General features: G+C 35.9%; 1 long non-coding RNA gene across 1 annotated transcript; it reads right to left on the bottom strand.

Moving 5' to 3' along the window:
- Window positions 1-27,500: 27,500 nt before the first annotated feature.
- Window positions 27,501-42,146, bottom strand: LOC140616444 (uncharacterized). The gene is made up of 3 exons (XR_012016927.1): window positions 41,940-42,146; window positions 29,696-29,791; window positions 27,501-27,679 (listed from the first exon to the last, which is right to left on the bottom strand). It is a non-coding gene; the product is annotated as an uncharacterized lncRNA (long non-coding RNA).
- Between the last annotated feature and the right edge of the window lie 29,943 nt (window positions 42,147-72,089).

Raw genomic sequence — 72,089 nt, forward strand, 5'->3', positions numbered from 1 at the left:
TGTTAAAAGTCCATATTACCCAAAACAATCTATAGAAATTTGCATATTTGAATATAATTTTAAATCACAGGAAGTCCAATGATGATACTTCATACCTTTAAAGATCTACAGGAAAGGTCCCAAATTATTTTATCTCATTCAACAAATTAAATAAAGCTCACAATTCCTTTGTTACCTAGATTATTATAAGTCCAGAGCTGATGTGCCTGTGGTGAGGGTAATTTACTCAAAGTTAGCTAGTATTTCCATGAAGAAAAATAGCACATCCCACAGATTTGATAAAAATGCAAGTTTTAACTTGTGTAATTTCCAGAAATAATCTACCAGTAAAATGTAGTATAAATACAGAGAATGAAGAGAAGCCACCTAAGAAAATGGCAAATATTTTAACTATGGGCATCAGCAAGAAAAAGAAAGAAAGGTCATGTACATTGAGTAGAATCTTTGACACATAACTTTTAATTAACACTAGTGAGAATTTATAGTTAACCCAGAGCAGTATGTGGACATTATTTAGTATGCAACTCTATGCATTGGGGATTATTTTATTTCTCCATGCCATAGGCTATGAAGCCATATATAATTACTCCATAGAGGAAAGGTGTTTTGACTTTAAATAATTCATTCTTTAGTTTTTAAAAGTGACTAAAATAGACTACATCTCTAAATGAAGCTTATTTCTTAACAATATAGAATAGCAATGACATGAAAAGAAGTCAAGTCAGTGCTTTGAACTGCAGTAAAGCAAGCAATGATGAGAATTTTTATAGCATAGGCATCACACCAAGGAAAAAGAAAAGTGCCTACGATTCTAACAAAAGTAGATCTTTAAGACAAGAATGTAGTCAGACAGTTGTTAACAAAAACATTGTAGCAAACAGAAAAGGCAGATTATGTTAGTGGGAATGTCTTACATGTATGTAGCCATTTTCAATTTCCTTATTCAGTCAAAATGATTAAGTAGCACCTACTCACCTGGTTGACAAATATGTAGAATGAGAGATAATCTCACTTATTTATAGTTAATGATATAAGAATGGGAAGAACATCGGTACTCATAATAGAGAGTTCAAGATAATCTGGTGGCAGTGGGCTATGTAAAAAAAAATACTAAACTGAATATTTATTTTAGAAAAAATGAAAGTTGAGGTGCCTGAGTGGCTCAGTCAGTTAAGCATCTGACCCTTGATATCAGCTCAGGTCATGATCTCAAGTGAGCGGTCTCAACATGGAGCCTATGTATTAAGATTCTCTCCCTCTCCCTTTGCCCCTACCCCCTTTCCCTTTTTTTTTTTCCCTTTCCCTTTTGAAGGGGGGGGGGAGAGAATAAGAAAGAAAGAAAGAAAGAAAGAAAGAAAGAAAGAAAGAAAGAAAGAAAGAAAGAAAGAAAGAAAAGAAAGATAGGTGACAGGAATCCTAAAGACCTAAAACTAAAGCATGACAAACTGAAAAATCCTACCAACAAGAAAAGGTCTATAAAATAAGGTAGTTGAAATATTTACTCTAATAAAAGCATGATGTATATGTAAGACTAATAAGACTAATTCATTATGGATTTGAACAAACTGTCACCAATCTGAAAGTGACTGCAGTTTAAAACTGGCTTTATTCTGCTTTGAAACAGAACTGACAGTCAAGAAGCTTTCGCCCCTTTAAATTTCTATTTGGATTAAAATAGCTTTATATGCAGGGTTCATTATACAGAACTAGATATAATCATTTTATAGATTGTATTTGTGGGCAAACATGGGTTTTATAGTCTTCTTCAAGTGATATTCAATATGCACTGCAATTTCAGACAGTAAATTTCACATGGGCATTCATTTTTAAGCCCCTTCATTTCTTTTTTTTCCTTCATTTCTTATATAGAACATACTAATCATATGCAAGATATAAAAGACATAATGGGCATATTTCCTGCCTTTCAAGACCATGCTATTTAGTTGGTAATGCCATGTCTTTGTAGATGACTCTGCTCTGACAGTTTCTCAGGTTTACCTTGTTTGTGATGACTTTTCCTAGAGTACTGATCAAGTATTTTGTAGGATGCCTTTCTATGGGAGTTTGGGTTTCTTTGTTATTGTTTTGTTTGTTTTCCTCTCATGATAAGATAGAATTAATGGCTTTAGAAGTGCTATTTTCATCATGTAATGACAAATATATAACTATTAACACAACTTGGGAGAGTTCACGATGAACTTGTTCACCTGCCTGGTGTAATGCTTGTGATGATTCTCCACTATAAGGCTCCTTTTCTATCCCTTTCTGTAAACATTCTTTGGAGGAAATCACTAGGTGTAGACCACATCTATGGGATCTATACTCCCCTCCTTCAGGGCAAGGATCTACATAAATTATCTAGAATTTTTACACATGGGAAATTTGTCTCTTCTGCTTCATTTACTTATTTATTCAGTAAATATTTATATCAGTTTGGACTCAGAATGGATTATTTTATAATTTGAGTCATATTACGATGCAATTTTATTTTATTGCTCAAATTGTCCCAACTTTGGCCAAGAAGAGCTCTTTCAGTTGGCTTTTGTGTCCCTTTGACATACCCCATCAATATAGGCTTTTCTTTTTACACACTACCTTATTTTCTAGGACTATAAGTTGCTTTAGGCTCATCTTATATGTTTCCTGACCAAGTCCTACAATCAGTCATCAGCTGTTTCTCCAAGAATCCCTGGTTCCTTTTATTGGAAAATGCTTTCAGATGTCAAGCTCTGGGAACTAGTTTGATCCTTACCACTGAAGTTGTAAGTGTTTCTAAACTATAATAACTTGAAAAGTCATGCCATTTTTCAGTTATAAAAAAATGATCAGTATTATCTCTTCAACTAGTGTCTTTCCCTAAGTCTCTACCTCTGTAGCTCCAATTAGCAAGTGTTGAATTTACTCATCTGATCCTTGGGGCCTCTTAATCACGATTTCATCCCCCGCCCCCCTTATTGTGCTGCATTCTGGTGAGTAAACTCATATTTTTTAGGATTGATTGATTGATTTAGAGAATATGTAAGTAGAGGAGGGGCAGAGAGAGAGAGAGAGATTCTTGAAGCAGACTTCCCACGGAGCACAGAGCTGGGGCTGATCTCATGACACATGACCTGAGAAGAAACCAAGAATCAGAGGCTTAACCTACAGAGCCACCCAGGTGCCCAAACTCATATTAATTTGATTTTTTACTCTTCAGTTGTGTCTCTAAACTTTTTGTTTCACTCTTCCATTGATGCTTATGTTCAGTTATAATTTTATTCATATCTAGAAGTTTAATTTTATTATTTTTATTTAACATCCTGCCTATTCTTTTTTCCATGCTTTCCTTTTTTCTGTATCATAATCCCACTAGCAGATGGCCCCAACAGGATAAATTTACACTGGATTCTGTACTGCCCTTGAAGTCTCCATGGTCCTAAAATTTTTAATATTAATTTGTTGTGTTGGAGTTCTCATTCTTACATCAGCTACTATCCTATATGTGGTGTGGTACAATTTTACAGTTTTGGTTTTATGTTGGTAACTCCTATTTCATTTGCTTTTTCCAAGTCCCTAGACAAACAATAAATATTTGAGGCTTCCCTAAAAAGGACCAGGCTTTATGCAAAGGGTTCATATTTAGCTCTCCTGTTCTCCAACAGAATTAAAAAATCCAGTCCCCAGGTACCATATTCCACGTACAGGTCCCCATATCCTTCAGGCCACTAGGAAATTTGCTTTTCTACCTATGATCTCGGTTTTGAATCCCTTCTGATCATCCTGGGACTGGTATATTTTTCTTTTTTTAAAAATTTTAGAGTATTAGTTTGGGGTTTTAAAAAATATTTTTATGTTTTAGTGAGTAGGAAACATATCCCATGATATAATTTTGTCGATTCTTCTTTAGTCTAAATTTCAATATGAATTTAATGTTTAAAAACTGTTAATGTCTTAGGTCACATATTCTAAAAATAGCCTCAAGAAAGCCCCATAAAACATTTTATCCAAAGGATGTTCTTTATTTAATATAAACATTATGCTACTCGCATTTTGTCCAATGGTAGATCTGCACTTTTAAAAATCCCTGAAATTGACATATACAACTCTTTGTATCTTGTGGTCACATAAAGGTAAACATATATCAGCATCTGAGGCATTTACTAAAAGAGAAACAGGAAGATGCATTTGTCATGGCTGCAAGAAGGAAGTTTTCCATAAACACGATTTCTTTTTACTTGTTGATATGTGATTTGCTTGTCATTTGTCTGTTTTAACTTGTTGATAAATTATCATTTGGATAGTATTTATGGAAGGTATGTTTCAAAAGTTTTATCATTCTAAGTAAAAGTTTACGTCTAGTACTTTAGAATTAGCACTAAACAGTAAATGTTGATTGCTAATGGGCAGTCCAAATATGAGGATCAAGATAATGATTTGAACGCCCATTCTTATAAACGCTCTGTGACCTTAGGTAAACCATTTAATATTAATCTCTAAAATACTGAAAATCACTCTCTCATACAACGTACTAAATGTTTACATCGAGTTATATCATCAACTTAGAAACTTTTATTCATTCCAGGAAGATGTATTGAGCAACTATCAGACAGCATGATAGATACTACAATAGTTCTTACCTTTAAAGAATTTATAACCTAGTGATAAAAATTTATTAGTAAAACAGTATGTGTAGCACTATAATTGAAGATATTTATGTGTTGCTGTCAGAGAGCAATAAAAATTAGCCCTAGCTTCCAGTGTTGCATTAATAAATATTATTTAATAGTTATTTAGTTGATGGCCTTTCAAAGTGTCTATCATCTCAGCTACATTTAACCAAATAGAAAGACACACCAGACCACTTGATTGAGACAAAGCAATTCCTTTATGGATTTCCTTTATAAAACTCCATTCTTCTCCAGTTCCTTAACAAGGAAGTTTGGCAACATATTGAAAATATGGAAGGTTCAGATCTATTTGAAGGAAGAGCAACATCTTGTGTAGAAAAGAAAAAGGGCAAAACGCATTTTGGAAAAAAAAATCATGCACCCCAAATCTTCCTTCACAGATGAACTGCTTATTTCACTTGAGTGCTCTTTTGCTCTAGAAATGCTCTCAGGGGCAAGTTTGCAAATGAAAGGAAATCTCAACTCTGCTGACAGCTTAATATCGCATGACCAGTATTTTCAAACATCCGGAAATTAACAATGCATCTCATAGTTTCTATTCAGCAGGACCATTTAAATCTATCTTATGTTAGAAAAATATGGTAGGTTTTAAGAAGGTCAATGCACATATCAAACAATTCTTAGCAAGACATCTGAAAATGCAACCCCACTGATCTCTGTCATAACAAAGTTCAGCTTGTGTTGAAATTATCAGAAGTGTTATTAGAGTTACTGGACCATGCCTTGGTGTACAGTAAGAGTTTAGGAACATACAAAAAATGAGATTCAACCCATGATGCACAGGGTCAAAGTGCCTGTTAAATGGAAAATCTCCTAATGACTGATTTTTTTTTCATTTTTTTACACAAAAATGTGACTTTATGAACTGTTTCTGTTTGTCTGAAAGAAAATGATATATCTCAACCTCTCTTTTCAGACATGAGACTCAAATTTTCACTTTTATTTTTATTTTAGATCTAGAGATATGTTAAATATCCAGTTTTCTTTAAATTCTTCATATTGTTTAAGAACAATAGATTGCTGAGCCCTAGGCAATATCTCAAAATTAGTGACTTAAAGGTTTAGACAGAAAAACATTATTAGATGGCCTGAGAAGGAAGAAAAAATAATAAAGAAATAAAACACCACCAAGAACAAAACTCAGAATGTGATACTTTTATGCATGAATGCTTTTAGCGGTTTATGGATTCAGAAGTCCTCACCCATTCCCACCTCTTTTCTATTCTTCATATGCCAGAACAGAACCTTTGTTCATCAATCTGATGAGTTCTGACTACCATTTTGTTTTTCTGACTACCATTTTAAAAGAAGTATCAACCCTTTCTATTTGGGACTGCAGTGTTACCTCTGATATGGCCAAAAGGCCATCTATTCTGAAATCCTTTGTTTCTTGAGCTCTTTGGCTAAAGGAATAACATTCCTAGTACTTTGCCCTTTCTTCACCTTCTTTCTGATCTTGGCTTCTCTTTTAGGCCAACTCTTTTATTTTTTTTTAAATTTTTATTTATTTACTTATTTTTGAGAGAGAGAGAGTGAACATGTGTGCATGGGCGGGGGGTAGAAGGAGAAGGAAAGATAATCTTAAGGAAGCCACAACCACTGCAAGGAGCCTAATGCAGGGCTCTATCTCAGGACCCAGAAATTATGACTTGAGTTGAAATCAGGAGTTCAATGCCTAGCTGATTGACCTATCCAAGTGCCCCTGACCAAGCCTTAAATGCTAGCAGAACAAATTGTGATCCTGCTTTATTTCTCTTTGCTCTTCCTTGGGCATCATGGTTTTATCTGCCCCCTGGGGGCTGATGAACTGATATCCACATCCCAATCTATACCTTTTCCTAAATTTAGAAACTTACAATACATTTCCTATTGGATTTCTCTACAACATATCAGACACAATAAACCTAACAAAAAATGCATACATTTTCTTCTTTTGCTTACTACTTTATCTTTCCCAGCTTCTTGCTTCATAAATAAGCCTCATAATTCCTACCTATGTCTGGTCTATGGATGCACATCTTTTTCATCTATTTCTTGCCCTTATTCAGGTTTCTATACTTTTACCCCAGAATTGTTAGCAAAAAAATGACCTTGATTTTCTTTAGGTTAGTAAAATCGATTTCTGAGACAGGAACTAAAAAACAATGTAAGCAGTTAATTACAACTATTACTGATCTATCTTGATTCTATGGTAGATTCAGTGGGCTAAAGCAATGACTAATATATGTAATGAAAAGCAATCCCATGGAAAAAAATACATGGCTTTCCTAAAAATATAAGGTTCTAGAACCTCTCTGATTTTGGTACCATTCATGGGCTTTACTGAAGTATAAGAGATTCAGAAATGCTGAACAATCTAATTCAGACTTTTTAATTAGTCAATCTTGTATATATTTATGTAGTAAGGTTACTGCGGGACACTGTTATATAATTTTCAATCTATGTGCAAATTTCAGGGTTATACAATGATCAAGTTATGCTTTTGTGCATAAAATGAATACAAACAAGTCTAATCACAGTAAATATTATCTTTGACCCTTTCCATTGAACTCCCTCATATTTGTAAGATGTGTAAAATTTTATTCTGCACTGTATTGTCAATACACTATTTCAATCAGCTCTTCAGAATTTAATGGGAATACTGTAGATTGAAGATGATTATTAAAACTGAGACTCAAAAAAGATATTTAGAGGTACTTTATGATTGTAAACAAATAATTCCCCCCAAAAAGAAAATTTTAAATATTTTTTAACGAAACCTTAAAATCTCCCTGAATAAAATCTGTAACAACTGTGTGGTTTGGTTAAATTAGGTGATCTTTCTGGGGCTCAGATTCCTTTTCTAATAAATGGAGATCCTGAAGTTCCTATATGAACTTGTGTATGAACACTACATGAGATGTTTCAAGCAAAGTTTTCAGTATATGCTTGCCATTTTGGTAAAATCCTATTAATGTTAGTTTTTCCATTTTTTTCTTAATTCTTGACTACTTGCCCTCTCAAAACCTTACTTTCTTTATGTATGAAATAGGTTCTTAGTTAAATTTTAACTAAGATAGAATATATAAAGTGGATAAAACTGTTCTTGACTTATGGATGCTGGATGTCCTAATTCATTCATCCTAGGTCAGCCTTCTTTCTACAACTAATCACTGCTTTGTGAAAACATTAATAATATTTTACATTATCATTCACTTTCTAAACAGAGTTAAAAATGAAACCAATACTAATAGATGATATTAATTGTTGATTTACAATGGGGTAAGTACTGTTTTAATCACTTTGCAAAGATTAAATCAATACATTTTCACAATAATTCAAATGTATAGAAGAGGCACAGAGTGGTTAGCTAACTTGTCCCAGGTCACATAGCTGAGAAATAGTAGAGTTAAAATTCAAACTCAGGTAATGATCTGAAAGCCTATTATGTTTTTATAATATTTAAGATAATTGCTTTCCAATCAAAAGAATAAAAAATTTTTTGAGAGAGAATTGAGAGAATATAATTAAAGTGCATTTTCTACACTTTAAAGGAAATTCAAAAAATGGTAAAATAGTTAATGTTTTCTTGGAATGTAACATAATACTTCCAGACTAGAAAAATCCTAGAAGCTCCCTGGATTCACTATCAAATTCAATATTTAAATTTCTTAAAATGTTTTGTGAGTTGTTTTAAAGAGAAGCTCATTAAATAGTACAGTAAAGAATAAAGCAGATGAACAAATGTACATCTGGGAAACAGATGTACATTTTGAATGGCTACACTTTCAAAAAATGATACTAAAATTTTTCATAACATATGTTATAAAACTTTCAAAACACCTTTATGTTAATAGTATATTTTACATTTTAAAATATTATGGACAGAAAATAATTTTTGATTAGCATTTTTGGCAGTATGAGGTTTTAGTCATGTAATTATTAAGACCATCTGAGAAGAAATATCTACATTGTGTAATAAAATATTGAAATATGTATTTAAATGCAAGAGTCTTCAAAGCCAGAAATGGAATGGATTCAGCCAACTGGAAATTTTTTTCTTCTTTTTTTTTTAAGACTTTATTTATTTATTCATGAAAGACACAGAGAGGGAGGCAGAGACACGGGCAGAGGGAGAAGCAGGCTCCCTGTGGGGAGCCCAATGTAGGACTTGGTCCCAGAACCCCAGGATCATGACCTGAGCCAGATGCAGACCCTCAACCACTAAGCAACACAGGTGTCCCTGTCAAATGGAAATTTCTGTTGAAATCTGGACACAACTTCATTGGCTTAGAGCCAATTCAGAGCAGGGGAAGTAATGGAGGTTCCTGCACAAAACTGAGACCAGCAAGCTTATACCTGCTGCATTACAGTAAATGAGATACCTACCTCAGTGGTAGATGGGTATATATTTGTATATATGGATGCAAATATGGATATTTGTGTGTGTATTCATATTCACATGAATCTAAATTTTATATAAAATAACAAAAGGCTAACAAAGAGCCAAGACACTCTTGTGAAAGATCAAAATCAAGAGACTATATACTTCAGACAACAAAACTAATGCATTTTAATAAGCAACATGGTGTGGAATAACAAAGGGAGAGACTAATAGACCTCTGAAACATAAAAGACCTAGTCTGAGCCTCATGTGTTTAGAAATTTGATTTTTGACAGACCTGACATGCAGACTGGAAGGAAAAGAGTGGACTAAACATACATTATCAATCTTCAGGCTGAGCTACGGGGATGTCAGAGTACATAAAGATTTTACAATGGGGACAAAAGAATATAGTTTTAAGGAAATCGATTTTTAGATCTCCATTTCCAAGGATGAAGCTTTTCAATGCGGATCTTCTCAAGAATGCACCAGTGATCATTCTGATTCTCCTCTGTGCATTTGGTTTTGCAACCATACTCCACATTTTATAGAAGACAGACCTTTGCATCTTTCCTCTATTTGACATTCAGAAATATATATGACCAGGTTGTGACAGCGGAAATGTGATACTTTTAGTGCATTTAAAGTCTGATACTTTTATTTTTTTCCACTAAATTTATTTTTTATTGGTGTTCAATTTGCCAACATACAGAATAACACCCAGTGCTCATCCCGTCAAGTGTCCCCCTCAGTGCCCGTCACCCAGTCACCCCCACCCCCCGCCCTCCTCCCCTTCCACCACCCCTAGTTCGTTTCCCGGAGTTAGGAGTCTTTATGTTCTGTCTCCCTTTCTGATATTTCCTACCCATTTCTTCTCCCTTCCCTTCTATTCCCTTTCACTATTATTTATATTCCCCAAATGAATGAGACCATATAATGTTTGTCCTCCGTTGACTCATTTCACTCAGCATAATACCCTCCAGTTCCATCCACGTTGAAGCAAATGGTGGGTATTTGTCATTTCTAATAGCTGAGTAATATTCCATGTATACATAAACCACATCTTCTTTATCCATTCATCTTTCGATGGACACCGAGGCTCCTTCCACAGTTTGGCTATTATGGACATTGTTGCTAGAAACATCGGGGTACAGGTGTCCCGGCGTTTCATTGCATTTGTATCTTTGGGGTAAATCCCCAGCAGTGCAATTGCTGGGTCGTAGGGCAGGTCTATTTTTAACTCTTTGAGGAACCTCCACACAGTTTTCCAGAGTGGCTGCACCAGTTCACATTCCCACCAACAGTGTAAGAGGGTTCCCTTTTCTCCACATCCTCTCCAACAATTGTGGTTTCCTGCCTTGTTATAAAGTATCATACTTTTAATTCCATGATTTAAAAAAATGATTCATCTAGATGAGACTAAAATAAAATTAGCATGAAACCATTTCATACAATATTATTTACTACCAATGTATACATAACTAAAAATAAAGCTATATTTTTTAAATTAGGAAAACTGAAATACAAATGTAAATATATTTGATATTTACAAGCTCTCATCAAAGTTGCCTTTGGAAGTCGGATACAAATTAACACTGCTCAGAGTGAAAGCTAGGGAAGTATATATATCTATAGAAATATAGAAGTCTTCAGTGTACTGTTGGTAGCTACAAGTTAGATGTTCAGCCCTTCACCTCACAAAACCGATTCTTGGTAATAACATTACTGCCCCTGATGAATAAATATGACTGCAGAAGGCACTTCAACAGTTTGTATCACAAATTATGGTGGATTAAAAAGAAATTTATGCCTTAGAGCAAAGAAAACTATGGTACTACAAGAAGAAGAGACAAATGGCTAACATGCACATGAAAAGTTACTCATCATCATAAATGTAAATTAGGGAGATGCAAATCAAAACCAAAATGAGATACTATCTCATATTCATTAGGATGACTAATATTAAAAAATAAGATAAAATACTCAAAAAATAATAAGTTTTGGTGAGAATATGGAGAAACTGGAACACTTATGTACTGTTGGTGAGAGTGTAAAATGGCAGAGTGACCATGAGTAACAGAATGGTGATCCTCAAAAAAACAAAATATAATTGCCATATGATCCAGCAAGCCCACTTTTGGACATATACCTACAAAAACTGAAACCAAGGACTCAAACAGGTATATACACCATATTCTTATTATTCACTGTAGCCAAAAGGTGGAAGTAACCCAAGTGTAAACTGACAGAGAACTCATAAGCAAAATGTGGTATACACATATAACAATATAATTCAGCCTTAAAAAGGAAGGAAATTCTGATGTGTGCTACAAGATGGATGAACTTTCTATGCTAAGTGATGTAAGCAAATCATAAGTCTGGTTCCACTTTTATGAGGCACTTAGTGTAGTCAAATTCATAGAACAGGAAGAATGGTGGTTGGTTGCCAGGGGCTAGGGATGAGGGAAAGAGGAAACTACTGTTTACCTGGTATAGAGTTCCTGTTTTACAAGATGAGGAGTACTTGGATGGATGCCAATGATGGCAGCACAACAATGTAAATATCTTAATGTCCTTAAACTGTACATTTAAACATGACTAATATGGTAAATTTTATGTCCTTTATGTTTATGAACATAAAAGGGTAGGCACTGTGCTAGGAGCTGATGTTATGGCAAAGCCTAACTTTATCTTCAACTTAAATTTGGAAACATTTTTATTACTCAACAAGTGTTGGATGCCAAACTGTCTTGCTTTGATTTACATGGACTGTAGGATATTAGCATTAAAAAGGCAAACAGTATTGTCTAGGATATTAAACGTGCATATATTTTAAAGAAATATGTGAGGAATGTGGAAGAAATTCGTATTCTGCAAGTATTGCATTTACAAGTGGGATAGGGATGTGTTTTTATACATTTATATGAATTTTAAAAAAGACAGGCTTATTATAACAAAAAGTAAGTCTGATTTAACCTGTTTGACAATGAGAACCGTCTTTGCCAAACAGTACACATGGCAGACATTTTCAAATCAGTAAATGAGCTAAATCTACATCTCCAGAGTTTGATATAAATATGTCTGAATCATGTCTGAATAAGTTAAAATCACATTAACTTATTTTATCAAAAAATAATTGACAAAGCTACATTAAAATCATTCATGTTTCAAATTTTCCACATCTTGGGATGCCTGGGTGGCTCAGTGGTTGAGCATCTGCCTTTGGCTCAGGTTGTGATCCTGGAATCCTGCATCGAGTCCCACATCGGGCTCCCTGGAGGGAGCCTGCTTCTCTCTCTGCTTGTGTCTCTGTCTCTCTCTGTGTGTCTCTCATGAATAAATAAAATCTTTAAAAAATTTTCCACATCTTTATGAGTGTATTAAATTAAACAAGGAGCTTCTAAATGGAAGCACAAAAGGTTTTTTTAGTAGTGATTCTGTAAGTCTTAGTGGGTAAATCATTTTTGGATATTGTTCCCAGAAAGTGAGAGAATGAATGACTCTACCACCTGTATTATAAGTACTTTTATAAGTCAGGTGGTTTCTAATTTGTTGCTTTCAAAAATCTGAGGAGTCACTTAATATTCTGAATCTGGGCCAAAAAATAAGTTTTAATTAGACAGCAGTTTTTAATGCACACGTATTTTGACATGTAATCCAGTTCAAACACTTGAGAGACAATGCTATGACAAAACTTCAGTCTTAACAAATATCACAATCTTATATGGATGAGGTTGCTTAGCACTTAAGTCTCTAAAGCAAAAATTAGAAATAGAATCAAATTTCTTTTGAGCCAAGGAGTAATCATCCGCAACAACATAAAACAACTGATGAAATTAATGAGTCACAGTTCCGTGCATAGTGAAGAATCTCAAAAATATATAGCTAAAAGAAGAGCAAGTCACCAAAAATGCGCATGATTTTACAGTGTAACTATATAAAGTGCAAAAAACTGACCAAGTTAAATTACATTATTCAGTATAATCAACTGTGCTACAACTAAAAATGAATTCCAGAGGATGATAATCATAAAAGGCAGGGTAGTGATTTCCTCCTGCCAAAAAGCACACATAAGAAATTTCCAAAGTATAGTTAATGTACTTAATTTGTGTATAATAACTTGGGGGATCATTTTATTCTGACATTAAGCTGAACATATAATTTAAGATACTGTTTTATATGTATAACAAGAGCTCATGGTACTAGCTACACGTTAGAGTTACCTAAAGCTTGAAAAATTATGGATGCCTGAACCCCACACCCAGAGATAACAGTTGAAATGGTCTGGAAGAAGACCTGGGTAGAAGCAATATTTTAAGCTTCCCAGGGGATTTTAGTGTCCAGCCAGGGCTGACTGCCACATTCACTGATGCATTTCGCTAAAAATAAGTAAAATTGTTTTAGCAAAAAAAGAAAGAAAGAAAGAAAGAAAGAAAGAAAGAAAGAAAGCAAGCAGAGGAAGGAGAGACAGAAAAAGAGACAAAAAAATAAGGAAAACAAATGCTTGCCTTCTCAGAATAACACATTTGTCATCATAGACTATACTAACATTAGTATCAGTAAGGAGAAAGGTTGAAATGAGGGAGGGAGTTGGCTAATTTCTGGAAATGGGCTTTCTGGGATCCTGGAAAACTGGAGATTCTGAATTTTTCAGATCAACTAATCGCTGAGGTTATTGACCCTTTGGAGAAAGACCCCACATGCTTCACTATGCATATGTTCTCGTGGTTTCTTGAAGATATCCCATAGCTTCTTGGAAAAGTGCATCCAATGCCCCCTTAACTTCATTTCAATGTGCTTACAATTTTTAACATATCCTGAGATAACATTCAATCAGACTCAACTCATAAAAATATATCTAGGCATAAAGTAGTTCTTGCTAAAGATGATCTCAAAATATATTAACAATAATAAATCAATTAGTGAATAATAAAATGATGAACTTCTAAATATTCTCATTTCTTTTTGGTTTTCCTTCTTTTTTTAATAGTTCAACACATTTGGGGATCCCTGGGTGGCGCAGCGGTTTGGCGCCTGCCTTTGGCCCAGGGCGCGATCATGGAGACCCGGGATCGAATCCCACATCGGGCTCCCGGCGCATGGAGCCTGCTTCTCCCTCTGCCTGTGTCTCTGCCTCTCTCTCTCTCTCTCTGTAACTATCATAAATAAATAAAAATTAAAAAAAAAATAGTTCAACACATTTAGCTTTAGTATAGATTAAAAGAACCTTTAATATGTTGGACTAGGGTTAATCTAAAGCAATGAAGAAAATGAAAGCATTACCCTGCCAAATGAATTCCTATGAGTCCTTGATAGTCACCTAATTCCACATTTTAGTTCCCACCAGAGTAAGACAATTAAGAGAATTTTAATTAACTACTAAGAATAAACAACTAAAATGAAACCAGGGTGTTCCCTCAGTGCAAAGCACAACAAACTAAAAAATAAAATAGTAGATCACAATACTCAGAAAGTAAAATGGACCAGCATGCTATAAGGAAAACGACAACAATGTTACAGTGAATTGTTTTTGGTAGGGTACTTGGGAAAAAAGAACAAAAAATATAGAGTGTAATTAAAGTTAGACAAAATCTCTATGGTGATGGAGAAGTGTGGTGCAAGGACCTTTAAACGTAAGCACTAAAATTAAAGATGAAAAACAGAAAAACATGAACATTTTTAATCTGAGTGTTTCTTAAACTTAATGACAAAAGCAAACCTATATAGTAAACCTTCATTAAATAAAATTGAACAGAATTAGGTGAATGAAATGTTCTCAGTGAGAGTACTACAAATATGAAAAGACAATGAAAAGCAAGAAAAATATATTCAGAATATGTCTTTAAAAATATGGTTTCTATAGTTAGTGAAGAAAGACCATGTCCAAATCAACACAAGAAAGCAACAACTCAGTAGAAATCTTTGGCAAGGAAATGAATGGGCAATTCTCAAAAGAAATGTGATTGACCTATAACGCACACAACAGTTAATAAAAGATTTAACTTCAGTATTAATCATATATATAAAAACACTATCAATTCACCTACTAAATTATAAAAATGTATTTCTCAAAAAAATATGAAAAGGGAAGTGATCTTGATGAAAGAGATGGAGGTTAAAGAAGGGATTAAGAAGATATTATGGAGACGGGGGAGCGGGGGAGAGAGGAAGGAAAACATGCCCAAGGATTGAGAGCTAAACAGTTGGCACTCTTAGCAGAGAGCATATGGAGAAATAGAAGAAAGAAAGATTTGACAATATATTTTTATTTATTTTTTTATTTTAGATTTATTTATTTGAGAGAGAGAGTTGGAGTGAGCATGAGCACATGGAGAGGCAGAAGGAGAGAGAGAGAAATCCTCAAGCAGACTCCCTGTGAGCATGGAGCCCATCATGGGGCTCAATCCCAGGACCCTGAGATCATGACCTGTGGTGAAATCAAGAGTCACATGCTTAACTAATGGAGCCACCCAGGACAATATACCTTTAAAGTCATAATTCTGTATGCTCTTAGGCTTAAAAATTGCCTAGCAGGAAAGTGTGGTAGGCTACTAGGTCTCTAAACAAATATCCACCCCCTTCCTCTTCCTTAGTGTTGAATAAACCCATATCTTAGATTTCTTTATGGTTTGAACATGAACAAAATGTTGGCTAATTAGTTATAAGTGAAATTGATGTGCAATGGTTTTAAGGAAATCTTTTAAAGGACAGTTAGTACATACTCTTTGCCTCTTTCTCCATCTTTTTTTCCTGCCAGCTCGAAGGTAGACATACTGACTAGAGCTAAAGCAGCCATCCTGAACTATCAGCTCTCCCACAATTTTTCACACACCCTTCACCTCTTCCTCCATTCCTACTGCATATTCTAGGGTAGTTCTCTGATTTTTACCCACACCATTAGACTAGTCATCTACTGAAACAGTCAATTACTTTGTGTACTTATACTTCAACACTTGATTATAGGAAGTAGTGCATTAATATTTGTTGAATGAATAACATCCTAAGAATACATTGTCAGTGGACCCACAATGCAGTTGTTTACCTTATTCTCTTCATCTGATGATTCCCTCTCATCCATATGGTCACAAAGCTTGGGTCCCAGTAGGCTTATGTGTTTAAGGACAATGTCCCTGCCATTGAACTACAGTTCTGATGAGCATCATTTGACCCAAGATCAGTTGATCAGAATCCCCTACTAGGGAATTTAAAAATATAACTAATGAGTTACTGCAGCAATATATTAGGGCTCTTAAACCATGAGGTGTAGTCATGTTTTCTATCTATGCATAGTGAAGCAGAGAAAGCTGGTTCTACAGGGTGAGGGAATAAAACACGTGCAGAGATGCAGTTAAGAGACAAAAGGAACAGAAAAAAGAATGGCTCAAGTTTCCTCTTCAATCTTGGTTTTAGAATCTTCCTGAAGCTGGACTGTGTTGCTGATCTTGGCTTTCCTGAGATTCCTCCTATCCTTACATAAACTTTGTGTTTAATGCTATTGGCAATTAAACTAGACCTAATTAACCTAGAGAATTCCCAGAAATTATCATGAGAATGCATAAAGACCAAAAGACCAAAAAGTAAACTAGTGGGAAGAAATCCAAACCACACTTGGGTTTTTTTGCTGAGCTCCTTCCTGACCTTTGAGTCAACAATTTAAAACTCTGTATTTCCCAAATCTGCTGAGGCAACTTTCCAGACAATTTGTGTGACTTATTTTGGTCAAATCCTTCAAGAAGCCATTCTGTATTAAATATCTTTCTTCCCTCCTTGAAACAAATTATGCATGTGCTGCGTCTAGTTTGACCTTGGCTCCCACAAATGTCCAGTATATACCAGTTTCCTTCTACTGTCATGATTCACAGGCAATGAATGTTTCTGGAGAACAATGATGACTGCAACTATTAGGCCTAATACAACACAGAGGTAGTGCTGATTCCCATATGATTTTCTTCACCTCAATAAGGTCTTGTGCCACCAAGGAAGACAACAAACACAGCTGAGCCAGAGAGCCAAGAAAGAATGCAGGGCTGTTTGGGATGTGCTTTACCTGTTTCTCCACATGCTTTTTTGCAAGTGCTTATTTATTGTATAGCTTTTTCAGTCTTTGGGCACTTTCCCCTTGTCTCCATACTTAAGTTACTTAAGTTACTTAAATTACTTAAGTACTTAAGTAAGGCTGTTACCTAAACAGCCTTAAACATTTTTTAAAAAGATTATTTATTTATTCAGGAGAGACGCAGAGAGAGGCAGAAATACAGGCAGGGGAGAGGCAGGCTCCCTGTGGGGAGCCTGATGCAAGACTCCATTCCAGGACCCCAGGAACATGCCCTGAGCCAAAGGCAAACAACTGCTGATCCACCCAGGCATCCCTAGCCTTAAACATTTTTTAAACCAAACTTCCACCAAGGTTTCTTGCTTCCCAACTCACCTTTTTTTTTTTTTTAAGGTAAAGTAATACATTTACTGAAAATTTCCTCTATTTGGACTTTAAAATATTTTTATTTTGTACTATGCTAGTATCTATTATGGTTGTTACTGTTTATATTAGTAGTATTTAACTTAGTTACTTATGCTTCCAGTAGCTTACCCTAATCCTATTTTCCCACAAGCCCTTTCTTTGTGTGTCTATTCAAAATATGAGATTTTTCAGAAATTCATATATGCCTCTGTGTATATGTGTGTTATATCAAATATAAAACAAGAAAATTTGTTCCTTATTCTTAGCTTAATATTTGTACATGTATATATACATGCAAATTTTATTAAAACCAAATTCTTTATGTTTGCTTCAACTGATATAAATTTCTTGAGCTCCACATCTATTTACTTAAAATACACCTATAGCTTGTATATATTACACATATTTGTATTAATGTTTCAGGACTAAAGAATATATCTTTCAACTGTATAATGGAAATTTTAAAAATTCATTAATGTAAAATGGAAATCCTGTTGATATGAATATTAACCTTGAACAGAAAATAATTTTTAAAACATAATTCAATAAAAACTGAGTACCATATTGTCACAAATACTCTATGCAATGATCTTACTTAAGGTATTAAGTGTGGAAATGTTAACTGTAATTTAAAAAAAAATTCTAATTAGAAACTATATGAAACAAGGATAATGTTAGTTTTCAGATCTACAGTACCCTTCATTTGAACTTAGGGGTATTTCAAGGGCTATTTAAACCTTACTGAAGTGTATGCTTAATTATTTTTCCTTAATATTATAAATGAATTATATCATTGTTCTTAGATTATAATCAAGTATAATGACATCAATTATAATGTTTACTTTGTCATTGTAATAAGATTATAATTACCGCTTCAAATGTGGACCTTTTTGACACTGGAACACTAATCTTATCAACTATTTTGACAGATAAAGTAGTATCTAATATTTTCTAGGTGTGTAACAAATGATTTCAATATAATGCTAAGTAATTAGATCTATCCATGGCTTTGATTTTTTAATTTAAAATAGCTGATTAAAGATATAATAAACTAAAAAAAAAAAAGATATAATAAACTTAAATGCATAGTCCTGATTTTTAAAATGTGGGCATCGTGCCAAGAACAAGAATCGATGCCCTGATTTTACAAGAAGCAAATAACTTGGCTCTAAGGCTTATTGAAGAATGATGTTGTTGGTTGACTGTGACAATGAGGCTTCTCTCCTGAGGCCTGTCTCAGATCAATTCAAGCAATAAAGCAAAGCGAAGACTATAGCCAGAGCTCTGATTTCACTTATTGCCAGGGTTGATGGCACAAGGACTCTCCACCTCTTGGTTCTGAATTTTGTGTAGTGTCAACTTTTTCCTCCTAACTTTCCCCACAAGGCTAGAGGCAAGTTTGCTGAAAGCTCTTTCTTAACATATTTAGAATATTGGAATCTGAAAGGTAGGTAGGTATCTTTCTCTTTTACATCTTCAGTTTGAAAAAACCTGCAAAGGATTGATAGCTTGGTTGTAATTTCTTTTTTGTTCATTAACTAAGCAACCACAATCCTCATGCAGTAACCTCAAAGAAAGCAAATTAATCTGATGTGAGGGTCACAATGCTGGATAACCCAATGTCAAATACAACCCTACTGATGTATAGTACAATTCTTTAATAGCTCTGTAAAAATACTTCCTGTACTGTAGGAAATTGCATGGAGTGTTAGATATGACCAAGTAGATTATATGACACATAATAAATAAACCAAAATCTCAAAAACACCATTTTTCAAGGGTCACTTACTATACATATTTAAACAAATTGGTAGAGGGACTTTACCAATTCAGAAGACCAGGAAAATGTAGACATGACATCTGGAAAATAAGGCCTCTTCTATGACAGTATCAGAAGGGAGACATGGAGGGTCTCCAGCGTGTAAATGCCTCAACCTGGAAGTGACATGTTACTTGCTCAGAGCACACTGGTCACATTGATTCACCTACCCAAAAGGGTCTGGGACACATGGAAAGAAAATGGATACTTTGCAAATAGTTTAATAATCTCTACCACAAACAATTATAGGCTTAAAAAATGTGTAGTATTTGTTTATAAGTCAGTGGATTGATATCACTACTTCTGCATTGATGAAGAATAAAAATTTTTGAATCAATAAAAATTAGCTACTTTTCTTTCACTGAAAAGTCAAAATATTAATATTTGCATCATTATATGGTATATATTTAATAAAGCATGCATTTATATATGGACATGTTACTAATACAGATATTTAAGTTAGAAAGGAAATCTTATCAGGGTATAAATTAATCATAACAAAAATCTTAAAAGATGACCTTCACACTTTTTGTTTTTTAATAAAAGATATTTCCAGGTATGTAAAATAGTTACTTCAAATAAGGCTATTTTTTCACTTGAGAACCACTGAATATTTTACCTAGTCAATATATATATATATTTTTTTTACCTAGTCAATATATATTTATATATTAATCAGTCATCAAAAATAAATGCTACTATTTATAATGATGTGTATGGAGCTAGAGTATAGCATGCTAAGTGAAATAATTCAGTCAGAGAAAGACAAATACCATATGATTTCACTCGTGTGAAATATAACAAAACAGATGAATATAGGGGAAGAGGAAAAGAAAAAAGAAGGAAGGAAACTATATGAGACTCTATAGAGAATACGTTGAGGGTTGGTGGAGGGGAGGTGGGTGGCAATGGGCTAGATGGGTGATGGGCATTAAGGAAGGGCACGTGTTGTGAAGAAGGCACAAGTGAAGGCACAAGATGTGTAAGTGATAAATTAGTGAATTCTACTTGTGAAGGGCACTTGTGAAGGGCACAAGATGTGTAAGTGATAAATTAGTGAATTCTACTCCTGAGACCAATATTATAATATATGGTAACTAACTAGAATTTAAATAAAAACTTAAAAAAAGAACAGTTGAAATTACTGACATTCTATATATGGCAGGCGCTGTGTGTCCGCTTTTACTCCCAAGGTATTTATCAGAATTTTAGTACTATTCCATATTTTTATGACTAACTATGGCTAAGGTTCTTTGCTGTTAAGCATCAGTAAGGGAACTGACCTGGCTGGTATTAGTTGTTGCAATCTCTGGGTACCACAATTTTCTGGAGATTTACTGAGGATTAAATTAAATATGATGGTGATGATTGTGATGATAACTGTAAGTTTAGCATTTTTTGAATAGTTAACATAAAGCGTTTTTGTTCAAATCTCTTGGCATATGTTAATTTGTTAAATCCTTACAATTACCTAAGAAGTAGGTCTGATTTTTACTGCCATAAAGAAATGGAGGCAACAGAGTTGATAAGCATTTATTCAAGGTCACATGGCAAGTAAGTGGCAGCGACAGAATTTAATCCTATGCAGACTTGACCATCAGTCAGCTTGTTTAAACCCATGCTGTGATGAAATCTTTAGGACAGAGCAGGCATTTCTGATGACAAAGTTCTGAATAATGAAACCCATCACTATCCTCCTACCCTTCTTTCTTCAGCTTCAACATTCTTTCCTCCTGATAAATCTGCCTGGCTGGTCCCGAGGTCTGAGGAACTCTTCATTGATATATTTGCATGGTCATCTCTTATTTCATATAAGATTCTACTCAACTGAAATCTTCTAACAGTTCCTTACCACTCTAATCAAGGTAATAATTCTCCACTGCTTTCTCCCTCTATCATTCGCAGCATCCATTACCCATGACACAATATCACATGTTACTTTATCAAATGTAAATCAGGTGAAGGCAGAAACTTGCTCTGAATTTGCACACATATACCAAGATATCAGTAAATGGTTTCTATTAGTCTAACTGTCCATCCATCCATCCATCCATCCACCATCCATATATCCATTCATTCTTTATTTATACATCCTTATATTATACAGACTACAAATCATTTAGTCATTAGTTATTAAAAACAAGTGACTTAATTATTTCACTAGGGTACAATGTTCAGTTATTATATATACATATATATTTTACACACTTCCATCCTCCTTTTCTTTTTTCTTCTTTTTTCTAATAACATATGCTTTGAAAGAAAACTGTGTGAGATCTAAAAGCAACACTTGGGGCACTCATATTTTGAGTGGAAACACAGCTTTTCATCTAAACTAAGTGAAGAAGGTTAAGTTCTGAAGGCAAACTCTACAGGCTTCTGTTTATAGATTTATGTATTTGTGAACTTTATATAGAGCAATCACTGTTTTGTGATCTCCCAAGTTCCATTTGAATCCAGAGTAATGCTGCCCTGAAATCATTATCATCAAGCCACTATTTTTCACTCCAGATCAAATACTGTTTAAAGGACCCTTAGGAGTCATACATACAGTTTTTGAGGGGGAAAAAAATGAAAGATGTGAAAGTGCTTATAATAAAAGAGAAAGCCTATCCAGGTTATGTGTGAAGACAATGCACCAGACATCTAAAATTATAATGACACTGGCTTCTCTTACTTTATCCCCAAACTATTTCCTTCCTTTCACATTTAGGATTATTTGAGGAGCATGATGTGTTTTGTTCGGTATGTATTTAGAGAAAGGCAGAGTCGCTACTGTGCTACTGCCTACTTAGAAGATTTTATTGACTTCTAGAAGCATTTTCTATTCCCTAAGTCATTCCTTCATCTTCCCTGGTCATCATTCAATTGAATCTTTTAGATGTTTTAGTGGAAAAGGCAACATCTTATACTGTGATTGGCCCCGCCCTAAGGTACCAGGCTAAGGGACCCAGTTTATGAGTTTCTTGGAAACCGTTCACAGAGCAGTCCAAGAAATATAAGGCACAGGGGCATGTGGGGAAGGGGAGGAGGTGCCGGGAGTCCAGGAAGGAGCACTGAAAAGGGGAAATGGAAAATCAATAAAGCTAAACACTATAACACGTGCATTTCAGCCCTGTTCTCTGAGCAGATGTGTACTGTACATTGCACAGAGCTTTCTGCAGTTCAGGCAATCGATAAATGTTTGCTGAACACGTGAACAGAACAGAACCAGATCTTAAATGATGATGACATAAAAAGTGTTGTGCCTAAAACACTATCAAGTCTTTTGAACTGGTTGTTCCTTTATACATTTAGCTAACATATATTCAGTGTTTATCTCATGCATTCTTCAAAGCACTTTGCATAAAAGGAAATGATTTAGTCCTAAGAGCTTTCTCAGTTGGAAGCAGTGCTATTGTTTCGTAGCTGAGAAAAATGAGACTAGGGAAAATCATGTGACCTGCCTAAAACCACAGAGCAGAAAGCAAGAGGGTAACTGGGATTTGCACCTAACCTAATGGCTTTGTAGAACTGGGCTCCCAACAACTAACATAAATGCTATTTAGTATTCATAGTAAACTCAACAAATATCAGCTGAAGGATTGTACTTAATAAATAATACTCCCTTTGAAAAATGAGTAACCACTTAAATTTAGAAATGACACTTTGATAATTACAATGATGGAATATTACTTTCCTGTCTACATAAATTTCAGTCCCACTTCTCTCTTCTATAGGTTGGTAGTTGCACTTTACAAGATTTTTATTTTAAAAAATCATTTTAAATCAACTTGAATTTAAAAAGAGGAGATATCAAGTTCATAATCTGTCGCTTACTTTTTCATGAATAAGCTACTTGCCTCTTTGTTAACTTTATCCAGAAAAGAGATAAGCTTCCTAGTGTGTCCCTGGACAAACCATATAAGCTTTTGCTTTATTTTTCTTTTTTAGAAAAAATAATAGATTTGATAGTAAATTGAAGATAGTACTATGATATATTCAGAATGCAAAGAAATAAAAAATAATACATATAGCTTTATGTTGGTCATGTATTAAATATTACCTAATAAATTGAGTTGTAAGTCTTTGAAAAGAAAGTTAAAAGTAATCACAAAGCTCAAATAGCTTTCTTACTTGCAGGTAATGTAGATAAACACCAAATACAAATATAAATATATATAATTTATATATATCCTCTACCTTCTTCCGATTTCATCAACTTTAAACTTTGTTCTCAGTTATTCTGACCTTTTTAAAAATATGCCTAGATTCCAGAGTTGTCAGATAGTCCTAGGAATATCTCAGAGAATCCATTATGATCCTGTCGTTGTGCAAATGTGAAAACTGAAGCTCTATAATGACATAGCCAAAGTTAGAGGATTAGTGTTAAACCTCTGAAAAAGGTTATAAATCTATAGAATCTACATAAGTCTATAAAAACATATAATACCTTGCTTTTTGAGATTTTCTGGCTCTGCCCCACCCCCTACTTTGATGTGGGTCTTCTCTTCCCTTCATCTGTTCCTAGCCTACTCAATTTTGATACCACTCCCAGCACTGTGTCTGTTAATGCCTTGTTTTGTGGGGTGTTTGAAAATGAATTGCTGAAATGGAAGGGGATTATGTTGTACCCAGTTTGAGAGTTCAGTGTCAACTGCCCCAACCCCACAGAACTTACCACAGAGCCCTGCACCCACTCATTCCATAAGTGAATGAAACCTCTCCAGTTTTAGATGCTATTATCAAATCACCTGACTGCATATTCCAGGGAATATCTGTTGGCTCTTTCATGATTCTCATGTCTTCTCCTTTATAGACATAAATAACACAAAGGTCTTGTGGTTGTTGGTAGTGTGTCCCTAATTGCTTGTATACTGGCTTTTGTAGTGATGCATTTTTACTTCATTTTGTTGTCTATGTTTTCTGTGACTTACTGACTTTGCAATCTAGGTACTCTGACTGTCTTGATGTGAGACCTTGGGAAAATCCAGCAACTACTACTCCGCCATCACCACCATCACCACTACCATGTTTCCATAATTCTCTTGCTTTTATATACTTTGTTTAAAAGTATATTGATTTAGAATTTATATGCCATTAAGGTCACCTATATTAAGTTTATAATTTTATGGCTTTAGTATATTTACAAAGTTGTGCAACAACTGCCATAAAAAATGTAGACTATTTTCACCATCCAATGCAGAAATGCCAATAGTCATTAGCAGTCACTCCCCACCCCTTTTCCCTTCAGTCCTAAGCAACCACTAATATACTCTCTCTCTCTCTGTCTCTCTCTCTCTCTCTCTCTATATATATATATATATACATATATATACACATCTGCCTGTTATGTATATTTCATATAAATGGTATCATATAATATATGGTCTTCTGTTATCAGCAGTATGTGACAGAGAAATAAATAGGAAGTAATGTTTTAAGTTCTTCACCTCAAATAGCAAACAGCAATAATTCCATGATAGACTTTATGGCAATGTGTTTGCATATGATTTGAAGTTGGTTACCTAGTACAGAGAGTGGGCAAATGAAGGAGTGAGGGGGGCAGGGGCAGAAGGACAGGGAAGAGAGAGAATCCCAAGCAGACTCCTGCTGAGCATGGAGCCCAATCTCACAACCCTGAGATCATAGCCCGAGCCAAGACCATCACCTGAGCTGAAATCAAGAGTTGGATGCCTAACCAATGGAGCCGTCCAGGTGCCCCCCAAGACTCCTTGTTTGTTTGTTGTTCTTTTTTAAACATTTATTTTATTTATTTTAGAGAGAGACAGAGAGAGCATAAGGAAGGGGAGGGGAAAAGGGAGGGAAGCAGATTCCCTGCTGGATGGGGAGCTTGATCTCACCACCCTGAAATCATGACCTGAGCTGAAATTAAGAGTCAGACACTTAACCTACTGAGCCACCCAGATGCCCCAAGACTCCTTGTTCTTAACCACTGTTCTGTAGTGCCTCTCTGATTTTTAGGTGTTTAATTAAATGCCATTTACTTCTAAATTGGTGATAGTGCCAAGGAGCTTAAGGTAACATATTCTGAGTAATACTAATATTTTACTAGCATATAGTACAAAACTAAGGAGACAAAATAATCATTTTCTTTTAGTTCCATAGATATTCTTTCACAGTTTCTCATAATGTTTTTTTCCTCTTTCTATCCTAACAAAAACATAATTTGAAAACCCTTATTATTTATAGCATATTGGGCTTTAACTGCTTTTTATTTATTTTTTAAAAAAATTTTTTTGTAAATTTTTATTTATTTATGATAGTCACACAGAGAGAGAGGCAGAGACACAGGCAGAGGGAGAGGGAGAAGCAGGCTCCATGCACCGGGAGCCCGACGTGGGATTCGATCCCGGGTCTCCAGGATCGCGCCCAGGGCCAAAGCCAGGCGCCAAACCGCTGCGCCACCCAGGGATCCCCAAACTGCTTTTTAATAAAGCAATGGTTGGGCAGCCCGAGTGGCTCAGCAGTTTAGCGTCGTCTTCAGCCCAGGATGTGATCCTGGAGATCCGGGATCGAATCCCACGTCGGGCTCCCTGCATGGAGCCTGCTTCTCCCTCTGCCTATGTCTCTGCTTCTCTCTCTCTCCCTCTCTCTCTGTCTCTCATAAATAAATAAAATATTTAAATAATAATAATAAAGCAATGGTTACTTTGTCCTAAAACATATTTGTTACACAACTGTCCGTATTTAAGTGCAATTGGCCACAATTGGCCTCTTTATTTTGATGACACAGAAAGAACTATAGCCCCCAAATGTAGTTTATCACTAAACATAAGACATTAAAGTATTGCTCAGTAAGCGGAGCATTGGATTGAGCTGAGAAAAATTAACTAGAATCCTGTAAATTCTCACAGGACTTTACAGGAATGGGGGGGAAAAAAAACAGTGCAAACTTCTCCATGAAACTGGCAAAGTTGGAATAATAACTCTCGGATTTCTTCTGTCCTGAATCAACCCATCTAATAATCATTCTGCCTCCCTTAAGAGGAAAGGAATATCTCTTGTTTAATAAAAGCTTCTTTCTTTCTAAAATCTTAGAAAAAAGTTTTGAATATATTTTTAAAGTTGTCAGAATCATTTATAGATTGAACTAATTATAACAGAAATTTAGCATATTACTAGGAAGGTGACTAGCAATGAACCGAAGAAGCACATTCTTCTAGAATAAACACATATCTTCTAAGATAAATTTTCATGATTATATGTTTATAACTTCATTTTCTGTTATCCAGTACTCTCTCCCAAACATCTCCAAGCCCAAATCCCATTCCTCTCCTGACACGGATACTCAGAGCTCTGTGCTCTCTAGATCACCTGGGATCTTTGAAGCAGCCTTGCTCATAAAAGAGCCGATGCTGTAACATCACCAAAAACCAAACTTTTGGCATTTTGAAATGCCTCAGTGAAATGATACTTTAGTGTAAGAGCAATAATAAAATTAAACAGCACTTAACTTTAGCTTCCTATTTCAGGATCTTGCCTCTGAGTGAATCTGTGTAGAATTCATTGGCAGTGTATGTCACATGGCACTATTTTGGAAAATCAAATGGAATAGTGCCTCCAAAAGAACTTTGCCAGTTGTGAAATTGTACAAGGATATTTATAATTATTTTTGACATTTTCTGGGTAGTTTTGTAAAGAAAATCTAAGTAGAGTTAAACTTCACACTTTTGGAAGTGAGATAAATGATAGCAAAACTTTTCAAGTTGCTGTTCACTTGCTGTAGTAGCAAAAATACCCAAAGCCTTGCTCTCAACTCAAGTTCTACTTGAATTACACCTGGTTGAATTTATTTCTCATATATCCACTAAGTGACAGCTTTCAAACAATTTTTTTACCTGCTTACTTTAAATTACTTTAGATAAACGTATGTAAATATTAGGCATACACTTAATTCATGTTGAAAAACAGTGCAAAGGAAAAAAGTGCAAAGAACAACACTTCTACATGTTAGAAAAGGGATGGTCTGGAACAAAGGAAGGAATTAAATGTTTGTGCACTTGTGGGAGGGAGAAGCTATTCTCTCTTAACATGTAAGTTCAACAATTATGGAATAATGGCTTCCAACTTATTTTTATGGAGGTACCAAATATGTAACAGCAGAACATTTTGTAAATGAGAAGTAAAGATAAAATGGCTAGAGTATGAAAGCTGTTCCAAGTAGAAGAGATTTCCAGAAACTTACCAGTCATGCAGTTTTTAAATTCAATGTCATCAATTGCAGCTCCTCCTCCTAGATCTCTTGTTCTGATACCTTGGAATATGACTTCATAATTCCTTAGCTTTCCTAGCAGGATGACAGCCTTTTGCCAATGACCACTGGAGTTCTGCTCACTCTCTTGCCATACTCTTGAAAGTCCTTTTTCTCTCTGAAGGTAACAAGTTTGTATTAGAGTAAACACAAAAGAAGAAAAAAAATCAATCATTTAGAACAGAGGCATTTTATTAGTAAAAACTGATTAAAAAACAAACAGTGGAACTCCAACAATATCAATGCTATACTTGATCTCATCAAAGCAAAGAAGGCATGTTAATTTACTACAGCGCTTCCTACAAGAAGTACTGATAAATCTGTTTTGGTGTTTTCAGAGACACCACTATTTAAAAGGGCTCTATCCAGGTCATTCTATCTCTCTTTCACATGAACGCAAAATTCTCGATATCTGAAGGTATCTTAACATTTTACAGAAGCCCTGGTTTATGGCTCTGGATGCTCCCTCAACCTTCTATTCACATTCTGTAATTATTTAGATTGTATCTTCCACCAAAGAGTGGGTATAATTTCCATAGGGAAAGAGAAAAAAAGGATTGAAGGAGGAATACGTGGGAGAGATCTCTATTCCTGATGGATACAACAAAGGGATTGTGAAGTGAGCCATGGTGGCAAAGTGATGCTTTCTAAGATTAGTAAGATTTCAAAAATTCTGTTATTCTGTTAATTTGGGTATTTAAAAATTTCTATTATAATATGATTGTTATATGAGCATTAACTACAACTGTGTCTATATCACAGTCTTCAGTTGTAAAGGAAAAATTAACCTTCTAAAAAAAACTTATGTAAGTATCCCCTCTGAAGGTTTAAGTTTGGTTGTCATTGTTCTTTGCTTTTCTGGTCCCTGCTCCTCCTGAGAATGAGATGTTTTAATAAATCATGATGATAGTGGACACATTACAAAGAAAGAGAATAAATAAACCATATATTTGCTATATATAACATTATAAATATATATATATACATGCTATATATATTATACATGTACATATATGTTAATAGTTATGGTTAGCCCCAAATACTTAATATCTCAGGGTCCACTATTTTGTTTTCATAACAAATTAGCAGCAACAACAACGAATAAAACCTTTGTGTCTGAAGCTTGTAATAAAACTTGTGGAATTGAGGGGAATACTGAGGGGAATGGCAGCCAGAAAATCAAGCAAGCTGTTCCAATAGATTTATGGCATGCAACTGTGAAATACATAATTTATAGGTATTTTTAAATATAAGCTGAAGAAAAAAGAGAAATATTTTTAAAAGGGATCCAAAGGAGTGACATTTCCATAGATCCGTGCTTTTTTGGGGCACTAATGTTGATAAATAAGGCTGACACATTGTTCTGCTGAGGAAGACCCAATCCAGGAGTTCTTCCTTAGCTGAATTACAGAGAAAGTGGGGCCACCTATCAGTTAATCCAAGATTAACTTTGCAAAACAACTAATGGTGTCTAGACAGATTTCTAAACATCCTTTAAAAAAAAAAAAGATAAATCTTTATACCCAGAGACTCATGTAACTTTTGCCTTGAAGGGAATGGGAAATTCACACCTACTTAATGGAATTTCATATTTTTCTGATGACTGAAGAAGAGAAGCCTTTTTCAAGGTTAATCTTTGACTGTCATGATGTCGTAGTGATGTGGAATCAAAGGAATGATTAGTTAAAGATTAAAATAGAGAGGCCTGTCTGACACATAGCAACATAACAAGGCATGGATATTGATAAAGTCTGTCTCAATTTACAAACTTAATTCACTTTGTTAATATTTTCTATTAATCTACTTCTGAAGTTTCTAGAGCCACTCATTAACTATGACAAATCCCCATAGGGTTTTCAAGAAGAAGGTTGCGTGATCACTTTAATCAATAACATAAAAACCATTTCTTCAATCTTACAACTGACCTTCTAGTGAAAAAGAGATTTGAATAATATATCCATTATCATTTTATGTAATAAGAAAAGAAAACAAGGGTGAATTCTTTTGAAAACCAATCATGGATCAACCAAATGGCACTTTACTATAGAATATCATTCTAATATATTTGCTATCATTCCTCATAATTATCAAAATTATATGCATCCAAATGTAAAATGGAAGTTTATTTACTTACTGGCTTATCATTCATCCATTCATTTATTCTGCAAATATTCGATGTTTACATGCACTATGTTAGATACCAGGAATAAAAAGGTAGAAAAAAGAGTAACTGTGGAGAAAGTCATAAAAATAAATTACTAGAAAAGTTATATACAGATTTTATTTATTTTCTGGTATGTATTAATATATATCAGAACAATTTTTTAAAACAGTAATATCAATCTAATTTGTGCTCCACATACATTGTGTTTTATTTACTTAATATTCTGATTCTTTCCAAATTGAAAAAAAAAAAAAAAACCCTCTTACTTTCAACTCATGATTCTGCCACTGGCCAAGGATGTATCTCTTGCATTCATTCATATGGATGTTAAATTCAACACCCCAAAATAATAAACATATGAAAAGTGATTGGCCACAATAGTAAAAATAGACATAATATAATAAGTTATAGAAATTGAAGGAATACTCTCTTCTCATAATTCAGTCATTTACCCAACTTTGAACTGATTTCCCATGTATTATGTTATACATATTGACCATTTGTTTTACATACTGCATATTAGTTTTGGAAATGTATTTACCCTCATACTGTATGTTAAAGTTTCTCTTTAGTGTCATGAAAAGAAAAGCAGTAAGAAATACTAAAACTCTGTCCCCATTCCCAAAACAAAGGCTGAGCAGAGCCTAGACTTCAACCCAAATCAGGTCTAGTGGCCCCAAGACCCCTCCTTCCAAGACTTTTTCAAGTAAAGGAAAACTATGAGAATTTGTCACCAGTAGACATACCTTAAATGAATGTCTAAAGGAGTTTCTTTAAGCATAAAGGAGATGATAAAAGAATGAATCTTAGAATATCAAGAAGGAACAAAAAAACAGCTAAAATATTAGTAAATATAATAAACATTTCTTATCCTCTTGAATTTTGTTATTTTGATGGTTGAGGAAAAATTAAAATACCATCTAATATGGTTCTCAATTTATGTAAAGGAAATAATTAAGGCTTAAATATTATAAGTGCAAAAGATGACAGACATGAAGGGAGGTAAAATTGCTACGCCTGAGTTGATTGTCTTAATGTTGCCTTTTAATACATCACATTTTCTTTTTTTTTTAATACATCACATTTTCATCCTCAATTTTTTTTGTTCTTTGGGTTTTCTCATACATTCAGTCTCCCAAATGAATCTTAAAATAATTTAATGAATAACTAAAATTTTAAATATTGACTTATTTTACCCTGAGTTATCATTTGTTTTTTGGCTTGGTCAGGACTCTTCATGCCACTTAACTAGAATTTTAGTCTTTTTAATAAATAAGTTACATACTTCTTATAACATTTATTTATAGATATATGGCAATGTGTGTTACAGTGGTGAGTGGGATGCTGGCGAAGGGTTGGCCTTCACCAAATGTATGAGTTCACAGGCCAAAGTTACTAGGCTATCAGAGGCCAAAAGACCATTACAAGATGAAAATAATTGAATAACGTATAACATCTAAAGCAAAATTTTAAAAACAAATGAAATCAGAGTTTTAGCACTGGGCGTTGAATGGAAGTGTTGAATCCCTATACTGTACACCTGAAACTAATATTACATTGTATATAACTGGAAATTAAATACTTAAAAAATATACAGAAAAAATAAAAATAAAAGGCTTCATGTATACACCTAAGAAGATAAGCAAAGATATAATAATATAAAATAAAACAGGAAATGATGAAAGCAACTAAATAGAATTATTGGGTAAGAAAAATATAATATGTACATAAAGAATAAAACAGGTTTGAAAACAGCATGACGGTCACAATTGAAGAATTAATTAATGAGTAGAAAGATCTGATTCCAAAACTTTTAGAGAAGTCAGCAGGAAAATGAAGAGTATGAAATATTAAAAACCAAAATGATATTTTAAGGATAAAAATAGAAAGGCTGTATATATGGATAAAAGAAGTTCTACGAAGATTAAGAAATAAGAGAAATAGAAACAAAAATATTAAAGATAATATTTCAAAAGTAAGAGAACATGAAGTGCCAAATGAGATAAAAAAGAAAGACAAATGCAGTTATGCGCTATAGTAAATTTTAAGAATATCAAAGGAAAAAAATGCTAAATATTTCCAGAAAAAGGAAAGATCAATAATTAGATAGAAATCAGACTTCTTCATAGCCACCTTGGATACAAGAAGACAGTAAACTAATAACTGCATGTATTGAAGGAAATGACCTTGAATCTTGAGTTTTATGTCCAGCCACGCTGGCAGTCAAATATGAAGGCATAAAAAAGTGATCATCAGATATACAGGACTTCAAATTTGACATAAAAGAGACCCCTTCACAAATACTGGAGTATATGCTAACATAAGAAAAAAAAATCTAAGGGAATCTCACAGAAGATATAGAAAGTAAGATCAGTTTTAAAATATAAAAGTTGGGGTGTGCCTGGGTCGCTCAGTCATCCAGCTCAGGTCATGATCTCAGAGTCATGAGATCAAGCCTGGTGTCAGGTTCATGCTCAGTGTGGAGAATGTCTGAGATTCTAAAATAAATACATAAAATCTGGGGATCCCTGGGTGGCTCAGCAGTTTAGCACCTGCCTTCCGCCCAGGGCATGATGCTGGAATCCCAGGACTGGGCCCCACATCAGGCTCCCTGCATGGAGCCTGCTTCCCCCTCTGCCTGTGTCTCTGCCTCTCTCTCTCTCTCTCTCTCTCTCCCCCCCGTGTCTCTCATGAATAAATAAATAAAATCTTAAAAAAAAACATAAAATCTTAAAATATAAAAGTCAGGACCAAAGAACAGAGAAAGTTATTACAAATAATCCAGAGTAAAAAATATAGAAAATATTAACATAATCAGTTCTTAGGGCAGAAAAGAAAGGGGGACAGAAGGAAAGAATAGAAGTAACATTGCCACGAGAGCATGGTAAATGGCTTACCTAGTTAAGGGGAAGAAATTAATAGGGATAAATGAACACAAGTATGTGCTTTAAGTTAAAGACCAAAACCAGCCTAAAAAAAATAATAAAATAAAATGTAGACTTAAAAAAAATGAGAAAAAATAGCAATAAGTCTTACCATGGCAGCAATAGAAATATAAAAAGGTTAAATACCAAAAACTTAACTATAAAAATAATTCCAAAAAGTTCAATAGGAAAATGACAAGGCAGAAAAAATATGTAAGAGATATTTTTACAAATAATTTATGTAAGAAGAAACTTTAAAGATCAAATGACTTATAAGGAGATGCTCAGGCTCTGTGGAAGTTAGATAAATGGAGGATGAAGTGGCAAAACATGATGAGTACACCTCATAGAATGTTTTGCAACAATGGGAAATAATCAACTGGATGCATATATTAAAACAAAGATGTATCTTTAATATATAGATTGAAGAGAAAAAATAGTAAAATGAAAGTTAAAACATTCAAAAAGAGCAGCACATATATTATAGAATGCAAACAACTAAGCATATATATTAAAATGGTTGTGGAGGGAAAGAGTTATTAGAAATGAAGATAAAAAATTAATATAGATACAAAATAAAAAACAAGACACACTTGAAACAATAGCACACATAAAATAAATTTAAAAATTGGTAAAACCTATGGGTTTTTAAAATATAATTATATTGTCCTTGGCTAATGTGTTGGACTCTAGATAGTTTTATTAAATTTTCAATACATAGGATTTATAATTAGAGAATTATATTGTCTTTTTTTTTAGATTTTAAATTATCTCTACATCCAATGTGGGGATCAAACTCACAACTCCAAGACCAAGAGTTGCATGCTTTCTGACTGAGCCAGACAGGCACCCCACCCCCATTTGGTCTTCTTATTACATTGGTTTTATTTGATCCTTGCCAATATTTATTAGTTTTTTTTCTTTTTATGTTATTCTTACACTGTCTTGAACTTTCAGAACACTGTCAAACAATGGGCACTGTTTGGCAAACAGTGGTTGTTTCTTTTCTTTCCTTCTTTCTTTTTTAAGATTTTATATATTCATTCACAGAAGACATAGAGGGAGAGGCAGAGACATAGGCAGAGGGAGAAGCAGGCTCCCTGAAGGAAACCCGATACAGGACTGGATCCCAGAACCTAAGCCAAAGGCAGATGCTCAACCACTGAACCACCCAGGTGTCCCACAGTGGTTGTTTGAACAACTTTTAAGGGAAATAAAACCTAACTCAAAAAATTCAACCTATAAGCATTTTAGAAGCATAATATGAAAATTTCAATGCAATTAACATCTTAAATACACATTCATAACTTAATCATTCTCCTGGTTTCCTGCTGGAGGATAAACAACCAGTGGTGTCAAGGAAAGGAGTGGTCTGCCTGTGGAAGTTAGATGTATCTTCCCCACACCCCAGGAGGTCACTGAGTAGACCTTGTAGAAGGGGTTTTTTATGGGCCATTATTCACACTGCAATTACAATAAACGGCTGTCTATCTATATGAGCTGGTATGAGCCTGGTAAATACCAGGAAAAATCAATCACTATTAAAGAGGACTCATTAGCTTAGATGGATATTAAAGTCAGCAATAACAAAACAACATCAATGTGACACCTCACAGCTGTTAGAATAGCTATTAAAAAAAGAAGGAAGGAAAAAAGGAAAGAGAAAGAGAGAAAGAGAAAGAAAGAAAGAAAGAAAGAAAGAAAGAAAGAAAGAAAGAAAGAAAGAAAGAAAGAAAGAAAAAGAAAAGAAGGAAGGAAGAAAAAGGAAAAGGAAAGAAAGAGGAAAGGAAAGGGAAAGAAAAGAGGAAGGAAAGGAAAGGAAAGGAAAGGAAAGGAAAGGAAAGGAAAGGAAAGGAAAGGAAAGGAAAGGAAAGGAAAGGAAAGGAAAAAGAAAGAAAGAAAAGTGTTGATGAGGATGTAGAAAAACTGAAATCCTTGTGGACTGTTGTTGATAAGTAAGATGGTGCAGTCACTATAGATATTAGGCAACTCCTCAAAGATTAAAGATATAACTACAGTATTATCCAACAATTCCTCTTTCCAGGTACCCAAAGAACTGGATATTTTTACACCCATGTGCATAGCACCATTACTTATTATAGTCAAAATGTAGAAGCAATCCAAATGCCCAATAACAGATGAATGCTAAATAAAATGTGTTAATTCATACAATGAAATGTTTATTTACCCTACAAAGGAAGGGTATCCAACCTAACCCACAACATAGATAAACCCTGAAGACATTATGCTAAGTGAACTGTACCAGTCACAAAAAGACAAATACTTTATGATCTAAAGTAGTCGAAGCCATAGAGACAGAAAGTAACATGGTGCCTACCAGGACCATCAGCCCTCAGTGCCCCCTGCCCACTGACTCTTCTTGTGAGGGCTGGATGGGTCATAGATCCTATCTCTGACTCTTCTAGCACTACAAGCCATCTTCCTCACCCAGTTTACAACACAAGCTCAATGAGCATCTTCAACAGAGGGATTGGGGACCTGAGGCTCTCCCCTGCAGCCTGAGAGACCATTGTCCCCCTCCTCCTGTTCCTTTAATAAAAACAAAACAACAAAAAAAGGACAAAAACAGGAAAACATAAAGTTTGAATAGAAACCTGAAAAAAAAAAAGGGAGGATGAAAAGGTGGCTCTTTTTAATAGGTACAGAGTTTCAGTTATTCACCATAAATTCTTGGATGGATGATGGTAATGATTGCATGATAATATGAATGTACTAAGTGCCACTGAACTGTACACTTGAAAACTGTTAAGTTTTGTGTGCTATGTATTTTACCATAATTTAAAAAATAGGTTTAAAAAATTACATTGAAGTCTCCTGTTGAGGTATATTTAAAAGCAAAGAGAGAAGTGTTCCTAAAAGAAACTACCAGTGATAAAGGGATCAATTTTCCAAGAAGACATAACAATTTTTAACATGTAAGGACCTAACAATAGAGCATCTAAATTACATGAGATAAAAATTGATAAAACTGCAGGATGAAATAGATGAATCCACTATCATAGCTGGAGACCTCAACATCTCTCTTAGAAATAAATGGGCAGACCCAACAGGTAGAAAGTCAATATAGACATAGCTGAACTCAACAGCAGAATCAATCAGCTAGACATAATTGACATCTATAGACTACTTCATCCAACAACAGCAGAATACAGATTTCTTTTTTTTTTTAATTTATTTTTTTATTGGTGTTCAATTTACTAACATACAGAATAACACCCAGTGCCCGTCACCCATTCACTCCCACCCCCCGCCCTCCTCCCCTTCTACCACCCCTAGTGCGTTTCCCAGAGTTAGGAGTCTTTACGTTCTGTCTCCCCTTCTGATATTTCCCACACATTTCTTCTCCCTTCCCTTATATTCCCTTTCACTATTATTTATATTCCCCAAATGAATGAGAACATATAATGTTTGTCCTTCTCCGACTGACTTACTTCACTCAGCATAATACCCTCCAGTTCCATCCACGTTGAAGCAAATGGTGGGTATTTGTCATTTCTAATAGCTGAGTAATATTCCATTGTATACATAAACCACATCTTCTTTATCCATTCATCTTTCGTTGGACACCGAGGCTCCTTCCACAGTTTGGCTATCGTGGCCATTGCTGCTAGAAACATCGGGGTGCAGGTATCCCGGTGTTTCATTGCATCTATATCTTTGGGGTAAATCCCCAACAGTGCAATTGCTGGGTCGTAGGGCAGGTCTATTTTTAACTCTTTGAGGAACCTCCACACAGTTTTCCAGAGTGGCTGCACCAGTTCACATTCCCACCAACAGTGTAAGAGGGTTCCCTTTTCTCCGCATCCTCTCCAACATTTGTTGTTTCCTGCCTTGTTAATTTTCCCCATTCTCACTGGTGTGAGGTGGTATCACATTGTAGTTTTGATTTGTATTTCCCTGATGGCAAGTGATGCAGAGCATTTTCTCATATGCATGTTGGCCATGTCTATGTCTTCCTCTGTGAGATTTCTGTTCATGTCTTTTGCCCATTTCATGATTGGATTGTTTGTTTCTTTGGTGTTGAGTTTAATAAGTTCTTTATAGATCTTGGGAACTAGCCCTTTATCTGATATGTCATTTGCAAATATATTCTCCCATTCTGTAGGTTGTCTTTGAGTTTTGTTGACTGTATCCTTTGCTGTGCAAAAACTTCTTATCTTGATGAAGTCCCAATAGTTCATTTTTGCTTTTGTTTCTTTTGCCTTCGTGGATGTATCTTGCAAGAAGTTACTATGGCCGAGTTCAAAAAGGGTGTTGCCTGTGTTTTTCTCTAGGATTTTGATGGAATCTTGTCTCACATTTAGATCTTTCATCCATTTTGAGTTTATCTTTGTGTATGGTGCAAGAGAGTGGTCTAGTTTCATTCTTCTGCATGTGGATGTCCAATTTTCCCAGCACCATTTATTGAAGAGACTGTCTTTCTTCCAATGGATAGTCTTTCCTCCTTTATCGAATATTAGTTGCCCATAAAGTTCAGGGTCCACTTCTGGATTCTCTATTCTGTTCCACTGATCTATGTGTCTGTTTTTGTGCCAGTACCACACTGTCTTGATGACCACAGCTTTGTAGTACAACCTGAAATCTGGCATTGTGATGCCCCCAGATATGGTTTTCTTTTTTAAAATTCCCCTGGCTATTCGGGGTCTTTTCTGATTCCACACAAATCTTAAAATAATTTGTTCTAACTCTCTGAAGAAAGTCCATGGTATTTTGATAGGGATTGCATTAAACGTGTATATTGCCCTGGGTAACATTGACATTTTCACAATATTAATTCTGCCAATCCATGAGCATGGAATATTTTTCCATCTCTTTGTGTCTTCCTCAATTTCTTTCAGAAGTGTTCTATAGTTTTGAGGGTATAGATCCTTTACATCTTTGGTGAGGTTTATTCCTAGGTATCTTATGCTTTTGGGTGCAATTGTAAATGGGATTGACTCCTTAATTTCTCTTTCTTCAGTCTCATTGTTAGTGTATAGAAATGCCACTGACTTCTGGGCATTGATTTTGTATCCTGCCACGCTACCGAATTGCTGTATGAGTTCTAGCAATCTTGGGGGGAAGGCTTTTGGGTTTTCTATGTAGAGTATCTTGTCATCGGCGAAGAGGGAGAGTTTGACTTCTTCTTTGCCAATTTGAATGCCTTTAATGTCTTTTTGTTGTCTGATTGCTGAGGCTAGGACTTCCAGTACTATGTTGAACAGCAGTGGTGAGAGTGGACATCCCTGTCTTGTTCCTGATCTTAGGGGAAAGGCTCCTAGTGCTTCCCCATTGAGAATGATATTTGCTGTGGGCTTTTCATAGATGGCTTTTAAGATGTTGAGGAATGTTCCCTCTATCCCTACACTCTGAAGAGTTTTGATCAGGAATGGATGCTGTATTTTGTCAAATGCTTTCTCTGCATCCAATGAGAGGATCATATGGTTCTTGGTTTTTCTCTTGCTGATATGATGAATCACATTGATTGTTTTACGGGTGTTGAACCAGCCTTGCGTCCCAGGGATAAATCCTACTTGGTCATGGTGAATAATTTTCTTAATGTACTGTTGGATCCTATTGGCCAGTATCTTGTTGAGAATTTTTGCATCCATGTTCATCAGGGATATTGGTCTGTAATTCTCCTTTTTGGCGGGGTCTTTGTCTGGCTTTGGAATTAAGGTGATGCTGGCTTCATAGAACGAATTTGGAAGTACTCCATCTCTTTCTATCTTTCCAAACAGCTTTAGGAGAATAGGTATGGTTTCTTCTTTAAACGTTTGATAAAATTCCCCTGGGAAGCCATCTGGCCCTGGACTCTTGTGTCTTGGGAGGTTTTTGATGACTACTTCAATTTCCTCCCTGGTTATTGGCCTGTTCAGGTTTTCTATTTCTTCCTGTTCCAGTTTTGGTAGTTTGTGGCTTTCCAGGAATGCGTCCATTTCTTCTAGATTGCCTAATTTATTGGCGTATAGCTGTTCATAATATGTTTTTAAAATCGTTTGTATTTCCTTGGTGTTGGTAGTGATCTCTCCTTTCTCATTCATGATTTTATTAATTTGAGTCTTCTCTCTCTTCTTTTTAATAAGGCTGGCTAATGGTTTATCTATCTTATTAATTCTTTCAAAGAACCAACTCCTGGTTCTGTTGATCTGTTCCACAGTTCTTCTGGTCTCGATTTCGTTGAGTTCTGCTCGAATCTTTATTAACTCCCTTCTTCTCTTGGGTGTAGGATCTATTTGCTGTTTTTTCTCTAGCTCCTTTATGTGTAAGGTTAGCTTTTGTATTTGAGTTCTTTCCAGTTTTTGAATGGATGCTTGTATTGCGATGTATTTCCCCCTTAGGACTGCTTTTGCTGCATCCCAAAGATTTTGAACGGTTGTATCTTCATTCTCATTAGTTTCCATGAATCTTTTTAATTCTTCCTTAATTTCCTGGTTGACCCTTTTATCTTTTAGCAGGATGGTCCTTAACCTCCATGTGTTTGAGGTCCTTCCAAACTTCTTGTTGTGATTTAGTTCTAATTTCAAGGCATTATGGTCCGAGAATATGCAGGGGACAATCCCAATCTTTTGGTATCGGTTCAGACCCGATTTGTGACCCAATATGTGGTCTATTCTGGAGAAAGTTCCATGTGCACTTGAGAAGAATGTGTATTCAGTTGAGTTTGGATGTAAAGTTCTGTAGATATCTGTGAAATCCATCTGGTCCAGTGTATCATTTAAAGCTCTCGTTTCTTTGGAGATGTTGTGCTTAGAAGACCTATTGAGTATAGAAAGAGCTAGATTGAAGTCACCAAGTATAAGTGTATTATTATCTAAGTATTTCTTCACTTTGGTTAATAATTGATTTATATATTTGGCAGCTCCCACATTCGGAGCATATATATTGAGGATTGTTAAGTCCTCTTGTTGAATAGATCCTTTAAGTATGATATAGTGTCCCTCTTCATCTCTCACTACAGTCTTTGGGGTAAATTTTAGTTTATCTGATATAAGGATGGCTACCCCTGCTTTCTTTTGAGGACCATTCGAATGGTAAATGGTTCTCCAACCTTTTATTTTCAGGCTGTAGGTGTCCTTCTGTCTAAAATGAGTCTCTTGTAGACAGCAAATAGATGGGTCCTGCTTTTTTATCCAGTCTGAAACCCTGCGCCTTTTGATGGGGTCATTAAGCCCATTCACATTCAGAGTTACTATTGAGAGATATGAGTTTAGTGTCATCATGATATCTATTCAGTCCTTGTTTTTGTGGACTGTTCCACTGAACTTCTTAAAGGGGAATTTTAAGAGTCCCCCTTAAAATTTCTTGCAGAGCTGGTTTGGAGGTCACATATTCTTTCAGTTGCTGCCTGTCTTGGAAGCTCTTTATCTCTCCTTCCATTTTGAATGAGAGCCTTGCTGGATAAAGTATTCTTGGTTGCATGTTCTTCTCATTTAGGACCCTGAATATATCCTGCCAGCCCTTTCTGGCCTGCCAGGTCTCTGTGGAGAGGTCTGCTGTTACCCTAATACTCCTCCCCATAAAAGTCAGGGATTTCTTGTCTCTTGCTGCTTTAAGGATCTTCTCCTTACCTTTGGAATTTGCAAGCTTCACAATTAAATGTCGAGGTGTTGAACGGTTTTTATTGATTTTAGGGGGGGATCTCTCTATTTCCTGGATCTGAATGCCTGTTTCCCTTCCCAGATTAGGAAAGTTTTCAGGTAGAATTTGTTCAAATACATATTCTGGCCCTCTGGCCCTTTCGGCGCCCTCGGGAACCCCAATTAAACGTAGGTTTTTCTTCCTCAGGCTGTCGTTTATTTCCCTTAATCTATCTTCATGGTCTTTTAATTGTTTGTCTCTTTTTTCCTCAGTTTCCCTCTTTGCTATCAACTTGTCTTCTATGTCACGCACTCGTTCTTCCACCTCGTTAACCCTCATCGTTAGGACTTCTAGTTTGGATTGCATCTCATTCAATTGATTTTTAATTTCTGCCTGATTAGCTCTAAATTCTGCAGTCATGAAGTCTCTTGAGTCCTTTATACTTTTTTCTAGAGCCACCAGTAGGTGTATAATAGTGCTTCTGAATTGGCTTTCTGACATTGAATTGTAATCCAGATTTTGTAACTCTGTGGGAGAGAGGACTGTTTCTGATTCTTTCTTTTGAGGTGAGGTTTTCCTTCTAGTCATTTTGCTCAGTGCAGAGTGGCCAAAAGCAAATTGTATTGGGAAAAAGAGAAAAAGAGAGGAGAGAAAGAAGGAAAGAAAAGAGAAAGAGAAAAAAAAAGGGAAGAAAAAGAAAAAAAAAACGAAAAAAAAAAAGAAGAAAAAGAGAAAGAAAAAGAAAGGAGAAAAAAAGGGGGTGGGGGAAGGAAACAAATCAAAAAGCAAAACAAAACAAAACAAAAAAAAAGAACCACCGGGGAGTATCTTCTGATTCTGTGTACTTTAAGTCCCTTGGCTTCTCCTGGAAGTTGTCCGTCTAGCTGATCTTCTGGGGGAGGGGCCTGTTGTGCTGATTTTCAGGTGTTAGCACTTGGGGGAGCTGCTGTGCCCCTGCCTGGTGCAGGGCTCAGTGGGGGTTGTTCACCCCGTGAGGCCGCAGGAGGAACAGCCCCAGTGGCGGGGCAGCTCTGGAAACCTGGATTCAGCTCCGGCAGGAACTCCGTCTGCAGGGCCTGGAGGCTCCGGGGCGGGGCCGCTGATCTGCTTAGCTCCGGGCAGGAGCGTCCTCGCTGTCCTGGGCCCTCCCGGCCTCTGCCTCCCCAGAGGAGGCGGGATCCTGGGCTGTGTCCCGGCGCCCTGTGCTCCGGGGCCTGCGCTGGTGGATTCACGCTCCCGGGCCGCGCAGCCCCCTCCGCGGAGCCGCCGCCCGAGCCCCCCGGAGCTGCTCCTGGAACCGCGCAGCCCCCTCCGCACGGAGCCTCTTCCTCTGCCCGAGCCCCTCCGAGCTGCTCCCGGGGCCGCGCAGCCCCCTCCGCGGAGCCGCCGCCCGAGCCCCTTCAGCTGCTCCGGGTCCCGCCGGGCCCCGCCGTGCGCGCTGCAGCCCTTAGGGAGCTCGGCGCACTCTCCTGGGCGCGCAGTTGCTCTGTTACTGTCCCAGGGAACCCGAGGGCATCCTCGCCCTCCTGGGTCCTGCTCCACCTCCCCACGAGCCCCTTTCCGCCCGGGAAGGTCGGTGCAGCTCCTGCGTCTCCGGGACGGGGCTCTCCTGTCCTGGGGACACTCGCCCCGGCCTCAGCCCGGCTCCTCCTGGGCCCCTCCCCCTTGGAGGCCTTTGTTCCTTTATTTCTTTTTCCCCGTCTTCCTACCTTGATAGATGCGCGAACTCTTCTCACTGTAGCATTCCAGGTGTTCTCTCTTTAATTCTCAGGCCGAATTCATAGATTTTCAGGATAATTTGAAGGTTTTCTAGGTAGTTTGGTGGAGACAGGTGATTTGGAGACCCTACTCTTCCGCCGTCTTGCTCCTCCCTCCCAGATTTCTCTTAAGCTAACATGGGGCAGTTGCCAAGACAGATCACACTATGGACCATAAAACAAACCTATCAAATTGAAAAAAAAATAATATAAATCATACAGAATCTGTTCTCATACAACAATTGAATTAAACTAGAAATCAGTGACAGAGAGATAGTTAAAATCCTAAGATACATGGAGGTTAAACAACACATTTCTAAGTAACACATGAATCAAATAAGAAATCTCAAGAAAAACTTAAAAATATTTCGAACTAAACTGAGATGAAAACAAAACATCAAAATGTGTGCAATTCAGAGAAAATGATATTTAGAGGAAAATTTGTAGTATTAAATAGGTATATTAGAAAAGAAGAGAGATCTAAAACTACCTAACTTCTTCTTTACCAATACATATGCCTTTTATTTCTTTTTCTTGTCTGATTATTGTGGCTAGGACTATAAATCTGTACCTGGAAAACTAGAACAAGAAGAGCAAATTAAGTCCAAAAAAAGGAGAAGGGGGAAAAAAAAACTAAAAAGCTATAGCAGAATTCAATGAAATTGAAAATGGAAAATCAATAGAGAAAATCAATAATACCAAAAGCTATTTTTTAAAGATAAGATAAAAACTGATATATCTTTAGCCATGCTAAGACAGAACAGAGAGTGAACAAATACTAACAAACAGAAATGAAAGAGGGGACATCACTCTAGATCCTATGGAAATTAAAAAGATAATAAAGGAAAACTAGAAACAACTCTTTCCCCACTAATTTGATCACACAGATAAAATGTACTAACACTATGAAAGTGAAAGACACAATTTGCCAAAACTCACACAAGAACAAATGATCTATGCTTGTAGCTATGAGAAACTGAATCAATAATTAATAATCCACCAAAACTAAAAGACTCAGATCCATATGAGTGCATTTGTGATATCTACCAACTATTTAAGAAATACATTATATGAATAATCTACATTTTATTTCAAAAGATGGAAGCAGAAGGAATAGTTCCTAATTCATTCCATGAGGATAAGATAATTCTCGTCCCAAAACAAGGACATTATAAGAAAGGAAACTATACATAAATATCTCTTTCCAACTTGACCTATAAATTCAATGCAACTCCAATCAAAATTCCAGCAAGCATTTTGTGGATATTGAAAAACTAATTCTGAAGTTCATAAAGAGAGGCAAAAGACCTAGAATAGTTAATACAATATTAAAGGAGAAGAACAAAACTGGGGGACTGATGCTATCTGACTTGAAGACTTTCTATAAAGCTATATTAATCAAGACAAAGTGGTATTGATGAAAGAATAGATAAATAGATAAGTGGAATAGAACAGAGCCCTAAGTAGACTTCCACAAACACAGCAAGCTGATCTCTGACAAAAGAACAAAGGCAACACAATGAAACAAAACAGTGTCTTCCAAATACCCACCATTTGCTTCAACGTGGATGGAACTGGAGGGTATTATGCTGAGTGAAGTAAGTCAGTCGGAGAAGGACAAACATTATATGTTCTCATTCATTTGGGGAATATAAATAATAGTGAAAGGGAAAATAAGGGAAGGGAGAAGAAATGTGTGGGAAATATCAGAAAGGGAGACAGAACGTAAAGACTGCTAACTCTGGGAAACGAACTAGGGGTGGTAGAAGGGGAGGAGGGCGGGGGGTGGGAGTGAATGGGTGACGGGCACTGGGTGTTATTCTGTATGTTAGTAAATTGAACACCAATAAAAAATAAAAAATAAAAAATAAAAAAAATAAAAAAAAAAAACAAAAAAAAAAACAGTGTCTTCAATACATGGTGCTGGAACAACTGGACATCCACATGAAAATAAATGAAGACACAAACTTTATACCCATCACAAAAAGTAATTCCAAGTGGATCACAGACCTAAATGTGAAAAATAAAACAAAAATCTCCTAGAAGATAACATAGGAAAAAACCTACATGAATTTGAGGTATGGTGATATCCTTTTAGGTTCAACATCAAAGATAAGATCCATGAAAGTAATAATTGATAAGCAGGACTTTATTAAAATTCAAAACATCTACTTTGTGATAGAAAGTTAGAAGAGAAGCCTACACTGGGAGGATATATTTGCAGAAGACACTGCTGATAAAGGATTGTTATCTAAATTATACAACTCAACAATCTTAAAGCTCAACAATAAATCCAATTAAAAATGGGCAAAGATCTTAATAGTTCACCGAAGAAGATAGGCAAATAGCAAATAAGTGTACAAAAGGATGTTCCACATCATATATCATCAGAGAAATGCAAATTGAAACAATAGTGAGCTGCTACTATACATCTTTTAGAACGGCCAAAATCCACTACACTGACAATAGCAAATGATGCTAAGGATGTGGAGCAACAGGAACTCTCATTCATTGCTGGTGGGAATGCAAAATGGTACTGCTACTTTGAAAGATAGTTTGGCAATTTCTTACAGAATGAAACATGCTCTTATAATCTAGCAACTACACTCCTTAGTATTTATCAAAATAAGTTGAAAATCTATTACATAAAAGCCTGAACATAGATGTGTACAACTTTATTCATGATCGCCAAAACTTGGAAGAAGCCAGTATGTCTTTCAGGGGGTAAATGGATAAACTTTGATACATCCAACAATGGAATATTATCCAGTGCTAAAAAAGATGGGGGCTATATACAGCCATGCAAAGACAGGGAGGAACCTAAAATTCATGTTACTATTAAAGAAGTCAATCTGAAAGACTCCAATCCATACTGTATAATTCCAGCAATATGACATTCTGGAAAATGCAAAATTATGGACACAATATAAAGATCAGTGAGGTTGTGTGAGTTGGGGAGAAATAAAAAGGCAGAGCACAGAGGATGTTTAGGACAGTGAAAATACCCTGCATGGTATTATAAAGGTTGTATATCACTGTATAACTATAGAATGTACAACAACAAAAGTGAACCCTAGGTAAACTATGGACTTTGGGTGATTATGATGTGTCAATGTCATTTTATGGTTGGTAAAAAAAAAAGTACTACTCAGTTGAGTGATAACTGATAATGGGGAAGACCATGTATGTGTAGGAGTAGGAGATATATTGGAAGTCTCTGAACCCTCCACTCAATTGTATTATAAACCTAAAATTGCTTTAAAAATGTAGTCTTAAAAAAACTATCAAAAATCTTAAGGAAGTCCAATAAATCATTTAAATGGGTAATTTGAGAATATGAAGGACTAGGGGATATTAAAAATAGTTCCAGGACAAAGAGAGCTAAACTAAATTACAGAATTAAGATTTCTAGAAGTCAAATATGTGATATGAAGCGGAGTTATCTCAAAATATAGTATGTGGAATACTGATGTGTCTCCAGGTTCTGAAATCAGACTGTCATGTCTAAACTTCAGCTCTGCCCATTCCTACTAGTTATTTCATCTTCAAAATACAGAGTAAATATGCTTGTCTCATAGGGTTGTTGTAAGGATCAAAAAGAAGTAATGTTGATAAAGCACCTATATTAGTTATTGATATTGTAATGTTTATCATTATTTTTGAGCTGAAATGCAAATAGCTAAATATTATGAGTGAAAAGACAAAAGATGTGAATAGATTTTGAAAATCCATATTTAAATATAAGAGTTCCAAAAAGGGAGAAATAAATTGAGGAGAAGCAATAATCAGAAAAAATAATAAAAGAAAATTTCTGAGCTAAAGTACAACTCAAAATTTTGAGATCAAAACAACCTTGTGCCATCTCTAAAACTCTAAGTTTAAGATAAATTGTCATAAGCTTCCAGAAATAAGTAGTTTACACACACACAAAAAGATTATCATATTGCTATCAGGGTCCTCTCAAATGAAGCATTAAATATAGAAAGCTGAGACAAAATTTTAGCGTCTCTGAGAGTCAGAAAGAGAAAAAACAGAACAAGACAAAAGTCCAGAAACAAAAATGGTGATCCTAGAACCTATACCTAAGCCAGTGTATCATTTCTGTGTCAACTACAAAGATTTAAGCATGTCATTGTGGTCTTATCCTTTTGAAGTGCTTGTTATTTCTAGAAAAAAAATCACACCCTATTGCCAAGATTCGTAACACCTTAAATGTTTGATGAATCATTATATTCACTCCAAAATATTTCTCTAGAATATAATTGTCATGATATTCTAGAGAAGCCAAAACTATAATGATGGTAAACAGATCAGTGGCTGGCAGTGGTTCAGGGGTGTGCGAAGGGAAGTGAATAGGTTAAGCACAGGGAATTATTTAGAACAGTATAACTTCTCTGTATGATGTTGTCATGGTAAATGAGTACTGAGCATTTGTTAAAACCCATGGAACTTTATGGCATAAAGAGTGACCTTAATTTACTCAATTAAAAAATAAAACCTGAAAAAAAAATAAAATAAAACCTGTAAGAGGTTGAAATATCCCAGGAAAGAATGCTTAATGTGACAAAACAACCTAAGTGTATTGCAACTGTATGGAATGAGCTCACTGAGGGGATAGGGAAATAAGGCACTGAACTAAGCACGTTTGGAAATGGAGACTGTAAGACTAACAGAAAAGAAATGTACATTAGCAATATATTCTAGTTGTTTCCCATGGGAGTATGGGTGAGCAATTCTAAGCCACAATGCATGTACACTACAATTGAATAACTAATTAAATGCATAAAAGATGGTGGGGGTCAGGTTTCACAGCTGGATTAAGAGGACATACAAGCTAAGAGGCTAGAATAATGTATATAGTGATTTTTTATAGTAGAAAACAATATAAATTTGTATTTAGATTAATACTGAGATAGTTATAAACATAGTTATAGATACATATATATGTACAGCTCAATCCTACATACCTCTTAGCTCTGCCAGCTAACAGACCCTATAGGCAACAAGACTCCATTAGCAAAGAGCACACCTAGCACCCAGATCTAGTTTCCAATTCCATTCTTTAATAAAAAGCATTAATAAAACTGGTGATTCTAGAACTGGGTCAGAAACTATGCAACATGAGCCTGGAGTAAAGAAATACCAAAAGTATCCCAAAAAAATTCCAAAAAAGTAAAAATAAATCCCACAAAGATAGGACTATATCAAAGAGCCACAGAAGCTCCCAATGTCCAAAGCTGGAACAGCGTGAGAACGAAATAAGGAGTACTAGATTATAACCCACAGTATAAAATATCAATCAGTCCATACTGAAATAATTCATTAAATAAATTAGACAAATCTGTAGTGAAAAATTCCAAATAATTAATATAGATATTTCAACTTTCAGAAAGGGTACAATAACTGGGCAGCCTGGGTGGCTTAGCGGTTTAGTGCCGTCCTGGGCCCAGAGTGTGATCCTGGAGACCCGGGATAGAGTCCCACGTCAGGCTTCTGGCATGGAGCCTGCTTCTCCCTCCGCCTGTGTCTCTGCGCCCCCCCCCCCCCCCCCCCCCCCCGTCTGTCTGTCTCTCTCTCTGTCTCTCATGAATAACTAAATAGAATCTTCAAAAAAAAAAAAAAAAGGGGTACAATAACTTCTCACTCCTTCAGTGTGAGCTGTGCTTAGTAGCATTCCAAAATTACCCTATGAAAGGGAGGAAAGGTGTAACTTTTACCTGACAAACATTACTTCAAGCCAGGTGATCAAATTAACATCATAGAGATGTTTCATTTTGATATTATGTATCTTTAACATAATAATATACTAAGAATGGTAAACACACGCCCAGTCTAATCATGAGAAAAACACCAGTTTAGATACTAATTGGTGGACATTTTACAAAACACCTGACAAATAACCCTCAAGATCAAGGTCATCAAAACAAAGGAGAGCCTGAGAAACTGTCCCAGCCAAGAGGAGGCTAAGAAGGCATGACTTCTGCAACAGAAAAATGTTATTAGAGAAAAACTGAGGAATTCTGAATGACGTATGGACTTCAGTTACTAGTAAAGTTTAATATTGGTTAATTGTGACAAATGTGCCATACTAGTGTGAGATATTAATAATAGGAAAAACTGGGCTGTGAGATATACAAGAACTCTTTGTACTATCTTAGCAATACTTTCTATACTCTAAGATAAAACAGTTTAATACATGCAAGTTTAGAAATCTGCTCTCTCTATATACATAAATGTAATTATATCTTCATATATTAATATATTATTTTATATAATTTTATCTATCTATTTTATATTAATCTCAAATCTGTGAGAAGGCCAGAAAAAAATAACTCTAAGAACTATCTGACCTTACTTATTTGTAAGATGATAGAACACAGCTTCTAAGTACTCTAATTAAACTTTTTGTGTCTACTATGTCCATGATGTTTTTGCTATTTTTTTCAAATTTCAACAATCAAAAAAATTTAAACATGTCTAATCATTATGCTCATAAAAGTTTGAGCACATATAAGATAGATAAAAAGATGAAAAGCCATCTATGAATCATTTTGAACCTAACCAATAAAAGAAAAATAAAATATTTAATACATGGTTGGCCCTAATGGTTGGCTTCACAGCTTCGTTTCATCCTCTGCCACTGGATAAGAGTAAAACACCAAATATTTGAAGCCACATGGATGGTTTTACTGGCATTAAAACCTATTATAGTTAAAAATATTTTTAAAATATACTTTAGGGGCAGCGGGGGCGGGGGGGGGGGCGCCGGGGGGGTGGTAGGCGCGGCGTTTTGGCGCCATCTTCAGCCCAGGGCACGATCCTGGAGACCTGGGATCAAGACCCGCGCCCAGCTCCCTGCATGGAGCCTGCTTCTCCTTCTGCCTGTGTCTCTGCCTCTCTGTCTCTGTCTCTGTCTCTGTGTGTGGGTGTGTCTCAAAAATGAATAAAATCTTTAAAATATATATATATATTATATACTTTAAGGAATGGAAAGGAGTGGTTAGAACTCAAAATAATATCTATATCAAGCAGATAAATATGTATAATTCTTTAAATCCTCTAAAATATTAAGTATTTAAAAACAAATCTAGAAATATCTTTAAAAAGGGAAGGGAGAAGAAATGGGTAGTAAATATCAGAAAGGGAGACAGAACATAAAGACTGCTAACTCTGGGAAACAAACTAGGTAGGAGTGGTAGAAGGGGAGGAGGGCGGGGGGTGGGGGTGACTGGGTGGCGGGCACTGAGGGGGGCAATTGACGGGATGAGCACTGGGTGTTATTCTGTATGTTGGCAAATTGAACACCAATAAAAAATAAATTTATTATTAAAAAAATAAATAAAATAAAATGGCAAATATACCAAAATGTTATAGTTTATGTATAGGTTAATGCTACTTTGAGTTTTCAAAAATAGAATGAAGGGTAGGTTATTTTGAAATGGCATAAAATCTCTTCCAGAGAAATATCTAGCAAACAGTTATTATTTTGGAGTAATATCTTTAGTCAGTGGCTCTTATGTTTATAGGAATTTTTCTGCTGAGGGGGAATAACATTGAGAGTTAGATCAATATACTCATTGGGTAGACAGATATATGTGGTTTTTAAACATATATTTGGTAAAACCATTTTAAACAGAATATTGTTACATTTTTTGCTAGAATATTACACCTTCAAATCCAAAACATGCATGTCTTAACAAATTTCTTTAAAAATTTAGGCAACCGAAATGTGTCACTTAAGTAAAATAGTTTGTGAGTACAGAGATCAAGGAAGCTGAAGTTATATAATTATTTTCTTATAATCACTTCCATTTTACCATACCAATCCTCCCATTTTCCAGGATTTCCAACCACAGAATCATAGTCATTTACAGTGTATAACATAAAAAGTTTGCTTCCTTTTTCATTCATAAAAACACATAAATCTGATATAAATATCTCTATTCACATTCATATGTATCTGTCATATCACAGCAGGTGAAACCTCTTAAAGGATCTTCCTTTGTGTTTGGGAGCCACATGTTTACATGGTCTGGAGAAGTTCATGCAAGTATTAGTCCTCTTTGTTTATAGAGTGATCACAAAGTCCCCATGAATTACTCTTATTTGATTTCTTCCATTTCCCACACAAATATTAATTTTTTCCTTCATGTTCACAAGGTCACTTTCTTCCACATTCATTGTTGAAAGTAAATAAGGTAATACCTGACAGCTGTCTTTACATCTTCAGATATAGTTAGTAGAGCTAAGGAATTTCTCTACCATGATGGCCTAGAATGAACAGTCATTATTTGTTGGGTTTGGACATCAAGAGTGTCACAACATATCTGACCCATGACCATGTTATCATCCAGTGAATATGTCATTAAGACATTCTTTCACCAGGAAAGCATGAGATGCTGGTACACCAACTTGTAGGTGAGCTGTTGCATGGACACGTCTATCTTGGTGGCATAGTAAATCATGAATAAGTGCAGTGTATATATGTTCAATAGGCAACATGGCTGATACGCTATTAAGGAAAATTTGGTCCTATCAAGTGATCTCAAAAAATCAGTGTTCACATTATGAAATCGGGAGGCTGCTACTGCTCAATTAGCAGATATTTGCAGACTCTACATTAAAGTGGCTCAGAGGCCCTCCTGCCCAACCTCATTTCCTACCAGGCTTCTCTTCCCTCCTCCTGCTTTACCTGCACTCACTCTCTTACAATCCTCCAATGGTCCATGTTCCTTCTCTTTTCAGTACATTTATATAAAATAGTCCTTTTCATTCCTCCTTTCATCAATTCCCACTCATGTTTCAGGAAGGTCATCACTTCCTCATGCAATCCACATTGATGTCTTCAACTAAATCATACCTCCCTGCCACAGACTCTGAGAGCATTATGCAATCCTCCTTCATAGCACTTACCACACTTATAACTATATAAAGTCTTCACTAGTATGATGACCAGATAAATATCTGCCTCTCCCATTAGATACACAGAATGCAAGGCTGGGCAAAATCTGATAAACAGTGCCTAGCACAGTACCTTGCATAGAATAACTGCTTAATAACCACAAACAGATTGCATGTATCTATGTAGACATATTTGTGTGAAAAAGAAACAAAAGCACATTGTGTAACTGATACTAAATGGGTATGTAATATATAGAATATCATCTGAAAATGTTTTTATAATAAAGCATCTAAAATATTTAAATTTCCTTTTCAAACTGTTGACAAGGATCGAGAATATTTTGAGTTTAGGGGAACAAAAAAAATATCAGGAATGCAATTAATGGAATTATAGAAATGCACTATTTAGTGATGGGACTTTTTCTTCCAGTATCACCTTAGAGAAATAGAACCTTCAGGGTGGGTTCTATCCTCACTCATATAGCATCATCTCACCTTGTTGTTGAAGTACATTTTACTTCTCATTTTTCAATATCGTCTTATGTTTCAATTACTTCAACATTTGTTTATTGTCTAAATACAGACAATAAACAATTTGGTGAATTTTCCATCTTATTCACCTCTCAATCCTCATGCCCCACACAGAGCTGGGCATAGTGTAGGTACTACAAAAGCATTTGTTTAATGAATGTGTATTTAATTTCAGCTTGGTGAATTAAGATGTTGCATGGAATTACTAGTACAGCTGAAAACTGCTCCAAAGCTTCCCTATAAAACTTCAAATTGATTTCAGATTCTTTTCCTGATATAGGTAAAAACTAATTTTAATAGGTTTAAATTGTATTACTTAGTTGTAATAAACATTTAAAAACTAAACAAAAGTTATGTTGTCTAAGCAATGAGTTACTACATTCTAATAGATAATTTTCCTGAGACATACAATTGTCCTAAATCTTAGGTCATACAAAAAGAAGAATTATCCATAATAAGGAAAAGGCCATGGAGCTGAAAAAGCTGCACTCAGAATGATTCTTGCAAGGTCTTTCCTGTATTGTTTATAGACAAAGTTCACTAACCCAATTAAAATTCCCAATTGATGATATTCAAGGTGATTTCCTACTTAGTGGTTGATGGCTAGTTTCTACTGTCTTTCACACTACATTTGGTTCCTGAAGGAGAAAAACATTCATATGGTTGAACATAAAATAGAACATAGAACATAGAACAATGGGAAAAAATAAAAATGAGAAGTCCTTAGGAAGCATCTGACAGGAAGAATAATAAGAGGAGACAGCAAGGTCTGGAGCAAAATGTCAGTCATGAATGATTGTATCTGTCCCTTGGCACACTGCTGCTCATGAGAGTAGATAACAATTCAATGCAAACAGAAGAGCAGCATTTTATGACAAAATTATTGGATATAACTCAGTTTGCTGTCCTTCTTGAGGGGTGGGGAATAATGAGAGAGAAAATAAAACAAATATATGTGTGTAAAACAACAAATGTGTACAAATGAATAACAAACTTCAAGCTAAGATCCTTGCTCAAATTTTTCTTCCCAAAGGGACACCAGTATACATTGTTTATAAAATGTAAATAAAAATTTTCAATAGAATGTTAAAAGTAATATTCTCAATTCAAAATCTTCTAAAAATCAATACTATCCAATAAGCACAGAGTATAACGTATAAAGGAGCTACTACTCAGGAAAGTATACATTATGTATATATAAAGAATGGGAGAAATTTCTTGCTTGAGTAAACCATTGGATTCCCCGAAATAGGAATAATGTTTGATACCTAACAGACACATCAGGCAGCCCGGGTGGCTCAGCGGTTTAGTGCCGCCTTCAGCCCAGGGTGTGATCCTGGAGACCCGGGATAGAGTCCCACGTCAGGCTTCTGGCATGGAGCCTGCTTCTCCCTCTGCCTGTGTCTCTGCCTCTCTCTCTGTTTCTTGAATAAATAAATAAATAAAATCTTTTTAAAAATTAAAATTAAAAATAAAAGATACTTGACACATCAAAAATACCCAAACTTTTATTCTCAAAGTATGCTAATGAAATAAAAAGGTACATTGAAAAAAGATCACAAACTTAAAATATGAACACAAAGACAAAAGAGCATACTAGTAAGAGAATTAAGTCAATAGCAAAAGAGATAAGACTAGCCATTAATTCACACAGGACTGGAATTAAACAGGATAAACAATGGTTTATTAATTAAAGATTAAAACCCTAATATGATAAAATAAATTTATTCATTTTTCTACTTATTTAACCCATATATTGAGCATTGACTCTAAGGCATCCTTCCATTTGCTGATAAAATGTTATAATGATAGAAATAAAACTTTAAGGTTTTTTTTGCATAAACTCAAAGAAAGCATGTTTAAATTGCTAACTACATTTTAATATTCCCTGGTGCATGTGAGGACAAGTAATGAAATCTGAATATATATGATTCACATGAATGCTGTATTTTAATTTCAATCAATTATTATTAGATATCTTTTACATGCCATTAATTCAGCAAAGGGTCGAGAAGAAAAATAAGTTATGATTTAAATGGCTTTAAATAAAAAGGAGGAAAAACACCACATATATTGCACTTGAGTGTGAGCAAATCCCATGCTATGATGGAAAAACGGTTCAGTGCTTTGGTGGGATTGTTATGCGATGAAGGGCCCATGCGAAATTAGCAAGGTACATTAAAGAATGTAGCGATTGAATCAGGCTTTGAAAATTGATAAAGATACTACCAAGTACATAAAGTGTATGAGAACATTCCAAGCAAAGAATATCACATGATTAAAGGCACTGGCATATAGAAATGTTTGAATATATGAGGCCTTGAAAAGTCTGATGCAATTAGAATATCAAAAGTGAGTTAAAGACTGAGGAGTCAAGATCAGACATAGACAACAAGGCCATGCATGTTAAGGCAAGTGTTTTTAATGCCATTGTGAGAAATTAAGACTCAGTCCTGTAGTCAATGGAAAGCCACTGGTAGCTCTTAAGTAATGGAGTCATCTAACAAGACGGCTTCCTCGGTAGCCTGAAACTGAGAACTAGAAATCATACAAAGACTGTTGAAAATATGAAGGTAAAATTTATAGGACAGAGTTCAGAAAATTTAGAGCTACAGAATTTATCAGAAGCAGCACAGGCTTAGAGATCAGGTTCCAGTTACAGAAGGACTTTGGAATTTTAGTTATGTCAGTTGCTAGTGTATGACTTTGGGCAGGTCGCCCCACTTACTTTGGGCTCTTCTTCCTTAGCTGTAAACTGGACATGATAGCAATACTCATTCACAGCCTGTTATTTCAACCCTTTGTGATCAAATGTGTTTTTTAACTCAGAATTGTTTAGATTTTAGGAAGACATTACAGTACACATACCCTATTTTAGGTGTATATCCAGCAAGTTTGTGCTATTGATTCCATAATAAGATATATGAATAATTCCAAAGTAAAATATGACTATTTATGTTCAGTGGAATAAATAAAGATTACAAATAGCCTCATCTCAGTTTATGTCAGGGCTTGATATCAGATGAGTAAAAAACATTGTTTTTAATTTTCAGAGCTTTTTAGGTTTTGAATTTATGGGTAGGGAAGTATGGACCTATAGCACCCAATACATAGGGTTAAAATGACTAAAAGAGATATTATACATAAAGGATTTTGAAGATCACTTAGCATAGAGGAAATAATCCTCTCAGGATGGGGAAGGGTGTGGTGGTCATGATAGAGAAGAAAAGGCAGAGACTAGGAAAATAAGGAGGTATTGGGCTCACCATGAGATAGAAAAGAATGTTTCGTATTTTTTAAAGATTTTATTTATTTATTTATTATTTATTTATTTATTTATTTATTTGAGAGAGAGAGAGAGAAAGAATAGGGGAGGGGCAGTGTGAGAAGCAGGCTCCCCACTGAGCAGGGAGTTGGACATGAGGCTTGATCCTAGGACCCGAGGATCATGACCTGAGCCCAAGGCAGATGCTTAACTAACTCAGCCACTCAGGCACTCCAAGAATGTTTAGAATTTTGAGAAATAAATTGATAGGACATAGTGCTTTGAGATTCGCATTTCAGAGTTAAAGAATGCAGAATGAGACCAACTTCAGAAATACCTTTTGAGCACCTGCCTGGGTGAGAAGCTTGAAGAGAGGGGGAAAGAGGGAAGAGATAAACATATACCTGTATTTTATAAAGATGGAATATCTTTGATGTAATTCACCAAATATGGCGCCTCCAACGAATGCTAGCTAAATCTTTTAGAGATCATCCACTCACGTCCAGATTGCTAGCACTTCATCTACCAAAGCCTCTCTCCCCACCCCAAGAAGACAAAAGCAGTAAGGGAAAATGATGTGGGGTCAGACTCTTTATTATGTCCACAAGGTTTGAAGGTTGACCTAGAACAATTGACAGTGGACAAGGTTTGAAGGTTGACCTAGAACAATTGACAGTGGGCAGAGATTCTGGACAGGTGGTGAGAAAGAGGTCAAGTACTTACAGCTCCTGATATTTTTAATTCAGGAAATTATTGCATGTGATTTGATATTTAGTCTGCTTGTATACATATACATATATTTAGTGTGTGTGTATATATATACATATAAATATGTATATCTTATATATCTTATATCTACATCTATATCTTATTGGGATGAATTCCTTCATGGGAAATTCCAATTTCTGTGTTCCTCTATCAAAGTTGCCATGTAAATTATCTCCTATACAGAAGATGCTCAGTAAATTATAAAATAATTGAGCTTTTGATTTGCTTTCATATATGTATATGCTATATGTGAATAATATATAATATACTATATGTATAGTAATTGCTGTAATTATTCTGGCATCCGAGATATAGTCTTATAATGTTAAAAATAACCCTGAAAGTACCTATTATTAATTCACTTCATAAATAAGAAAACTGAATCTCAGTAATTAGGAAACTTGAAGCCAAGAACACACTGCAAGCAGAGACTTAACTCACATTTGCCTGAATCTAATGCCCATGTTGCTGTCTACGATCTGGAATTGGAGAGCTTTGTTAACAGGAGGCCATCTGTAAGACATGGTTTATGCCCCTTCTTTTTTTTTTTTTTTTTTGGTTTATGCCCCTTCTAAGCCAAATGTATTATTTCTCTTTAAAAAGGTACGAACAATTCTTGCTCTATAACTTATTATCTGAACAAAAAGTTGCTGAAATGCTAGAATAAATCTATAAATCAAAGTTTTATTTGGTTTAGCCTTTCAATCACACACACACACACACACACACACAATAGGAGAGCCATATTAAGATTTAATATAAAAGAACTGTGTGCATCCCTTAAATTTTTAGGCAACATCACTGCGACCCCAATGCCTGTGAGTGGTGGGTTAATTACTCAGCATAAATGTTAAGAAATTTACTAGGGACAAGAACATTACATGTAAGGAATAATTATTGCATTTATTGCATTTATTGAATTTATTTAGTCCTATTGTTGTTCCAGGGATTAGAAACGGTGATACAAGATGAAACTCAGTGATAATATTGTGGTTAAGAAATAGTTATAGTAAAAATTAAGCAGATTCTAGTACACTAATGAATGTACCAAAAGAAGTGGTGAATAGACAAACATACAAACACACACACACAGAAAAGAGGAAGGTAATTAGGTAAGTATTAGGGAAATATATTAAATGAATAGATTAAAATAACAAAAATGATATAAAGTTCTAACCATAGATTTGAGATGCCAAAGTTTCTTCCCGTTTATCAAAGACTGAAAATTCAAAAACTGCACGTGGGCTTAGCAGAAAAACCACAGTTAGTGATGTCTTCCATGAAACTTGGATGGGAGGGCAGTGCTGTTTTTTTCCCAGTATTTCCCATTCCTTAAACCGCACAGTCAATGACAGAGAAGCCAGAGCATCCCACTATTTTCTAATCTTACTCAAATATATTTATTTGGAGCTCAATGGAGTGTAACAAAAGTAAACCAGTTCTTTACTAATTAGACACCTTGTTAACTGCCATAACCTTCATTTTATTCATGTGAAAAATGAAAACTATCATATTTACCTTGTCTTTTGTGAGAATTATAGATTGAGTATTTAAGGTTGCTCACACAATGCCTGGAATGTAGGACACATGAACATTTCACCAATATATTCATGCATGCATATTTAAAATTATTAGTAGTAAATTAAAAATATATTTCTAAAATATAAATCATAATTATTTAAACAATGTCTTCCCTCATTCTCTTTTTCTTTCCAGTGAGATGACTTGGGAGAGCAATGAAGAAAAATAAAAATAAAGGAAACAGACAAACATAAATATGTAAATATGAGATATATAGATCCTTCAGGCTCAAGGATTAGATTAGTGCCCCAGCATACCTGGGGAGAGAAGACTAATGAATGAGCTGGAAGCTTGTCACTTGAAGGACACTCTAAGGACAAAACAGCCCAGCAATCATCCTACTGCACAATGCCCTGGACCACAGAGGTCTGCACATTTGTCCTGTCAAGAAGTACAGCCAAATGTCTGCTGGAGATCTTTTCCCTCTTACTTCCTTCTGCAGTTTTTAATTTTTTTATTTTTTTTAATTTTATGATAGTCACACAGAGAGAGAGAGAGACAGAAGGAGAGGCAGAGACATAGGCAGAAGGGAGAAGCAGGCATAGGGAGAAGCAGGCTCCATGCACCGGGAGCCCGACGTGGGATTCGATCCTGCGTCTCCAGGATCGCACCCTGGGCCAAAGGCAGGCGCCAAACCGCTGCGCCACCCAGGGATCCCTCCTTCTGCAGTTCTAATCATCTCAGGAGAATGCATGCAGCTCTTTTAACCCAATAGACAGAAGAGGCACAGGGTCATTTGCTTCTGCTCCATGCTTGTAGTTCACTACAGCCCACTAAGAACAATCATATCCCCCTTCTGATTGCACATTCATTGAGATCCAGTGAAAACATATATGTAGGCATGTATACATATACCTGTACACACAGGCATGTGTATGTATGTATCTACTATACCATGTATATAAACACCTGTGTATATGCATCTAGTACCATACCACGTATATACACACACGTATATCCACCAGAACATTTTCCATGCTACTGCTCCTCAAGAGCTGTTCTCTTAAAGGGAGAAATCATAAATAACAGGTGAAGACCAAACTGAGATGAATCAAAATGAGCAGCCAAGATTCTATTACTGAGGCTAAAACTAGTTTTTAAGGCCCAGTAAAAAGAGTAAGAGTTTACATTGTCATTTAACAGCTGTTTTAGGGCAGATCACTATTGTCTTGGAAAACCACTCTGACTGATAAAGAAAGGGAAGACATAGCCCCTAATTATCTTTCAATGATATGATTAAATATACAGTATCGTATTTAGAAAGACAAAGCCCAAAGTAATCCATGTAAACCATTAATATCATTTTGGAAAGTGTCTCCCTGTTGCAACCCTACCCTCTTACCCTTTGTTTCTTTTTTTTCCCCACTCTTGCAATCTCTTGTTTCTTTTTTTTCCCCACTCTTGCAATCTCTTGACATATAGTTTTAAAGAGCCACCCATTTTGTGGCTCAGCAGTTGAGGCTCAGGGCATGATCCTGGAGTTTGGGATCGAGTCCTGCATCAGGCTCTCTGCATGGAGTCTGCTTCTCCCTCTGCCTGTCTTTGCCTCTCTCTCTCTGTGTCTCTCATGAATAAATAAAAACAAAATCTTAAAAAAAAATAAAGAGCCACCCATTTTCACCTACAGCCCCCAAATTTTCTGGTATCTGAATTGCCGGCATCTGCTGCCAAGCAAACTCACTCAGAATTTTATCACTTTTGTACAAAGGCCATTTCAAGACTTAAAGAGCATGAACTTGGGATTTTTAGGGTAAATGTTAGTACTTAATATAGCAAACACAACTGGAGGAATTTCTGAAAACAAAAGCAGATAATTGTGAATTGTCCATTTCACAAAATCAGCAAATCCATTTCTTTAATATTTTAATTGTATATTGAAAATTACTTTAGCTTTGATTTTTGAAATGTCCCTATAAAAAGGCAGATCTCACAATAACATGTTTGTGTGAAGGACAATCAGTAATGTCTTTTAGTACTACTTGAGCTGAAATTAGTTGTTAAGATTACATTAAGAAACAATTGGCATGATTCCAAAAATATGAGCTGGATTTCCAAACCTTTGGTTCAATTCATTTAATTAAACAGGTATCCCAAACAAATTGTTTTTCTTTTTCTTTGCTCTATTTTAGACTCTACATGTTAGTTATACTAATCTCTTTTTGACTGGTTTCATTTATATTTTTACACATCATTCTTAATTAGATTAATGCCTAATGTAAATGATCCATATGACATAATCATCTCATTTCATCCTTGTGATATTTGTCAGTCTCTTCCTATGTCACACTGTGTTCCTTGGTAGGATGGTTGTCCTTGTGCTGATTGAAATTGGAATCCCTGCTGTGTCCTGGCCTCCATGAACAGCAGAAGGAAGTGCTTCAGGGTGACATAGAGCTGCCAATTATACAAGTCTCCTTTCAGCCTTGTCGATAGTTAGGTTCTGGGCATTATGTACAGAAGGAATGCACAGCCTTTCTCCCATGGCTCCAATCCATTAACTTTTCCTCTCTTCCTTCTTGGCAGCAGGGTCAGTTGGTTATCTCATGTCTTTATACAGATGACAACTTACCATTGGGGTCTCTCAATACTCTGATATTCTTCTGCGAGTATTCAAGTTGCCAACTGTACTATATTTCTGTGTGTGTGTATGTATCTCCTGTGCAAGCAGGATACTCATGATTTACTGCATTTAGTTTAAACCCGACATCATTTGCAAACAGTACTTCATTGTAGGGTGTTTACTTTTGGTCATTTTTGTTTCAAATTGACTTTAAAGCCAACTATTCCTAAATCATGGTCATTGGAGTTAAAATAGACTACCTTAAAGATAGTTGAAATAATTATTATGATATTTGTTCACAAAGTTATAAATTCCCATCTCCAAAGAAACAGATTCAAAGTAAAACTTAGTAAATAGGATTGCATTTTACCACAGAATGGCAGGAGTATAAAATATGTATATAACAGAACTATGCTTTGTTAGAACAATACAAACAATTACCACCTTATAAAATCTACTAGGCCAGATTTAGCTGAGCCTCATATAGCCATCACTAGGCTTCACAAAACTTCTTCAGTTAGAATGAGCATTTTTTTTTTTTTTGGCTGAATCTCTCATTCTTTCCATCCTAAGGGGCCTCTTCCAAGCTGACAGCATAACCCAGCAGCCACTGAATACAGAGTGAACACTTCAAGGGCTTGAGAAGCTCTTTGGCGACTTCACTGCTTAGGAGAAGATTAGTTATGATCATGACAAGTGAGGGAATGGAATGATAGAATTGCCCTAAAGTGGAACAGAAAGAAAAGTGTAGACCCAAACTACTTCTCTTTGGGGTATACTGGAAGCACAAGAGTGAAGAATGAGAATGCTATCATTATTCCATACTCTGCATTTCTCATAGAAATTTCCAGTCCAATTAGTGAGGCTTCATAAACTTCTCACATTGAAGGGAAAATGAAAACTCAGACAAACTCTAGGAAAAATTCTAACAGGAAGTGAAATCTGACTTGGAAGATTATATAATGTAGTAATTATTCTACATTGTTCCCATAAACCATAGATCCAGAGTACTCTACATCTCATCATTAGGTATAAAAATGCAATTCTCATTTGTTAAATTTCAGTCTAAATTTGTATCTTTGGAGCCAGAAAGCAATTACCACTCTATGCACAAATATTATGGTGTAATAATTATCTTCATCATTCTTAAATTCTTTTTTTAAGATTTTATTTGTTTATTCATAGAGACACAGAGAGAGAGAGAAGGAGAGAGAGAGACAGGCAGAGGGAGAAGCAGGCTCCACACAGGGAGCTGAACGTGGGACTCGATCCTGGGTCCCCAGGATCACACCCCTGGCTGCAGGCGGCACCAAACCGCTGCGCCATGTGGGCTGCCCATCATTCTTAAATTCTAATGTGTTATTTCATAAGCCTTCAGGTTTTAATTCATGACTTCTCCAAATATTATAGATCTTATGGTTGTAGTATATATGTTGCAATGTTTATTTTCTATATGTGACATTTTTAATATCTAAAAGATATTTATCTTGGTAATACTTTTATTATTGTTTTGTTTGAAATTCATTTCTTATGCATTGATTACTATGTTCTGGCATAAGGGTATTTTATTGATCATAAAACTGCAAAAATATTGCATAGTGGCATTCCATCTCAGGGCTTCAGAGTCAGAACTAAATGTTATTAGAGCTGATACGAGGTTAGAAAAGAATGTTAATGGGACAGAGCCCACGTAGAAACAGTAAGACTTCTTTAAAGGTTAAAGAAATGAATTCTCCTTCTCACAATTTCTTCCTGAAAGAAATGCTGTTTTTCTGCACCAGCATTTTTATCAGCCTTCCAGAGGATTTTGTTCACTACTGGGATCATTCACTGTTCTTTGTTCTGTTTTAATTATTTTTTGTTGCATCATCAAAGGCAATTTGCTACAGATGGGTCCAGTCATATGCTCCTTCCATTCTTCTTCTTGGCACAAACATAATAACTTTGGCTCTGGTCTTTGAAATCCCTGTAACTAAGCCAAATTTTCTACATGTCTTTCAAGTTGAGGGTTTTAACCCTGTCCTGCTTTAAAAGAAAGAAAAGAAGATGTAATAACAGTCTGCTTTTGAAGACTGGGAGGGATACGATGAAATATAAAAATCTTCTTTATGTATTACTGACAAGCCAACGCTCTGAGACTGGGGAAGAAAAAAACAGTGATATTTCTAACCATATTAATTTGAGAAGGATATACAGGATATGTTAACTAAAGCAGCAATTAATCACTGCTGCATTTGGTCAAATTTGCAATGATAAAATGTATTTCTTTCTTATACTCTGCAACGTGTAAAGCTTTTAAATATTCTCTAACCCTGGAGTAATTATCCAGGGACATAGTAATTATAAGACTTTGGTGTCTGTAATGCCTTGCACTTATTTTACTTGACCGCTGACCAAGAATTAAAAGTGCCCTCTTTTAAGATTGTCTCGTCCCACAAGGACCCCAAGTGAATTAGGTATTACTCGTTATTCCTTATTTAAGATAGTGAGTTTCTTTGCACATCTCCAAAGCCAGCATTGTAATGTCAGTGCTTGGAAGCAGAGTGCATTAGAGAGCCAGGGTTCAAACCCTAGTTCTCATTAGCAGAATTTCTGTAATAAACTGTGTCCCAAATTCCAGGTTCAAAACATACACTCGTGCGTGTACACCTGCACACACACACACACATACACACACACCCCAGAAACATCTATAGTGACACAACTATAGTTATTATTGTTTTGACAGATCTGGAAAGGAATCTGTCTCACTCCCTTTGAGACAGATGACAAAAGCACAGGATCTTTCCCATTGGCTTAGCTACCTACCTATTTTTGGTAAGATTTATCTTCATCTTTGAGAGTCCATAGTGGGCCAATAGATAGAGCCATTCTGCAAGTATAATGGAAGGTACTCAGGTGAGTTATGTGAGCAAAATAAAAATGAATGAAAAATGAAAGAAAAGTAGCCCTATTTTCTTTCTTTCTTTCTTTTTTTTTTTTTAAGAAAATGGAATATATTCATTTGACACTGGTGGTGAAGATGTTTTCACAGCCCCGTACTTTATAGTTTCTCATAGGAGGGATATTGTGAGCCTTTGGTCATATCAATGCCCCCTGTGTACTATATGTGTTGTTTCAAACCTTCATCCCTGAAAATTTCTGCAAAGAAATTCACAAAGAATGAGATGTGCCAACTGCTCAGTTCCAAGAGGGAACTCCCAGGCCAGAAAGAATTCCACTTAATAGAAAAGGAAAAGCAGAATGAGTGACCAGCTTCCCCAGCCATTCAGAGTACCACACATAGGTCCCACTTCAGTTTCATCCCACCCAGAGACCAACAAAGGTGAGATATAAAGAGATGGTTAGAAGCAAAAGAAACACAAGAGTCACTAAGAGCAGCCATGTAGCACAACCTGTTTCAGAGACATGCAGCACATTTTGCCACTGAAGAAATCAGTGGCCAACTTAGCCTCCATGCAACCTCTGTAGTTTTCACTAGCTTGTACCCCACAGGTATTGATATCTGCTGATGTCAGTTGACTGAGTCTCCTCCCACTACTTCCCCTCTCTGGCTCTCAGAAGAGCCTGGAAACGCACCAGCAGCCAGCTCAGGCCTCTGCAGGTGCACAAGTGTAAAGTGTAAAATGCCAGCCTAGACCCCCACTGCTGACCCCACCACCATGTGTGTGCTTGGGACTTACCCATCTAGCTGTGCACTTGCCCACTGCCAGCCTGATAACTGGGCTCCACTGCAGTGTTCATGCCTTGGAGTAAGATTGTGAAAGCATAGGAAAGGGCACCAACAGCCAGGGCTTCTGAAATTGTTTTTGGGCCCAGATAAGGCCCTGTTTTCTGTCACTGGCCTATGCCAGAGCTAGCTCCTTCAGGTGTGTACCCACACACCCCAGGTCTGACTCCTGACAACAGTTGACACTGCCTTGCACCCATGGCAATACCCAGCAGCCACAGTAGTGCAGGCAAATGAGCCTGTGTTTGGGCCTGTGCTTTGCTGCTGTCCGGACTCCACCACAACACTATGTGCCCAGCTGGCACATGACACTACACAGGCACCTGCAGCTAGACCCTGCAGCCAAATATGTCACCACAAGCTCTGGCTAGCACCACGACTTGCCTGCTCCCTAGCCATTGTACCTGGAGGTCCACTGAGGACCCCAACTGCCCTTGAAGACACTATGGACCCTTTGAACGCTCACCAAGGACCACAGAGATGTTGATTCTGTGGACCTCAGTGGCCAGAGCCAAAGACACCCATTGCCACTCATACCCCTACACTTGGTACCCTGCATCAGCATGCACCTACTCTGAAGTAAAAATCTTACCTTACCAAAGTCAGGTTATAAAGTTCAAAAGAGGTGACTTCTTCAAATGCACAGATCTACCAAAGGCTATTGGAATCACAAAAAATTAGGGAAACGATTCCACCAAAGGAATAGAGTAAGTCTCTGGTAACTGGCCCCAAAGAAATGGAGATCCAAGAATTGCTCAACAAATAATTCAAAACAGTTCTTCTAAAGATGCTCAAGAAGCTATAAGAAAACACGTATAAACAATTGAACAATATCAGGAAGACAATACAAGAAGAAAATGAGAAGTCCAACAAAGAGATAGAAGACATTTTTTTTTTTAAACACTAAACAGAAATTTTGGACCTAAAGAATACAGTAACTGAATAGTTCACTAGAGACCTTAAATATCAGACTTGACAAAGCAGAATAAAGAATAAGGTCAACTTAAAGTATCCAAATAGGGGAGCCAAAAGGAAAAAGAATGAAAGGGAATAAAGAAAACCTATGAAAATTATGGGACACCATGATAAACAAAACAAAAAACAATGGAAGTATCACTGGGGTCACAGAAGGAAGAGAGAAAAGGGGGTGAAGAGTTTAGTTTAAATAAATAATGGCTGAGAACTTCCCAAATCTGGGGAGAGATGTGGATATCCAAGTTCATGAAACTAATAAGTCACCACGAAATTTCAACCCAAAATGATCTTCTACAAGACATATTATAATGAAGCTGACTAAATCAAAGACAAGGAAGGAATTTCAAAAGCAACAAGAAAAAAAAAAATCTCTCATTCAAGGTAAGTCCCATTAGGCTAAAGCAGATTTTTAAGCAGAGATCTTGCAGGCCAGGAGATAATAGAATGATATATTCAAAATCCTGCAAAAACAAACAAACAAACAAACAAACAAACAAACAAAAAACCCTGCCAACCAGGAATACTTAACTTGCCAAAGCTGTCTTCAGAAATGAAGGCAAAATAAAGACTTCTTCTAACAAACAAAAACTGAGGGAAGTTACCATCACTAGAGCTGCCTTACAAGAAATGCTGAAAGGAGTGCTTGAAGCTGAATTGAAAGGTTGATAATTAGTCATATGAGAACACCTGAAAATATACAACACGTTGGTAAAGATAAACGTACTCTCAAACATCGGGGTGCAGGTGTCCCGGCTTTTCACTGCATCTGTATCTTTGGGGTAAATCCCCAGCAGTGCAATTGCTGGGTCTTACGGCAGATCTATTGTTAACTCTTTGAGGAACCTCCACACAGTTCTCCAGAGTGGCTGCACCAATTCACATTCCCACCAACAGGGCAAGAGGGTTCCCTTTTCTCCACATCCTCTCCAACATTTGTGGTTTCCTGCCTTGTTAATTTTCCCCATTCTCACTGGTGGGAGGTGGTATCTCATTGTGGTTTTGATTTGTATTTCCCTGATGGCAAGTGATGCAGAGCGTTTTCTCATGTGCTTGTTGGCCATGTCTATGTATGTCTTCCTCTGTGAGATTTCTGTTCATGTCTTTTGCCCATTTCATGATTGGATTGTTTGTTTCTTTGGTGTTGAGTTTAATAAGTTCTTTATAGATCTTGGAAACTAGCCCTTTATCTGATATGTCATTTGCAAATATCTTCTCACATTCTGTAGGTTGTCTTTTAGTTTTGTTGACTGTATCCTTTGCTGTGAAACAGCTTCTTATCTTGATGAAGTCCCAATAGTTCATTTTTGCTTTTGTTTCTCTTGCCTTCGTGAGTGCATCTTGCAAGAAGTTACTGTGGCCGAGTTCAAAAAGGGTGTTGCCTGTGTTCTCCTCTAGGATTTTGATGGAATCTTGTCTCACATTTAGATCTTTCATTCACTTTGTATCTTTGTGTATGGTGTAAGAGAGTGGTCTAGATTCATTCTTGTGCATGTGGATGTCCAATTTTCCCAGCACCATTTATTGAAGAGACTGTCTTTCTTCCAATGGATAGTCTTTCCTCCTTTGTCGAATATTAGTTGACCATAAAGTTGAGGGTCCTCTTCTGGATTCTCTATTCTGTTCCACTGATCTATGTGTCTGTTTTTGTGCCAGTACCACACTGTCTTGATGACCACAGCTTTGTAGTACAACCTGAAATCTGGCATTGTGATGCCCCCAGCTATGGTTTTCTTTTTTAATATTCCCTTGGCTATTCGGGGTCTTTCCCAATTCCACACAAATCTTAAAATAATTTGTTCCAACTCTCTGAAGAAAGTCCATGGTATTTTGATAGGGATTGCATTAATCATGTAAATTGCCCTGGGTAACATTGACATTTTCACAATATTAATTTTTCCTATCCATGAGCATGGAATATTTTTGCATCTCTTTGTGTCTTCCTCAATTTCTTTCAGAAGTGTTCCGTAGTTTTTAGGGTATAGATCCTTTACCTCTTTGGTTAGGTTTATTCCTAGGTATCTTATGCTTTTGGGTGCAATTGTCAATGGGATTGACTCCTAATTTCTCTTTCTTCAGTCTCATTGTTAGTGTATAGAAATGCCACTGACTTCTGGGCATTGATTTTGTATCCTGCTACACTGCCAAATTGCTGTATTTCCACAATAGCCAAACTGTGGAAGGAGCCTTGGTGTCCATCGAAAGATGAATGGATAAAGAAGATGTGGTCTATGTATACAATGGAATATTACTCAGCCATTAGTAATGACAAATACCCACCATTTGCTTCGACGTGAATGGAACTGGAGGGTATTATGCTGAGTGAAATAAGTCAATTGGAGGACAAACATTGTATGGTCTCGTTCATTTGGGGAATATAAATAATAGTGAAAGGGAATAAAGGGGAAAAGAGAAAAAATAAGTGGGAAATATCAGAAAGGGAGACAGAACATGGAAGACTCCTAACTCTGGGAAACGAACTAGGGGTGGTGGAAGGGGAGAAGGGCGGGGGGTGAGGGTGACTGGGTGGCGGGCACTGAGGTGGGCACTTGACGGGATGAGCACTTGGTGTTATTCTGTATGTTGGCAAATTGAACACCAATAAAAAATAAATTTATTATTAAAAGATACTCTCAGATTCAGAATACTCCTACTCCAATATGGTGTTATGTTAACCACTTAACTCTAGTTCAACAGTTAAAGGAGAAAACTGTTTAAAAATGGTTACAGCTACAATGATTTATTAACATAAAAAGAGGCATACTGTGACATCAAAAATATAAAAGGGGAGAAAAGTGTAGAGTTTTAATTTGTGACTGTAGTTTGTTATGAGTTTGAAACAGACTATTATACATATAAGGTGTTTCATGTAAGCCTCATGGTAACCAAAAAGTAGAAACCTACAATAGACTCATGAATGATAAACTGAAGAGAATCAAAGCATACAACTAGAGAAAATCACCAATTCAGAAAGGAATGCAGCAAAAGAGGAAAGGTTTAAGGGAACTATAAAAAGCATCCAGGAAACAATAAGATGGTGTAAATATGTCCTTATCTATCAGTAATTACTCAAAATGAAAATGCATTGATTTCTCCTATGGAAAGACATAGAGTGACTGAATGGATAAAATATGTAAGACTCAAAAAAAATATGTAAGACTCAAATATATGCTTCCTATAGGAGACTCACTTCAGCTTTAGTATACATAGGCTAAAAGTGAACAGATAAAAAAGATATTCTATACAAGTTGAAACCAAGAGAGAGCAGAGGTAGCTATACTTACATTAGATAAAATCGGCTTTAAGCCAAAAATAGTAACAAAAGACAAAGAAGTTCATTATATAATGATACAAGAGTCACTTGATCAAGAAGAACTAATAATCATCAATATATACACATGTGCCCAACATGAGAGCACCTAAATATATTAAGCAAATACTAAGAGGTCTGAATCAGGGGCACCTGGCTGGCACAGTTGGTAAAGCATCCAGCTCTTGATTTCAGTTTGGTCATAAGATCAATCTCCACGACATTTCCTTGCTCTGTGACAGTTCCTTAAGCTCCAGAGTTGCTTAAGTCTTTCCCTTTGCCTTTGCTCCTCCCTACTCCCCCTCCCCCACACACACTCTCTCTAAAATAAATATATAATTTTTTAAAGATCTGAAGGAGAAAAAAAAATACTATAATAGTGGAAGGCTTCGATACCCTACTTTCAACAATGGATAGATCGTCTAGACAGAAAATCAATAAGTAAATATTGGGGGAAAAGGGAAATAATAAAGATCAGAACAGAAATAAATAAAACAGAGACCAGAAAAATAATAGAAAGAAATAACAAAACTAAACAAAACTTTGGCTACACTAAGAAGAAAAGAGAAGAAAACTCAAATAAATAAAATCAGGAATAATTTTGTATTTCTTCCTGATTCAGTTTTGGAAGATTGTGTTTCTAGGGTTATCCATTTCTTCTAGGTTGTCCCATGTGTTGGCATATAATTGTTCACAGCAGTCTCTTATAATATTTTGTATTTCTGTGATGTCACATGCTACTTTTTCTCTTTCATTTCTGATTTTATTTATTTGGGCACTTTGTCTTCTTTTCTTGGTCACAAAATACCGCAAACAGACAAAGCAACCTGGAGAAAGACAAAGCTGGAGGTATCACAAGTTCGGTTTTCAAGATATACTATAAAACTGTAGTGATGAAAACATTATGGTACTGGCACAAAAACAGACACATAAATCAATGGAACAGAAGAGAGCTCAGAAAAAAAAAACTATGCTAATTAGGTCAACTAATCTATGATAAAAGAGGCAAGAATACAAAATGGAGAACAATTTCTTCAATAAATGGTATTAAGAAAACAGGACAGCTATATGTAAAAGAAAACAACATATGAATTTGGGTGGTATGCAGTTCAGTTCACAGTAGGGCCACAGGTAGATCTGTAATGGACTAGAATTTAAAACATCAGTCCTGGGATCCCTGGGTGGCGCAGCGGTTTGGCGCCTGCCTTTGGCCCAGGGCACGATCCTGGAGACCCGGGATCGAATCCCACGTCGGGCTCCAGTGCATGGAGCCTGCTTCTCCCTCTGCCTGTGTCTCTGCCTCTCTCTCTCTCTCTGTGACTATCATAAATAAATTAAAAAAATAAAATCTTTAAAAAAAATAATAATAAATAAAACATCAGTCCTTTACCACAGATAATCTGAGAAGCTGTGCTGTAGACATAAATGGGGCTAATTAACTTAATTACAAGTAAATATTACTAATATCGAAGCAGGAAACAATTTGCTATGGGTTAAAAATCTTTGAATATTTTTGAAGTTTATGTATCTTGATTTTCAATAAAATTGTTTGTGTATGGGCAGCCCCAGGTGGCTCAGCGGTTTAGTGCCACCTTCCACCCAAGGCCTGATCCTGGAGACCTGGAATTGAGTCCCACGTCGGGCTCCCTGCACAGATCCTGCTTCTCCCTCTGCCTGTGTCTCTTCCTCTCTCTCTCTCTCTCTCTCTCTCTCTCTCTCTGTCTCTGTGTGTGTCTCATGAATAAATAAATAAAATCTTTAAAAAAAAAAAAAGAAAAAAACTGGGCCACTTCCAAAACCATATACAAAAATAAACTCAGATTGGGTTAAAGACCTAAATATGAGGCCTGAAACCATAAAAATCCTAGAAAAAACATAGGCAATAATTTCTGATACAAGTCATATCAACATTTTTTAAGATACATCTCCTAGGGCAAGGGAAACAAAAGCAAAAATCAACTATTGGGGTTACATCAAAAGAAAAACTTTTGCACAGCACAGTAAATCATAAACAAAACAAAAAGACAACCTATGGAATAAGAGAAGATATTTCCAAGAGATATATCCAATAATTTTTTAATACCTAAAATTATAGACAATTTATACAACATCCCTTCCAAAAGAAAAAAATACAATTAAAAAATGGGCAGAGGATCTGTAAAGGAATATTTTCTAAAGAAGAATACAGATGACTAGGGGATCTCTGGGTGGCTCAGCGGTTTAGCGTCTGCCTTTGGCCCAGGGCGCGATCCTGGAGTCCCGGGATCGAGTCCCACGTCAGGCTCCTGGCATGGGCCTGCTTCTGCCTCCTCCTGTGTCTCTGCCTCTCTCTCTATGTCCATCATATATAAATAAATCTTAAAAAAAAAAAAAGAATACAGATGACTAAAGACCCACGTAAGATGCCAAGACCACTTATCATCAGGGAAATGTAAATCAAAACCATAATGACATATCATGACATATCACCTTATACTTGTGAGAATGGCTACAATAAAAACATCAGAAGTAACAAGTATTGGCAAGAAGGTCTAGAAGAAAAAGGAACCCTTGTGTACTGTTGCTGGGAGTGTGCATTGTTACAGCCACAGTTGAAAAAAATATGGAGTTTCCTAAAAAAATTAAAAGTAGAAATACCATGTGGACCAGTAATTCCACTATTGAGTATTTACCCAAGAAAATGAAAACACTAATTTGAAAAGATATATACACCCCTATATTTATTGCAGCACTATTGACAATAGCCAAGATATGGAAGCAACCTACATGTATATCAATAGACAAATGGTTCAGTAAGAAATAGGCAATGGAATTTTATTCAGCCTTAAGAAGAATAAGATTATGTCATTTGCAACAATATGGATGGACCTAGTGGGTATTATGCTAAGTGAATTGTCATACTGAGAAATAGAAATGTGGAATCCAAAAACCTCAAATGAATAAAAATAGAAAATGCAGAATCAGTCCTATAAATACAGAGAATAGGGGATCCCTGGGTGGCACAGTGGTTTGGCGCCTGCCTTTGGCCCAGGGAGTGATCCTGGAGACCTGGGATTGAATCCCACATCGGGCTCCCGGTGCATGGAGCCTGCTTCTCCCTCTGCCTGTGTCTCTACCTCTCTCTCTCTCTGTGTGACTATCATAAATAAATAAAGAAAAAAATATTAAAAAAATACAGAGAATAAACTGATGGTTGTGTGAGAAGTAGGGGTGAAGGGATGGGCAAAAACATGGAGAGTGGAAGATATAGACTTCTAGTTATAGAATAAATAAGTCATGGAAATAAAAGGCACAGCATAGGGAATATAGTCAGTGTTATTGTAATTGTATTGTATAGTGAAATGTGGTAGCCACAGGAGTGCCTCTGTGGCTCAGTTGCCTAAGCATCTGTCGTTGGCTCAGGTCATGATCTCAGAGTCATGGGATCAGATTCTCGATCAGGCTCCATGCTCAGCTCATGGTCTCTTAAATAAGTAAAATTCTTTTTTTTTAAAAGTGGCTTTAAAAAAACATGGTAGCTACATTTGTGGTGAGCATAGTATAATGCATAGAGAAATTGAATGCCTATGTTGTATACCTGAAATTAATGTAATGTGTTAACTATACTCAAATAGAAAAAACTTTTAACTCCATAAAATAAAAAATGAAAAAAAGAGATATTATAACTGACGCCACAGGCATACAAGTATCACAAGAGATTACTGTGAACAATTATATGGCAATAATTGGAAACCTAAAAAAATAGATAGATTCATAGAAACATATAACCTATAAAGACTGAATCATGAAGAAATAGAAAATATGAACAGACCAATAATGAGACAAGACATTGAATCAGTAATCAAAAACCTCTCAACAGGGGCGCCTGGGTGGCTCAGTTGTTCAGCATCTGCCTTTGGCTTAGGTCCTGGTCCTGGGGTCCTGGGATCGAGTTCTGCCTCAGGCTCCCTGCAGGGAGTCTGCTTTTCCCTCTGCCTATGTCTCTGTCTCTCTCATAAATAGATATAAATAAAATAAAATAAAATAAAATAAAATAAAATAAAATAAAATAATCTCTCAACAATGAAAAGACCAGGATCAGATGGTTACATTGGTTGAATTTTATCAAACATGAAAGAAGTATTAGCAACAATCCTTATTAAACTCTTCCAACAAAATGGAGAGGAAGGAACACTCCTGAATTCACTTTACATGGCCAGCATTATCCTGATATCAAAGGCAGATAAGGACATTACAGGGAGAAAAAAACAAAAAACAAAAACAAACCCAAAACCACAGATCAATAGATGCAAAAATTCTCAATAAATATTAGCAAACCAAAATCAACAACACAATAAAAGTATCATACATTATTTGTCCATGGTTCAATAAATGCAAATAAACAAAAAATAATAATAATAGATAACATATTTAATAGAATAAGGGATTAAAATAATATGATAACCCTAGTGAATGCATAAAAAGCAATTGACAGAATTCAAAAT

Source organism: Canis lupus, chromosome 24, assembly GCF_048164855.1.
Source record: "Canis lupus baileyi chromosome 24, mCanLup2.hap1, whole genome shotgun sequence".
Lineage (NCBI taxonomy): Eukaryota > Metazoa > Chordata > Mammalia > Carnivora > Canidae > Canis > Canis lupus.